At 45.8% G+C, this 72,089-nt stretch overlaps 1 protein-coding gene and 1 long non-coding RNA gene across 2 annotated transcripts; one reads left to right on the top strand and one right to left on the bottom strand.

Moving 5' to 3' along the window:
- Window positions 1-23,502: 23,502 nt before the first annotated feature.
- Window positions 23,503-26,132, bottom strand: LOC123101624 (vegetative cell wall protein gp1). The gene is made up of 5 exons (XM_044522989.1): window positions 26,129-26,132; window positions 25,035-25,917; window positions 24,198-24,293; window positions 23,898-24,000; window positions 23,503-23,799 (listed from the first exon to the last, which is right to left on the bottom strand). The coding sequence occupies exons 1-4, from the start codon at window positions 26,130-26,132 to the stop codon at window positions 23,919-23,921; spliced, it is 1,065 nt and encodes a 354-aa protein (XP_044378924.1). The 3' UTR covers window positions 23,503-23,799; window positions 23,898-23,918.
- Window positions 26,133-26,567: 435 nt separating this feature from the next.
- LOC123107921 (uncharacterized) lies at window positions 26,568-36,292 on the top strand. Its single transcript, XR_006451807.1, has 5 exons — window positions 26,568-26,733; window positions 26,819-27,076; window positions 28,060-28,174; window positions 34,678-34,778; window positions 35,366-36,292. It is a non-coding gene; the product is annotated as an uncharacterized lncRNA (long non-coding RNA).
- Window positions 36,293-72,089: the final 35,797 nt, after the last annotated feature.

Genomic DNA, 72,089 nt, shown 5'->3' on the forward strand with positions numbered 1-72,089 from the left:
CTGCATGTATAATAGCGGACACAACAATATAGTTAGGACATATATATAGTGCAGGCAATATGAACGAGATGGGGTAGAAATAAATCACTTACAGAACGTAGCAACTGATGATAGATTTGTCGAGCTCGCGCAGATTGAAAAGCTGGAACAATTCACTCAGATGAATTTGTACATAGTAATGTTTGAAGTGATGCTCATATCTAACTTCCGCATAAATATATTCTTTGGCGTTTTTATTTTTTATGTAACCCTTGTACCATTTCAGCAGACCTTTCATTTGTGGAGGTAGATCCTGTTCCTGCGCAGGCTCGACGAGAGGCCCATTCTTCACATATGTAATTACTACCTCCTTCACTGGCGCCTCATCAAGGCCTAACAGTTCACGAAGAGTAATACCTAAGTTGGCCGCTTGTTCTCTGGCACTCGTTACAGTCAATCCATGTGCTGCCGCAGCTGCTATGATATCGGGGTCATCCGGACCGGCGGCTTTCACTATAAGCGGGGCAATCGATTGTTTACTTTGTTCCCCGAGCTGGGCAACTCGTTTCCCGCTTTTTTTACTTTCTAATTCCGTTTTCTCGGCCTCCTCCAAGGCTTTGTTCTCCTGGTTCTCCGCCCGCTCTTTCTTCTCCTTCAACATGAGTGCCTGCCTACGAAGTTCACGTGCATAGTCGTCAGGCAGATTCTTCGCGGCTTGGGACGGTGTGCTCAAAAATGACTTAGCCCACTTCTTTTGCTCATCAGAAAATACTGGCTTGGGCTCGGGCTCTCTTTTCTTCTTGCAGTCCGCCTTCCATTTCTCATGATCAGCAGCCGCGGCCGCGGCAGTTTCCTCGGCACTACGTTCCCAAGGCCTTGTGGGGAGAGGCTTCAATGATGGCTCCGGTACCTTTGTGGTCTTAGGTACATAAGGGTCCGGGTTAATAATCCAGGACTGCTTCTGCTTCTTTGCCGGAGGTGGATTGGGGGGCGGCGTCTGATCACCCGCCGGACGAGGACTGGGGGGCGGCGTCTGATCACCCGCCGGACGTTGTGGACTGGGGGGCGTCGGCTGACGTGACGGAGGTGTAGGTGAACCGCCACCACCGTAGGGGGGTGGACTTGTTGTCCTTGGCGCCTCGCCTGGAAACTTGATAAACTTCTTTTGCCATAGAATGAAATGGCGCTTGACATCTCCAAGTCTTTTCTCCCCTTCAGGTGTAGCAATGTCAATCTCCAGGTCCTCAAACCCTTGGACTATGTCCTCCACCGTGACACGAGCATAGCCATCTTGAATGGGGGTGTTGTGGTGGAGTGCTCCAGGTAAACATGGTAAAGCACTGCCGATGGCTACCTTCATGGACATGTTCCCGATAGGATAATACAGATGACATTCTTTCATCTCCTTTATATCGTCCACGGGGTAGCGAGGAGGCTCCGGTGCAGTAATTTCGACCACCAGAGGCTCCGGTGCAGTAATTTCGACCACCAGAGGCTCCGGTGCAGTAATTTCGATCGTCGGTGCATCTGCACCAGCCGGTGGGGCCTCCGTGGAAGCCACACTGCTTCTCCGCTGCTGGCTTCTGAGATCCGCTGGATGATCTTCATGCTGCGCCCGAGCTGCATCTCGTTCGGCTACTAGTACACTCACGGTTTTCTTCATCACATCCATTTCCGATGCCAACCGCGCCACAACATCTGCTTCCCGATCCATCTTTCTCTTCCGGCTTCTGTAACCGTACGGGTCATCGTTCTGGGGGAACCCTATTTTCCACGGAATGTGCCCCATGCCTCGTACACGTCCTCCGTGTTCAGGATTCCCGAGGGCTTTTGTCAGCGCGTCGTTCTCTCTGTTGAACTTGATCTTCCCCTCTTGAGCATCCCTCATTGCGTCAATAAGGGCTTGGGTGGGTTTAATTATTTTGCCCCGGTAAACACAGTCCCCTGTCTCCGGGTTCAGCGTTCCCCCATGCCCGTACCACCAGCTTTTGGCCCTTGGGTCCCATCCCTCCGTACCTGGACGGATTCCTCGCGCCCTCAGCTCGTTCTCCATCTTCTCCCACCTAGGCTCCCAAAGGCGATACCCTCCTGGCCCCATAATATGATTGTACTCCTTCTTAGCCGCATTTTCCTTATTTTTTTCGATATTTGAATGAACTGCTCCGATTTCTTTTGCTTCACAAATTCTGGCCAATCATGTTTCAGTTTCTCATATTGTCCTTTGAAATCCGGAGTCTTGTTCTGCTTGACAAAGTCATGGGCTAGATTTTGCTTGAATTTCCGGAATGCGTCGGCCATCTTATGAAGAGCGAACTGTTTGACTAGCCTCCTCCTCTCCTTGTTTTCCTCAATCTTGTTACCCTCCTCATCGAATTTGTTGTATTCCGGAGGTAGAACGAAATGTTCCATAAGCTTTTTGAAGCAATCTTTTCTTGTTCTCTTATCGACAAAAGTGAAACCAGCAATTCGTGCCTTCTTTGGCTTATTCCACTCCTGGACGGTGATCGAGACGTTGTCTCTAACAATGGCTCCGCATTGGTTGACAAACTTGGTGGCGTTCTTGCGGGGCTCCAGCGGCCTGCCGGTTGCACTGTCGACAACCTCGATGGTGCATGTTTCTCCTTGTTTCATCGTCTTGGTTGCGCCACGCTTTGACGACGTACTCGATTGTTTCGACGATCCGGCCGAGGGCTAAAATAAGAAAGAGAGTCGCGCGCGTTAGTCCACACATATTTATTCAAATCAGTTAGTTTGTATCACCAGAGGCTCAATGTATATATATATACCTCGGCGCCGGAGGTGGTTGCTACTTCCATTTGAAGATCATCGTTTATCGACGTTTGTTCGGCATCATCTTGCTGACGGCGCCCTTCATCTTCACCGTCAAGGTTCAGATAAGAAGAGATATCATGTTCTTCTTGTCCGGTCGGCACATATAGGATATCGCCGTTTATGATGCCGAACATATGTGCTTCACCGTCCGGATCATAGTTGTCCATAATCGGGTCAGCTCTATCGTCCGCCATTATGTCAGTCCTGAAAACATGTAGTAAAAACAAATTAATTAAGTGAAGAAGGGGGGCGGTGGCGGTGGCGGTGGCGAAAGGGCTAGAGAACTTGAGTGTGACGCCCCGATACATTAACCTCTGCTAATGGTACCACATCACCACGATTACTGTGGTTAATCTCGTGATGATTCAAGTCCCGTGCCTTAAACCACATTTGTAAAGTATTTAAATGCGCTTTGGTGAATAAAACCGTGCCTTAAACAATAAATTAAATGCATTTTATAATTTATAAAATCTTAAACTTTTTTAATTAGGCATGAAACCTTTTGTGGCAGTGGTAAAACTAGTCACATTAAATTAGGTGCTTTTGTATGAATTTTGTAAAACAAAAATAAATGGGCATAAAGATAAAACACTAAAGCAAAATTACTAAAATAAAAAGTAAAGACAAAACAAAAGAACCCCCCCCCCCGGCTCCCCATGGGCCTCGGCCCATCCCACCCAACCGGACAGCCCACTCTGGCTGGCCCACCTCGCCCCTGCTTATCCCCCACCCCTGGAACCCTAACCCCGTGCCGTCCTCTGCTCGTAGGAGAGCCATGGCGCCGCAGGCCTCCCCGCACCGCTGCCAGTTCCCTGCATCGCATGTGAGCATGCGTCCCTGCTCTATCCTCGTCCCTCACGTTCACCACTCCCCTGCACGCGCTCGATCGCCACGTCGGATGCGCGCCCTACCGTCCGGCTCTGCTTGCTGTTGCCGCTGCGTTGCTGCTGCTACCGCACAGCCTCCCGCACCCGGCCGCTGGCGCCGTACGTGGGCGAGAGGGGGCAGCGGGCGACGGCGGGCGGCGTCGAGGGCGAGGGCGACGGCGGGCGGCGTCGAGGGCGAGGGCGACGGCGGGAGGCGTCGAGGGCGAGGGCGACGGCAGCAGGCCTTCGGCGCGGCAGAGAATCGGAGAAGACGAGAAATGGAGGCGACGGGCCCTTGTATTTATAGCCCCCCCCTTTAGTCGCGGTTGGGGAGGCGACCCGCAACTAAAGGGTACCTTTAGTCGCGGTTGGGGAGGCGACCCGCGACTAAAGGGTACCTTTAGTCGCGGTTGGGGAGGCGACCCGCGACTAAAGGGTAACCTTTAGTCGCGGTTGTGGAGGAGACCCGCGACTAAAGGGCTTTTTTGGCGGGTTTTTGTTCCCGCGCGCAACGACCTTTAGTCGCGGTTGGGCAGGCCAACCGCGACTAAAGGTATTCTTAAAATACGTTTTCTTTTTCAAAATGTTAAAAATACAAATAATATATCGAAAAATTCAGAAAAATAAAACTAATTCAATTCAATATGTTAAAAATACAAATAATATATCAAAAAATTCAGAAAAATAAAACTAATTCAATTCAAAATTCTAAAAATACAAATAATATATCAAAAAATTAAGAAAAATAAAAATATTCAATTCAAAATGTTAAAAATACAAATAATATATCAAAAAATTCAAAAAAATAAAACTAATTCAATTCAATATGTTAAAAACACAAATAATATATCAAAAAATTCAGAAAAATAAAACTAATTCAATTCAATATGTTAAAAACACAAATAATATATCAAAAAATTAAGAAAAATAAAACTAATTCAATTCAAAATGTTAAAAATACAAATAATATATCAAAAAATTCAGAAAAATAAAACTAATTCAATTCAAAATTTTATACGCCTAGGCAGGAGTATGACTAAATCACTCCAAATTTCATGTATCATCAGTGGTATCTCGAATCATTCGAAAATGGACACCAAACATATCACGGGTAATATAATTCACATGATCCATTCAACAAAGTTTGGTACAATAAATTATTACACATCATTTCTTCCCTTGTGTCCCTGCTTGCTTACGATTGTGCCGTATCCATGGAGCATCCTCATCATTTAACTTAATGCTTGGGTCGGTGTTCACTTTGAAGGGCGGAATTTCAGCAAACATATTATAATCTTCTGACATGTCTGTCTTGTCCTCCACTCCCACGATGTTTCTTTTCCCTGAAAGAACAATGTGGCGCTTTGGATCATCGCATGATGTACTGATCGTTTTCTTATCTTTCCGTTTCCTTGGTTTGCTACTCATGTCCTTCACATAGAAAACCTGAGCGACATCTTTTGCTAGGACGAATGGTTCTTCAAGGTAACCAAGATTGTTGAAATCCACCATTGTACGGAGCCACCAAGCTGGAATTGGTCAGTACAGTGTGGTGTGCTTCAGTCAGAGAATGGCCGTCCATACATGTCGTTGATTTCCTTCTGATCGTGCCTTTTCCACTTAGTCTCCCCTCGTGCCGCGATCGAGGAAGACCAATCGGCTTAAGGTCAGGAACAAAGTCAACACAAAACTCAATTACCTCCTCATTTCCATAGCCCTTGGCGATGCTTCCTTCTGGCCTAGCACGGTTACGAACATATTTCTTTAATATTCCCATGAACCTCTCGAAGGGGAACATATTGTGTAGAAATACAGGACCGAGAATGAAAATCTCTTCGACTAGGTGAACCAAGAGGTGCGTCATAATATTGAAGAAGGATGGCGGGAACACCAACTCGAAACTGACAAGACATTGGATCACATTGTTCTGTAACCGTGGTAGATCTTCTGGATTGATTACCTTCTGAGAGATTGCATTGAGGAATGCACATAGCTTCACAATGGCTACTCGAACATTTTCCGGCAGGAGCCCCCTCAAAGCAATCGGAAGCAATTGCGTCATAATCACGTGGCAGTCGTGAGACTTCAAGTTTTGGAACTTTTTCTCCGCCATGTTTATTATTCCCTTTATATTGGACGAGAATCCAGACGGGACCTTCATACTGCTCAGGCATTCAAAAAAGATGACCTTCTCTTCTTTGGTCAGAGCGTAGCTGGCACGACCTTGAAACCATTCCGGATGCCGGTCATCAGGGTCTTTCAAACGTTGTTGGTCCTGCCGTGCTTCCTTTGTATCATTTGTCTTCCCATACACGCCCAAGAAGCTTAGGAGGTTCACGCAAATATTCTTCGTAACGTGCATCACGTCGATTGCAGAGCGGACTTCTAGGACTTTCCAATATTCTAGCTCCCAGAATATAGATTTCTTCTTCCACATGGCTGCGTGCCCGTCAGCTCCCTTCGGAACTGATTGTCCGCCAGGACCCTTTCCAAAGATGACTTTCAAATCCTTGACCATATCAAATACCTCAGCACCAGTGCGTTCCGCAGGCTTCGGCCGGTGATCTGCCTTGCCGTTGTAATGCTTGCCTTTCTTTCTTACTGGATGAATTTTCGGAAGAAATCGACGATGCCCAAGGTACACGTTCTTCTTACAATTTGGCAAATGTACACTTTCAGTCTCATGTAAGCAGTGCGTGCATGCATTGTATCCCTTATTTGACAGTCCCGAAAGGTTACTAAGAGCAGGCCAATCGTTGATGGTTACGAAAAGCAACGCTCGTAGGTTAAATTCCTCTTTTTTGTGCTCATCCCACACACGGACACCAGGTCTGCCCCACAGCTATAAAAGTTCATCAACTAATGGCCTTAGGTACACATCGATGTCGTTGCCGGGTTGCTTCGGACCTTGGATGAGCACTGGCATCATAATGAACTTCCGCTTCATGCACAACCAAGGAGGAAGGTTGTAGATGCATAGAGTCACGGGCCAGGTGCTATGGCTGGAGCTCTGCTCGCCAAAAGGATTCATGCCATCTGTACTTAGACCAAATCTTATGTTCCTTGCGTCAGCTGCAAAATCTTTGAACTCTCTGTCGATCTTTCTCCATTGCGTTCCATCTGCGGTGTGTCTCAACTCCCCGTCCGACTTACGGTCCTCTTTGTGCCATCGCAACAACTTGGCATGCTCTTTGTTCCTGAACAGACGTTTCAACCGTGGTATTATAGGAGCATACCACATCACCTTGGCGGGAACCCTCTTCCTGGGTTTCCCGCCCTCAACATCGTCACCAGGGTCATCGCCTCTGATCTTATAACGCAATGCAGTGCATACCGGGCATTCATTCAAATTCTCGTATTCACCGCGGTAGAGGATGCAGTCGTTGATGCATGCATGTATCTTCAGAACCTCTAAACCTAGAGGGCAGACAACCTTCTTTGCTTCGTACGTACTGGCGGGCAACTCGTTATTCTTTGGAAACATATTCTTCAACATTTTCAGCAAGTTTTCAAATGCTGAGTCAGCTACACCTGCCTGTGCCTTCCATTTCAGCAAATCCAGTGTGCAGCCCAGCTTTTTCAGACCATCATCGCATCCAGGGTACAACGACTTTCTGTGATCCTCTAACATGCGATCCAAATTCTCCCTCTCCTTTTCAGTTTCGCAGCGTCTCCGTGCATCAGCAATGGTCCGACCAAGATCATCAACGGTCTCATCACGTGCCTCTTCTTCACCTTCACCTTCACCTTCCCCTTCACCTTCCCCTTCACCTGCCCCTTCACCTTCCCCTTCACCTTCAGCATCCTCCATGAAAGTATCACCGAAATGAGCAAGATAGCTTTCATCGATGAAATCATCCCCTTCTTCATCTTCTTCAATTATAACCCCTCTTTCTCCATGCTTGGTCCAACAATTATAGCTTGGCATGAAACCGTGCCGAAGCAGGTGTAGGTGAACTTCTCTTGAGGAAGAGTAACCCTTCTGATTCTTACAGTCAACACATGGACAGATAACAAAACCCTTCTGCTTGTTCGCATTAGCCACTACGAGGAAATCTTTCAAACCCGTAGTGAACTCGCGGGAGAGTCGGTTACCGTACATCCATTGCCGATTCATCTGCATTATTATAATATAAAATATATAATTAACCATCATGCATTTGTTAAAGTAACTAGCTATAAACAATAGAAATTAAACAATGAACAACACACATGCATATTTTATCAATGACATACATGCATGAAAGGTTCAAGTTGCTAACCGCGATCGAGGAGGAACCTCAAGTGTGGCTCCAACACTTCATATCATGTTTGTTTCACGCTGTTGGGCATTTCATCAAACACCTTGTGTGCATAAGAGGAACCAAAAGCAAACCTACACCCCCTTGTGAAGAGAAGTGGCACCAAATGGCTAAGTGAGTGCGCTGAACTGGTATATATAGGGGAGGAGCTTTAGTCGCGGTTGGCCAGGCCAACCGCGACTAAAGGCCTTTGGGCACCTTTAGTCGCGGTTGGCCAGGCCAACCGCGACTAAAGCCCCTCACGTGCACCAGCTGGCCACCGAGCGCCCTGGCCCAAGCCTTTGGTCGCGGTTCGTCTGCCGAACCGCGACTAAAGACTTCATTAGTCGCGGTTCCTACAGTTTCACGACTAATGGGGCTGGACGGAAGCCTCTTTTTCTACCAGTGTTTCTAGTTCTACTGTGCTATGAGACGGCGGTCGAAGTTGAACCCTGAGCCTGCATCGCTGTGAGTCTTACGCGTACGAGTCTGCTGCTTGCCTTTTCTGTATGGTGTTCGTCAGCGCTGTGTGCTGCAGTAGTATAAAATTTATTTTTTGCTCCGGACCTGGGCGGGCCATGGCCCAATCGGCCTTGCCGAAGCTCCGCCAGTGCGCTCTTTGACTATATTGGGAATCTATCGACCAAAACTTACTTGCTTGTAAAACCATCTTAGTCCGCAAAATTTCTTCAATGATATGAAAGTTAATTGGTCTCACTTGGCTAGATCTTTCAGAAAACTAACAACATGTTGTAATTCCACAACCCATTGTGATGGAGAATCTACAAGGATGCCCCGATCCATACACTATATGTGTCGCTTCTTTTCGATGGTTTGAATAAAACATTAAGTTGCAAAATTGGCATGTTGTTGTGCAGTCGGTGGCGGGATTAGTGATGTTAGCTGATTTCAATTTGCATCTTACTTTGCCTTGATATCTTGAGCTCCGCATGAATAAAATGAGTTGTGTGCATCGAATGATTCAAACGCTAGAATAATGATCCTTTCGTTGTGTAAAAAGTGCCCACAAGTTGTCGTTGTTGGTCGCAGCGTATTTCAGCTAGCCACTTATGTAGGCGCCGATCTTGATCATGAAAATGGTAGATCCCGCTAATAGAAAATTAGTAAAATAATTGATTTCTTCTATTAGTCATCTATATCACCATTCATAAATGAACCAGTACTTAGAGCCATCAACATGTCAGGGAGACACTTTAAAATGACTTCCCATGTGCAAGCTACCTCGATCAGGTCCTCCTCACTAGTAGTATATAGTACTCCTACTACCGTTTTTGCATATTCCAGAACACACACACATGCACGCACACGGTACACCCACGCACACCCATTCTTGCCACCTCTGATGAGAACTGTTTGTAAGCCAAACCCCGTAGATCCAAGTTTGGTTAGCGTCTGAAGAAAAAAAATAGTCATTTGATTGATGCAAGTGCGATGCAAGCAAGCACGACTTTGGAATGAGTGGCATCATGAAAACATCTTTAACAAACACATTCACAGAGGCATGTTTGCCTTGTGTGGTGGTCCGGCTCCGTCCAGCCGAGAGAGTAGTCTGGTCCGAGCACTCAGAATCTGTCGCCTAGGCATCCGCTGCTTGCAGCCTGGATGCTACCTGATTGGCTCACCAAGCACACAAGCAGAGATCAGGAGCGAGCTGCACCGAGAAAGCACGTCTGATCACACATGCTTTGCCTGCGCCGCCTTGGCTCTGGAAGACGGCCACCTGACAATGAAGCACTCGTCCTATACAACCTCCCGGCCAGTTTGTTTCTTGTCGAACCTGACTGTTCAGATGGGCTTGAAGCCCCCTTGGGAAAATGGGTTGAAAGACTCGCTTTTGGTGTTAGCAACACGTATCCTTGAGGATGTGCAAAAATAGCACTCAAACACATGTCTTAAGAAAATGGAATGTGCGTTACTAGGGATGTCTGGCAAAAAATATTTTCAACATGTGCCATCTAAACCTGGTCTCTGTTTTCTTTTTGTTCTGTGCAACTCTCAATCTCCCCCCCCCCCCTTGGTGTGTTTAGCAGATAAGCTGGTACTTCATGCATTTTCGAAAACCGGCAGGTTTTTGGAAATATCGGTCAACACCGAAAAAATGAAATATCGTTTGAAAAAATCAAATTATTTTGAATTTAAATAAGTGAACGAGAACGAGGTCAAATAGATATTGTATGCACAATTGTTCAGAACTGGCTTCATGGCCTGCTGCACTCGGCATGGATAGAACCTTTTTGTGGGCAAACATGGAGAGCTTTATTCAACAAAAACAGCGCCGTTCTGCTTGAGAAGAGGTGTTCTGTCCACCGTACTAGTAAGCAGAATACGCCTTGAATTCAATTTTTGTTCCGAAAATTTTGGACAAAAAATATCTGGAAATTCTTAGATTTTTTTGAAAACTGGTATTTCCGCCCCGAGCCGAGAAAAAATCGGTAATGAAAAAAAAAAACCTTGCCCTCAACAAGCGCATCACCGACATCAAGCAGCACCTCTGCCAAAGTGATCACCTGGTCAAGCTGGAGGGGCCAAGTTTCGTCTCCATGACCCACAAGGCCATGCGCTTCAAGGAATGCCGCTTTGATCTGAGCCAAGCCTGGAACGCGCTCGTCAGTGCGCTGGACATCTCGGGGCTCACTAGTGTGGCAGTGTCCGGAAGGAGCCAGTCCATGCCCTGGCTAACATCGCCACTCTCTGCGGCAGGTCCGACTAGGACATCGCCAAGCTGGCTAAACTAGGGCAGGTTGTACCCCCAACTTAAATCATTGCCACTGTGTGACCTACTTTATCTTCCTAGTTCCTAGTGTGCTATTTTGGCCCAATTGCGTTTTTTTTGTGGCGCATGTGCCATGCATCATGGAGCTGAGTGTGCCCCCTAAACCTCTTATTAGCACTGCCACCGTTATTTGCCTCATCTCCGGTGTTTACTGTGTCCAAATCAACTTGGTTAGCCCCCCCCCCCCCCCCCCAAAAAGGTGCGGACTTAATCTCGAAACTCATTAACACCAATTGAATGCCCGTGCGTTGCTACGGGCTAATAAATGAACACCAATTGAAGGGGCCGAAGTCGCAGTCGGACAAGGCGGCATCTGCCAAGGAGGCGACATCTTCCACGACACCGGTTAACACACTCCGGTTTGGTTCTTTAGGAGCTCGGTCTGCACCCAGTCGATTATGGAGTAATCAAGTTGAGGCGGATGATCCAGAGGAGCTCGAGTTACCACCGGTGTTGCCTCATACTGATGGTTCGCCTAATATGCTTGTATCCAACAGGGTTGATTCCGAGATTCATGACTCACAGGGCTGCGATATCCCGGTCGCGAGTGGGGGGGGGGGGGGATGGTGGGCAGGAGGCTCCCATTCCCAGCCCAATTGCGATGGTACCAAGCCAGCTGGGGGAGGGGCGCGGGCTGGAGGTCCGCCCCACTCTCTCACCTCGGGGCAGCTCTGGGCAATTTGTTGCGGTGCGCGGGCAGGAGGCCCGCAACGCTTCCTCGCCGACGTCGTCTCCACGCTCCATTAGCGGTTTGGGGGGGGGGGGGGGAACAAGACTATGTAGCAGGTGGCTCCACGGTCAGTCTCTCCCACCATTGCGGATGGAGTGCCTCGCTCGACCATGCCTAGCCCTTCTTCACCGGCAACTAGGAAAGGGCGTCTGTGTGGGGAGCACTCACCTCGGGAGCGGGCTACGGAGGAGCTTATTGCTTTTGGTGGGATCCCGGATCTCGTCGCGTCTGGCAGGCGTGTCAGCAACCGGATCCAGGAACAACCTGATGCTGATGACCTGCAGTTAGCGCGCGCCAAGAGGGCGGCCATGCTTCGAGATGTCGAGGCAACTACAGATATGTCTTTTGATAGAAGTTGTTCAATTATGCATTTCTCTGAGCGTGAAATTATTGATAAGGCAAACAACTTAGGAATAACTTTGGGTTCAAATGAAAAAGAGGTAGCGAAATCTGTTAATGATCTTTTGGATTTAGAAGCAGAACGGGCCTCTGAAATAATTCGAAACCTCGCATCACTTAAACCTATGAATGAGGATGACATGAACAACTTGGGAATTGTAGCCCTTGAGAACATTTGCAATAATATTTTACCTAGTGAGGATGCCGAGGATGAGGAGGGATCCGAGATTATGGACAATGTAGAGCCTCTAGTGATGGAGGAAACTACATCGTATCATGTTGACCATACAGTTCCAGAGGGTGCTGGGGAGAAGCCTAAGCGATCCTGGAAACAAAAAATCTATCCTACTTCGGCGGTTCGTAGAAGCGCTAGGGTTAAGCTGAAGAAAAAATTCCATGATGACTTATGAAAGGAATCTTTTGGAATAGCAGAGGTCTAGCTGACTTGGCTAAACGGAGGTTCTTGGCGAAAACAACGGTAGAGCAACAATTAGATTTCATTGCGCTTTTGGAAACACGACGAGATAATTTTACTTCACAATTTCTTGGAACTTTATCCGGAGGAGTTGATTTCGATTGGCACGTCTTACCTCCTAGAGGAAGATCTGGTGGGATCTTACTAGGGGTATGGTGTGATACACTTGAGGTCCTGAACGTGGTTCGGGGAGATTTTACGGTTAAGTTTCGGGTGAGATCAAAATTAGATGGTTTCCGATGGTCGCTCGTGGCTGTGTATGGAGCAGCACAACCTGAACTTAAACCAGATTTCTTAGCTGACTTGGTGCGGATCTGTGGAGATGAGACTCTACCTATCCTAGTCGGTGGTGATTTCAATATAATTCGAAGGAGAGATGAAAAGAACAATGACAATTTTGATGGTTGGTGGGCTATGATGTTTAATATGATCATCGAGAGTCTTAATTTGAGAGAAATCGAACTCACCGGTAGACAGTTTACTTGGGCCAACTCGTTGCCCACTCCAACTTATGAGAAGTTGGATAGGGTTCTTGCTAGTGTGGAGTGGGAACAGAAATATCCTTTAGTGTCGGTTCATGCGATGCAAAGAGCGATCTCGGACCATACACCTTTGCTTGTAGACTCGGGAGAGGCAACGCATATTGCAAACAAGAATGCTTTCTCTTTCGAACTTGGTTGGTTCGAGAAAGAAAACTTCTTGGAGATCATCGCACGCGAATGGGCAATTCCTGTTAGTGGCAACACTAGTCTTGAGAGATGGCAAAATAAGATCCGCCATTTAAAACAGTTTTTGCGAGGTTGGGCCAGAAATGAGAGTGGCCTTTACAAACAAGAAAAAGAGCGACTTACTCGTTTGATTGAAGTTTTAGATTTAAAAGCTGAAACTCACCTGCTTACGGTGAATGAGCAAAGTTCCAAGTCCGAAGCTGAGCAGGGCCTACGAGCTCTTCTTAGAGAAGAAGAGCTGAAATGGGCTCTGTGTACCAAAGTGCTTAAGGTTATCCAAGGGGATGACAATACACAATTTTCCCATATGATTGCGAATGGCAAACGTAGGAAGAAGAAAATCATTCAGCTAGAACAAGACGAGGGGACAACTTGGGGGCATGAGAATCTGAAAACTTATATCTCTAACTACTATAAACAACTATTTGGCCATCCGGAAGCAAGTACGATGACCCTAGACGAGACCGTATTTGGAGATATCCCTCAGCTCCAGGTGGAAGAGAACGATATTTTAACTGCATCGTTTACTGAGAAGGAGATTTTGGATGCAATCTCACAAATCAAATCGAATAAGGCACTGGGACCAGATGGGTTTCCAGCTGAATTCTACAAGAAATGTTGGCATATTATTAAAGATGATCTTATGCCTATGTTTCATGATTTCTTTAACGGTCGCTTAGAGTTGTTTCATCTTAACTTTGGTATGATTACGCTATTGCCAAAGAAAGAGGAGGCAATTCGGATTGAACAGTTCAGACCAATTTGCCTTCTTAACGTGAGTTTCAAAATCTTCACAAAGGTGGGGACCAATAGACTAACATAGATCACACATTCAGTGGTACAACCGAGCCAAACAGCGTTCATGCCAGGGCGACATATCCTTGAAGGCGTGGTCGTTTTGCATGAAACGTTACATGAAATCCATTCGAAGAAGCTTGATGGGGTTATCTTCAAAGTGGATTTCGAGAAGGTGTATGATAAAGTAAAGTGGCCATTCCTACAGCAGGCAATGCGCATGAAAGGTTTTAGTGAGGTCTGGCGGAACCAAGTGAGTTCTCAAGTCCAGAAGGGTAGTGTTGGAATTAAGGTTAACGATGATATCGGTCCTTATTTTCAGACAAACAAGGGTTTGAGACAAGGCGATTCCATGTCTCCTCTCTTATTTAATATAGTGGCCGATATGTTAGCCATTCTCATTGGCCGGGCCAAACAACATGGGCAAGTGGAGGGGTTAGTCCCTCATCTGGTTGATGGAGGGGTATCCATTCTACAGTATGCTGACGACACTATCTTATTTATGGAGCACGACATTGCTAATGTGCGTAACATGAAACTTATATTATGCCTTTTCGAACAGTTGTCTGGTTTAAAGATAAACTTTCACAAAAGTGAGTTGTTCTGCTTTGGGAGGGCCAAAGACGAACAAGATACATATAGACAATTGTTTGGATGTGAATTGGGTTCTTTGCCATTTAGTTATTTGGGCATACCGATCCATCACTGTAAGTTATCTAATAAAGAATGGAAATGTATCGAAGATCGCATAGAAAAAAAGCTGAGATACTCGAAGGGTAAGCTTATGTCTTATGGAGGTCGGCTAGTGCTGATTAACTCAGTACTGACTAGTATGCCGATGTTCCTTTTATCGTTCTTCGAAATTCCAAAAGGGGTACGGAAACGTTTTGATTTCTTCCGATCTCGATTCTTCTGGCAGTCAGATGAGGCCAAGAGGAAATACCGTCTCGCGCGATGGGACATTCTTTGTCGCCCAAAAGATCAGGGCGGGCTCGGTATTGAGAACCTAGAAATCAAGAACAAATGCCTTATGAGCAAATGGCTCTACCGGTTAGAGACTGAGCCGGAGGGCATGTGGGCACAGATATTGCGTAATAAGTATCTACAGTCGAAAACACTCGCCCATGTTACCATGAGACCAACCGACTCGCCATTCTGGAAAGGGCTTATGAGGGTGAAGGATTTGTTCCTTACTAGGGTCAAATTCCTAGTTGGTAATGGGATGTCAACAAGGTTTTGGGAGGATACATGGTTAGGAGAAACGCCCTTGGCCGTCCAGTATCCCACCCTGTATAACATAGTGCAACGTAAGGAGGATTACGTAGGCACAGTTCTACATACGAGTCCATTGAATATCCAGTTCAGACGGGCGTTAGTCGGTGAGCGTTGGACTACATGGATGCACTTGGTTCGGAGATTGATAGATGTTCAACTCTCCGACCAACCGGATTCGACGCAATGGAAACTAACTAAGAATGGGGTTTTTACGGTAAAATCTTTTTATATGGATCTGGTTAATTCTGGCTCACTCTCGAGATCGTTGCATATTTGGAAGATTAAGGTTCCTTTGCACATTAAAATCTTTATGTGGTTTGTCCACAAACAAGTAATTCTTACAAAGGACAACTTAATCAAGAGGAGATGGGTTGGTAGTCCATGATGTTGCTTTTGTGATCATGATGAAACAATACAACATTTATTCCTTGAATGCCCACTCGCCAAATTACTTTGGAGAACGATTCATATAGCCTTTAACATTACTCCTTCAGTTGACATTACATCGTTGTTTGGGACGTGGTTAACTGGGGTTGAACATACTACGGCGGCTCGTATTCGGATTGGAATATGTGCGCTTTTGTGGGCTATATGGAATTGCAGGAATGATTTGATTTTTAACAGACAAAACAATTTAACTTTCTTGCAGGTCATCTTCAGAGCTACCGCTTCGATCCGTACGTGGTCCTTACTCACTCCTATGGAATCCAGGGAGCCTTTGGTTACTGGGTGCAACCAGTGGGAGATGATAGCACGGGCTTTATTCAACCGGTTCGGATGGCGGTCGCATAATAGGATAGGAGTCTAGAGAGCTTATCCTTCTTATTGCCATTCCGGTTGTGATTGTCGGCTTGAACTTTGTTTTCTTATTTTCGCTCCTCTTGCGAGTTGTAATACTTTGACGACTTTGTGATTTTTTGCGAACTTTTAATAAGATGGCTGCATGCATCATTATAATGCAGAGGCCGGGGATACGCCTTCATTTCCAAAAAAAAAAAATGAACCTATCATGCATTCCTGGGCTTCAAGTTCAACAAATTGTCGATGCCCCTAATCCACAGATAGAATAATTAATCTATCACGAGTCCCTCGATCACCTTCAACTCTTCGGTCATTATATCACCGCTATGCTACATTGTCATTTGTCAACCTACTTCAGTCATTACATGCATGTTTTTTTATTGCAAGAAACTAAGCTTAGCTTTTTGCATCTGTGTAAGCAAAACAGTTTCCTCACAAAGCACCTAGATCTAGTCTCCCAAACAAACGCTCATGGCTCCTCCGGGCGGTATACTAATTACGGTGGCTTCTTCTTCACGATCTTCTCGACCAACAATGCCACCTATATGCACACCATCTTCTAGATCTAGTCGTGCACCCTAGCGACGACTGCTCCCCTGCTTTTGAGTTTTGACAAACATGTACGCTCTGACTGAACATTATCTCAAACAAAAAATTTAGATGATCTAGCCAGCTGCGCTCCTCCTCTGACCCAACCGTGGGTCATCCTAGGCGATTTTAATCTCATGCGTGAACCAGGTATAGAGAACATCAACACGTTCCTACGGGCCGATGTACCACGTGTTTAACATCACTTTAAATGCTTGACCCTACTTTACAGTGAGTACCCATGTTGACAAGCAAGTTTACCTGGTCTAATAAACGCAGCCGACCCACTCTACAATTAAAAATCTCAATCTTATAGACGCAGCAGAGCACAACCTTCGCCTCTTGATAATAAAATATCTCAACGTGCTACCCGGGAAAAGGTTTCATTTTGGGTTCAGAGAGGGAAAGTGAACTTTGCACTGGATGAGGATGAAAATACGCGTTTCTTCCATGCCTCTGCAATGGCACGGCTTCGCCGGAACAAGATCGTCTCTCTCAACCTGAATTGTCAACCCATTTTTTCTCTTGACCCAAACTTAAAAATTCTCACCAATTCTTTTGTCTAATTTTTTTTGCATGGTAATACAGATATCATTCATATCAGAAAGATCAACATACAAGTCACATAAGGACCGACATGACAATGACAAAGCTGAGAAGATAGCAGAACATCCCTGAACTTGACACCAACGCTCAGCACCTGCCTCCGGCACCACCACAGCAGCCACCGAAAAAAAGAATGACAGATCACTTCCTCACCCGAGCTCGACGCGGCTCCTTCGCTGATATGCAGTTCTGCGGAGCAAGATGGCTCACTGTAAAGTAGGGTCTAATATATTGTCTTTGTACACGTATTTATATACGTATGTAATTCTAATTATGATCATCTATATATTGAGACGTGAGGCTGGATGTCAACCATACACGCAAAACCCTAAATCTGTGTTTTAATTTGGTATCAGTCAGGTCAGGCCGCCGCCGCCAACCCGTCGCGCCGCCGCCCGATCCTCTCTCCACGCAGCTGCTATTTCCGATCGCTGCTGCTGCTGCATCCGCGCGAGCTAGCCAAGCTAGCCATCCATCCGCCGCGTGAGCTAGCCAAGCTAGACATCCATCCGCCGCGTGAGCTAGCTAGCCATCCATCTGCAAGCCGCTGTTGCTGCTGTGCATTCCATCCATCCGCGCCGCCGCTTCCGTTCGTAGCTGCCGTGCGTGCTATCTTTCGCGACCGCCACAGCGACTTGCTCCGCCGCCGCCGCGTGCTGTCTCATCCGCGTCGCCGCCGCGATGTCGTCCGCCGCTATGTTCGTCGGCCAAACCGCGGGCGTCATCGTCTCTTCCCCCATCGCCTCGATTCCCGCCGCGCTCGCCGTCCCGACGATCTTCGTCCGCCTCAGTCGCCACAACTTCATGCTCTAGGGGGCATCACCAGCATCGTTCTTGCCTGGTGCCAACCTCCATGGACACCTCGATGGCACCAAGCGGCACCGGCCAAAACACTCGTTGTCGGCACCGACGACGCTGCTACCACCGTCGCCAACCCGGAGTACCATCAATGGTGGGTTCAAGACCAGCGCGCCAAGGGCTCCTTCTCACCTCCATGGATGAGGATATTGCATGCCAACTCATTGGCTGCGAGTCGGCGCATGCGGTGTGGACAGCTGTTGCCGCCATGTTCGGCGCCCAGAGCCGCGCCAATGTCCGCCACATCCGGCGGCAACTTCAGTCGTTGAGGAAGGACGATCTGTCTGCCGCCGAATACATGCACAAGATGAAGGCCCTGGCTGACACTATGGACGCCGTCGGCTCTCCGATCCACGATGATGAGCTTATCGATCACATCCTCACCGGCCTCGGCTCCGCCTACAACTCCATCGCCGCCTCCTTGGGCGTGAGTAACACACCCATGCCCTACTCCAGTTTTTACTCATTGGTTCTGTCCTTCGAGGCGCTGCAGGCACAACAGAGTGCAGTGGAGGGGTGGTCTCCCTCCGCGAACGCCGTGACCCGTTCGGGTTCGTACGGCGCGGGCGGACGTGCGACCTACTCCGATCCCTATCCCTCCCACGAAGGGGGCCGCCCGACTGATGGACATGGCCAGCCTGGGCAGAGCCGCCAGGGCGGTAATGGCGGCAACACCGGCGGCCGTGACCGCAACGCTGGTTATGCTGGCAATGACCGGCAAGGTGGAGGGGTCAACGCCGGCAACAATGGCGGAGGAGGTGGGCGTCACAACCGCTGGCGTCCCCGGTGTCAAATTTGCAAGAACTGGGGCCATGAAGCCGACGACTGCCGCAAGCGCTATGATCGGGATCACAACTCCCGCTCCGCCAACTCGGCCTCCACCAACACCGTCGACTTTCCTTGGGTGCTGGATACCAGGGCTATGGATCAGTTGACTTATGATCTTGAGCGCCTCCAGGTTCACGAGCGCTATGACGGTAAGGATCAGGTTCAGGTGGCCAATGGTGCAGGTCTGTCTATTTCACACATTGGTCATTCGCGTTTACCCGGTTCATCTCTTAAACTGCGTAACATCCTTCATGTTCAACACATCAGCCAGCATCTTCTCTCTGTTTATCGTCTTCTTTGTGATAATAACATGTTTGTTGAATTTCACCGTCGTTTTTTCCTTGTTAAGGACAAAGCAACCAGGCGCGTCATCCTTCATGGTAGAAGTTACGGGGGGGTCTATCCGGTCCCCTTCGCTCGTGTGTCATCTTCATCGTCTCGCCGTGCCTCCTCCGGTGTTCGAGTTTCATCGTCGCAATGGCATCAACGTCTTGGTCATCCTACAAATAATGTGGTCACTTCCATTGTTCGGAGTCATGAACTTCCGTGTTCTCGTTCAAATAATTCATCGTTAGTTTGTGATGCATGTCAGCATGCTAAGAGTCATCAACTACCTTATTCTACTTCGTTTCACATCACTACTATACCTCTTGAATTAATACATTCAGATGTTTGGGGTCCCGCTCTTGCTTCATCGGAAGGGTACAAATATTATGTTAGTTTTATTGATGACTACACGCGCTTCACCTGGATTTATTTGCTTAAACACAAATCTGATGTTGAGCAAGTTTTCTACAACTTTCAGGCTCACGTCGAACGGCTTCTAGATTATAAAATCAACCGTATGCCCACTCCGTTTCTCAACAAGGACACACCTCTGTTACATCTGTTTCATGTTCATCCCAACTACTCCTCCCTTCGGATTTTTGGGTGTGCTTGCTGGCCTAGTCTCCGCAAGTACAATGCACACAAGCTTGAGTTTCGGTCCAAGATGTATCACTAGTGCAGAACCGGGCAATAGCACCGGTTCGTAAGGCCCTTTAGTGCCGGTTCGGTAACCGGCACTAAAGTGTGGGCACTAAAGCCCCCCCTTTAGTACTGGTTCAGCATGAACTGGTGCTAAAGGGCAACCACGTGGCACGAGCCAGCTCCGGGGGCAGGGAGCCCTTTAGTACCGGTTGGTGACACCAACCGGTATTAAAAGGTTGGGGGGTTTTTGGTTTATGATTTCTTTTTCATTTAATTTTGTGTTTTCCATTTAATTCTTTTTCGTTTGCTGGTATTTTACGATACTACATATTATACACGTTATGCATATATATAAATAGAATTTCTAGTAGAACCGATCATATATATCATCGAATGTCTCACAACCACCATTAATTCACACATATATACACACATGTATATATACACATAGACACTATTCTGATCACGGGATCAGAATAATATTCTGATCACAAAATGAACTTCCCGAGTAACGCACCTGACCTTCCCCGAGTACTAGGTTGAACTTCAGCTAAAAGGTGTCTAAATGGGGCTTGCGATATACCGTTGGATAGCTATGGACATCAGTATCATGAACCAAGTTAAATTTTTGGCAAAATGTAAGCGGTTTAATAGCAGTTTTGAAAAGTGTTTTTTCTTCATATAAAAAACGTGAATCATATTTTCGATCGCATTTTTAAACCGTTTATCGGAATGAGGCAAATAATATGGCGTTGGAAAGCTGCTGCAAAACGCTCCTTCCACGTGTTGAAAGTTTTCTCTAATTCCCTACGGTTAAAGAGTAATTCGGAAAATCGTAAAATTTCGCAAACCGAACATCCGAGTTCGTATTTTCGATGCCATTTCTAAATGGCTAATCCAATTGAGGAAAATAATATGGCGTTGGAAATCTTATGAAAATGCGCTACTTTTTTATGTTAAAAGTTTTCTCTAATTTTGAATGGTTTAAAAGTAATTTAGAAAACGGTACAAGTTCCACCGAGTTCGTATTTTCGAGCTAAGTTTTTAACCGTACGTCCAAATGCAGCAAATGATATGGCGTTGGAAAGCTTGAAGAAATGGGAAACTTTTTTGTATATATTGTTTCTCCTAATTCATTACGGTTTTATGTCAGTTTTGAAAATGGTTAAAAACGTATTTTTGCCGTAATTTTTACAAACTTTATCGAAATGGGGCAAATAATATACCGCTGAAAAGCTACGAAAAATGTGAAACTTTTTCATGTTGACGGTTTTCTCTGAATCCTGGCCGTTTTCAAGTAATTTCGAAAATGGCAAGATCATTCATTCTGCCTTTATCGCGAAACTGATTCTTTGAAAATGCACCGTGTGAAGAACCTGAACTTCTTGGCGCGTGTACCTGAACTTCACTCTGTTTTTCACGTGATTTTTTTGCTCTTAGCTTTCCATCCACTGCTCGTAGCTCTCCATCCACTCACCGGAATTGAGCAAGTGATATACCGATGGAAAACTGCTGTAAACACGCAACTTTCCCGTGTTGATCGTTTTTTCATACTCGCGACAATTTTTAAAAGTTTTTCATTTGAAATTCATTCACTATAGTAGTTGAACTTCCTACTGTTTTCACGTTGAACTTCTATGACATATTTTTGTTTTTAATTTTCCCATCCATTTTCATGAGTGTTACACAAATGATATTTCTTTTGTACAAACCTCTCTCACAATAATTTTTTGTAATTTTCTCCGACGGAGGACTTGAACTTACACAAATGATATTCCTGTCGTTTTGAAGTAAATTAGAGAAATGACGAGATAATGATTTCTGACTTCATTGCGAATGGAAACGCACTGCGTGAAGTAGTTGAACTTCTCGGACATGTCTGTTTGAACCTCACTCTGTTTTTGACGTGCTGATTTTTGCACTACGTGAAGTAGTTGAACTTCTGAGGCATGTTTGTTTGAACTTCACTCTGTTTCACTTTAATTTTTTTATTTTTATATGAAATACACACCATGTACTACGTGAACTTCTGGTTATTATCACTTTGAACTTCTCTCTGGTTTGAGATAATTATTTTAAAACACAAAAAACAACATTTTTTTGTATTTTTGGACATCTAAATACACGGTGAACCTCTCTCACAATAATTTTTTGAACTTTCCCTCGCCGAGCAGTTAAACTTCTAGCAACCATTTTTTTCGTTTATGAGTTATTTTTAACAGTGCAAAAAATGGCGTTGTGTTTTTTATTTTTTGAACAGGTAAATCCTATGTTTTAATAAACTCCGAACTTCTCTATTATTTCAATTTGAACTTCCCCCTTTTATATTTTTTGAGTAAAGAATTGTATTGGATTTTTGTATGAAAAAAAAAATCAAACATGGAAATACAAGGTGAACCTCTCTCGCAAGAATTTTTGAACTTCTCCGGACAGAGCACTTGAACTGCTTCCAACAAACCTTTTAAGCTTTTATTTTTCTATACTTTTTATTCTCACCTGAAATGCATTCCTTGCAGTGCTTGAACTTCTCGTTGTTTTCATTATGAACTTATGTCACATTTTTGTCTATACATCGAATTACACGCAATTGAAGGTCGGACGTCAGTTTTTGCCATTTTTAACACATGTAATTGGAGGTCGGACGTCCCGCGATATAAATTCTGAACCATGCACGAAGGAGCACATGCACTTCTTGCAACAAACCTTTTAAGCTTTTTGTTTTCTATTCTTATATTCTTATCTGAAACGCATCATGTGTAGTAGTTGAACTTCCCGCTATTTCCACCTTGAACTTCTATCACGTATTTTTGTTCAACCTCTCTCATAAGAATTTTTTAACTTTCTCGAGCCGAGTACTTGAACTTCTAGCAAAAAATTTGGACTTTGCTTTTTTATTCATTTTTTCACTTATGAAACACACACCATGTACGTGAACTTCTGGTTATTATCACTTTTGACTTGCTCTCTACTTAAAACACTCATCAAAATTGAGCATGTAAATCCTAGGTTTTTATAATCTCTGAACTTCTCTGTTTTCTTAATTTAAACTTCTTGGTTTTATTCTTTGAAAATAAAAAAATAATTTTTATGTAAACATCATACATTTTTTTTAAAATTGAACTTCATACTTTAATTTTGCATAAAAACTGGAAAATTTGAGTTTTTTGTATACATCGAACTACTCCATTTTTTAAAATTTGAAATGCCAAAAACGAGACTACAGTTTAGCATCGAAAATTTTCAACTTTTATAGACATCAAACTACTCTCTTTTTCATTTTTCAAACCTCTGTGTATTTCTAGAAATTGGAAAATTTGAAGTTTTATTAGTAAATGTCAAACTTCTTTGTTATTTGTAACCGATTTTTTTGGTGTATTCGTTAGTAACGATAAAAACTCGAGTTTTTGTACTAAATATCGAACTACTCCATTTTTTGAAATCGAACTTTTTGGCTTATTATTTAATAACGAGGAAAATCTGGGTTCTTGATATACATTGAACTATTCTATTTTTTTAAAATTGATCTTCTTGATTTTTTTTAATTTGCACTTCTTGGTGTTATTCATTTCTAACAGAAAAAAAATCATACTCCCTCCGTCCCATAATATAAGAGCATTTTTGACACTACACTAGTATAAAAAACGCTCTTATATTATGGGACAGAGGGAGTAGTTACTAGGAACTTGTACAGAACGTCGAGAATCCAAAACAAAGTGTAGCCGTAGTAGCTAGGAACTTATACAAAATGCCGAGAAATAACTTTTTACTCTCTCAACACAGAATCCAGTGTGGCAGCTAGGCAGCAGCGCAGAGCCCACATATTATACTTCAACGTAGTATAACACTAGTTCAACAATTATCAAACACCTGGTTGACATCGAATTTACACAACTGAACCAGGTTAGGAGCTTTTCAAGGGGTGATAATGTGAACAGCCTGTCCTATGTATTGTGGTATACAGTGGCATCAAAAGGTTACTAGCCATAGCATGAACACCTGCAGAAAAAACATAGAAGTTCAAAGGCTATTCTATACCCTGTTAGTAGTAGCAAAAATTCACAAACCAAACAGACACAAGAAAAAAAAGGCCTCACCGAGAAAAAATAAGCTAACTTCTAGCCTGTATCTAATGGCCGAGGTCGTGGCAATCCCAGGGTTGCTTGTCGCAGCGGCGGATGGGGCGGCGGCGTGTGGGGGCTGCCACGAAGAAAAAGTATTGATGTTAGCAAAGAAAGATAGGATAAATTAAGGTATGCCATTTAGGAAAATAAATGAAAGTTTGCTCTGCATGGCTGCTCCAACAAAATAAATTTCTTCATTTCTGGTACCTACTTTTTGTATTGCAGGTAGAATTTTCAGTAATGTACGCAATCATCCAAGAAACAAAGCAGTACCTCAAGTCTCTGTAGTTCAAGTTCCACAAATCACTAGTCCATGTATTTCTAGTGCAAGTGTGTTTCGACTGAGCCATCAAAAAATCTTTTTTTAACCTGAAAGTGGTGAGGGAAATAAGGCAAAACGTTGTATATGAATTAAAAAACATAACTGGATTACTACTGGCTAGTGACTGAGCATATGCCCATGAAGAATTAACTACTGATCAAACAGCCACATGCTCTGGTTTCACTCCTCTAATAGCAAGTACGCAGTAGTCCAAGATGAAAACAGACTGAAGAATAAGACATCAGTTCTAACTAACAAGAAGCAATTCACCTCCTCCTTCTATAGTTGTATCCATTAGCGGATGTTTTAACTGCTCTGTCGATGATACTCTGGTTTAACTGCTCCATATTTCTTTTTTAACAACATATGAAATGAACAGCTAATCAAAATTAGAAAGGGACTCTTTTTTTATGCAGACCCAATTGTTTATTTAACATAATATAAGACGAAGAACAGAGAAGCATTCATACCAACATTACTAAATTGCAAACAATATTGTAGAAACAAACATCAGAGCTACCTATCGACAGTCCAAGTACACACCTAATGAAGAAATCGATTCCAAGCTCCAAGTGCTGTAGCAGCCTATGGCAAAGCTAGCAAATAACAACAGCTTAACCCAGCAAAAGGGCACAACACAGAGCAACTGTAGTAGTGTAGCGGATTTAGAATGTTCAGATTTACATGGTCTTCATCTAGCAGCAGATTTACACAGAGGAGTAGCAACAATTCAGAGGTTCAAGTAAGAGACGATGGGAAGGTCGACCAGACAAGCCAAAGAAGGTCACCTGTGATGGATGCTGAGGCAGGGGTTGCAGAGGCGATAGCGAGAGTCCTCCGCCGAGGGGCGCGAGCAGCTGGAGGAAGAGGAAGCCGCCACTGGCTGCGTGGGAGAAGGCCCGAGGTGGTGTAGGCTCTTGGCGACGCCAGAGGTGAGGAGCGGCGCCGGCGGTGGGGTGCGTGGCTGCGGGACGGTCTGTTGGAGGGAGAAGGGAGGAGGTGTCAAGGTGAGGCGCGGTGAGCTGCTCCTAGTGCCGGCGCCCCTTGTTCTGCTCCTCCCGGTGGTGGTGCCTCTGCCCTGTGTTCCTCCGTCCCGGGGGAGCTCGGGCAAGACCGGATCCGCGCGCAGAGGGGGACATCCCGGTGGTGGTGGGCGGCGGCGTGGTGGCGCACGTCGCTGGGGCTTTTGGATGCGGGAGAGGGAGGGGTGGCGGTTGAGGCGATGACCTCGGCGTTCCTTGACACGGCGTCGGAGCTCGTCAAGGATCCAGGGGAGGGGATGGCGCGGGGATGCGTGGAGCCAGGAAAGGGGGAGCTCGCGTCGCCAGGGCGGAGGACATCGCCGGGATCCGGTCAGATTCGACCGGAAGTTCAGGGCGCGGCTCTCCGGGGGCCGGGGCTTTCGCCGGATGCAGGAGGCGATGCAGGTTGGGAGGGGCAGCGCCGGAGGGATGCAGGCAGGGGTGAAGTTTGGGAGGGGCGGCGCCGGGCGCGGTGAAGGTTGGGACGGGCGGCGCCGGTGACGGTGAAGGTTGGGAGGGGCGACGCCGGCGGGGGTGGGTTGGTCGGGCTGCACCGCGCGTGGTAGTGGGGGAGAGGGCGGCAGGTGGGTGCGGGTAGTGGGGCGAGAGGACACGGGGTGGTGGGAAGTTCGGGAAGGTCTCCGCGGGCCTTATAGGGCCGATCATGATCCAAATAACTATTTTGATTCCATGATTATAATAGTGTTACTATATATACTAGTAAAATGCCCGTGCGTTGCAACGGGTTACCAAAACTATGACGTTCCAATCAAGCAATTGAGAACATATAATGTATAGCCCACCTTATTAATCCAAAATCAAATAAAATTAAGCGCTAGTTACAGTTATAGGAATATAACACATTTAGTTGATGGATTAAATGCGAGAAGCTTAGAAACCACAATTTATTCTAAAAATCTTAGTTTAAATTTAGCAATTGAAACTTCCGTTATTCATCATAGAGATACAAACTGTGACTTTGTTTTTGTTTGGAATTTTCACTTCAGACACAACAATATAGAATACTACTTATATATATATATGCATCTATGAAATTTTTGTAGAGTTTTGAGCACCAAAAAAATTTAGATTTATGCTAATCCTGAGAAGCTTAGAAGGAGTAGAGAAGAAAGAGATATTCCAACCATTTTTTTATTTTTATTTTCTTTGAACCCCTCCTTTTGCCACTGACCAGTGGGTCCGTCAATCCAGCACTCCAGCAGCGTCAGCTACTCCCTGCCCGGCTGTCTCTTCATCTTTTCTCCTCATCCACTCCTCACTCTTCCGGTCTCCCCCCTGGATCCCCTTTCTTGTCAAACTCGCCGGGGACGCCGCCGCTTGCCGTTGCAACGCCAGCCATTGGCACCGGCGGGATCCGCCAGCCGTCGGTCCGGATCGACGCTCACGCCTCCGGCTCCGACATGCACGCCCGTTGAACGCCGTCGTGAACCACCTCGCTTCTCTGGTGCGCTCTTGCTCGTAGGTAGTTTCCTAGCTCGATTGTAGCTCTTGCCGTCCCTTTAATGGTGATTCCTAGCGCCGGCGTGCAGGTACGTCTTGAACCAAGGTCGCCTTTCTCGGTTCCGTCGGCCGCTGTTGCGACGCCGCCGCGGTCATCCTCCTCCCCGAGCAGCTCTAGGGGCCGTGACGGGCTCCGCGTCGTCGCGTCTCCTCTGGACCACGAACTCGAAGCCGTGGGTCCCTCCTACTTCTTCCTCGACCGCTGACCGCCATTGACGCCGTCCGAAACTTGCTGCCGTCCGTCCTCTCGCCTCCCTGCTCCGTCCGACCCTGCCAGGAACAGCAAGGTGAGGAGCCATCTCTTCCTGCTACTGCTGCTGTCCGCTGTTGGCTTGCTTTGCCGCTTGCTGTTGTTGCGCTGCTGGATGGTTGCTTTGCTGCTTGATGCTGCCGGTTGTTTTGCTTGCCGCTGCTGCTTGCTTTTGTTGCTTGCTGTTGCTGGCCTTGAGCTACCGGTAAATGAGAGAAAGAAAGGAAGTTTTACATTTGTAGAGGGATATGGTCGTATTTAGATACACCTAGAAATGGCCATGTTTCACTACCGTTTAATTTTGTTCGTCGTACTGTCAGACTAAGGCTAGTCTTTCCTGTGCATAAAAGTTTCAGAAAAATGCACAACCTGCTGAAATTGGAAAATCCATAAAAAAATCATTCCAGTTTCTGTTTTGAGTAGTACTGATATGGAGTTGGCTGGTTTAAATTGTACTGTAGCAACGGAAAATATGAACATAGTCAATATTATTACTTGGATAGCTCAAGGGTGGATGTTTCTAATCCTGTACATGGCACCTTGGACACATTCTGCAATGAATTTTGAGGCCTGAAATTGATGTTTAAGAAAGTGTTAGAATTTAAGGACACCTGCATGCTAAATCTATCACAAAGCTACAGAAAAAAGTAGATGAACAGATTATATTCTTTTTGTTCATATAGAAGTATCTACTGGCTTGAAAGACTCATCCTGTAATAGTATAGATAGTACAGATACGAGGACTTCACTGATGGCAAACTCAGCTCAAATTTGGGTTGTTCATAAATCATCAGATACATAGTTCCTTATCCATGTATTTCTAACAAGAGATTCTATGCAACTGAAGTTTAAGTCAGTATTTTTATTGGTATATGATATTAGTTTTACCATATTAAAAAGCATATGCCTTAGAAAGAAATATGAAACCTTAGTATTTTTGTTCTTCTTTACCAAGTCACTGTCCAAGCATCTTCCTCCTGCATATGTTGGAAACTTCACGCTGACTCATGTTATTTCCAGCTTAAACAGGTGCATCTTTGACCAAGTATAGGACGGGCAAATGTCGCGGAAGGAATACTGATGGTTTTTGAAGACTGACTATGCTCCCTCGAGTACTGCGCAGCAACAAACTCAGGTCAGTGTGCATTAATATCTACAATAGTTATGTGGTTGTAATGCAGAACTGAACATATTTTACCTTGACATGATATAATTTGATCCAGTGACTTCATGTGCTAAGGACTTCTTTGTAGACTATGTTCTTCGTGGTTATTAATAAGGGCTCAGATCTTTTTCGCTTCTTTGAATTCTTGCTTTCGTCCTTGCCCTTGCCCTTACCATTGTCATTGTCCTTGATGGCGAGAATCTTAATGTTCCTCTTCGCGGTGGCTCTAGACAAAGCGACGTAAAGCTGACCGTGAGAGAAAATCGGGTCCGGTAGGTAAACCCCGACAATGGGGATGGTTTGCCCTTGCGCCTTGTTGATTGTCATGGCAAAGCTGAGCCTAATAGGGAACTGCTTCCTCTTGAACTTGAAAGGGAATATATCGTCATCGGATGGGCAGAGAGGTATCCGAGGAAGGAACACCCTCCTACCAGCATGTTGTCCTAGCACGATTTCTGCGTCGATGGCGTTCCTTTGGAAACCCCGGACCACAAGCCTTGTGCCGTTACACAACCCATTAGCTGGATCAATATTTCTCAACAGTATAACCGGGCAATTTATCTTTAGTTTGAGCGCATGCGGAGGCAGGCCATTGGGAGTCAGGTTGTTGAGGAACTCGGGGGCATAGTAGCCATGTGGATCATCCTCTGCACTATCAAAACTGTGGTAGATCTTCTCTTCGCCCTGGAAGCGCTCTATCATGCGCGTGTTTATCTTATCAACGTTGTCATTCTTTGTGGAGAGGATCGCTCGAGATGTCATGTAATTTGGATCGGCCATGTTGTCATCTAGAGCAGGAAATACATGGTCGATTAGCTTCTCTAGGTCAACGCCATCTCCTGTTGGCGGCACACAAATATCTTCGGGGAGCCTTATGTTGCCTTCCTCGTCGGTTTCCTCGGTGCCATTGCCTACCCTTAGCAAGTAATCTGCGAACCACGGGTCGTTATGCGCCCTCATGTTAGTGACGAGCCTTAGCTGGCGCATGCCCTTCCAAAGGTATGAACTCCGCAGGGTTGAATCGATTATCTGACCCCGTGACCCCTTCCTAACGACCGGAAGCACCTGCCTGAAGTCCCCACCGAACACGACAGTTTTTCCCCCGAAAGGTCGGTCCCGTCGTCCCATGATGTCCCGCATGCTATTGTCCAGTGCCTCAACCGCTTGCCGCCTCGTCATCGTGGCCTCGTCCCATAGGATGAGTGAAGCCATGCGCAGGAGCTTGGCTGTCCCACTTTGCTTGGTGAAGCTGCACGACGCCCCATCTTCAATGCTGAGTGGGATCTTGAACCTCGAGTGGGCTGTCCTTCCTCCAGGCATGATGGAAGCTGCGACGCCAGATGTCGCCGTAGCCACCGCGATCTTGCCCTCGCCTCGAATCTTTGCGAGTAGTGCCTTGTATAGGAAGGTCTTCCCGGTGCCTCCCGGGCCATCGACAAAGAATACACCCCCATCACCGGCATCGACTGTTGCCAGTATCTCGTCGTATGCAAGTCTCTGCTCGGGGTTTAGCGAGGACACTAAAGCAGTGTCGTTCGCGTCAACCTCGATTGTGGACTCCTCGGTGACTTCTCTAGCCTCACCTCCAGTAGTGTCACAGGTCTCGTCGATGTCCGGAAGAGGGAACAATGCTATGTCTTTGCCCATGGACTGTAGCATGCCCCTGATGTCAAGCAACACCATCTGCTCCACTGCCTTTGAGCACATGTGTGATCGGCGGTAGTCATCAGACATCGCCTCTAGGTGCCTATGCCATAGACCGCGCACGTCACCTGGCTCGCAGAATACCAAGATTGTTGCAAAGAGCCTCCTGAGTGAGGCTGGCATCGCGAACTCTGTTGACTCTGTAAGACACTCGTCAAGCGTGTTGTCGGCCTCAATGAGGCCCAATCTCTCGGCAGCCTCACGGAAGCTATCACATAGCACACCGTCCACGATCCGCAGGTCCTCAAAAGATGTCTTGCCTGGCACGTGGTTGAGCAGCACTCGTAGAAAGTACCGCTCCCCCTCGGCCGGATGGGCTGACACGATTCGACCAACTTGGTGCCGCTTTTCTCTCGGCCTCCAGTACTTCTGTCTCTGCCATGTGAAACTTCCCGGGAAGTCCTTGTAAAGGATATCCCGAGCCCACTCGTGCTTCTGATTAGCGAGGAAATACTCCGTCAGCATTGACTTAGATGCATTATCACGGGCGACGACATCGGTCAGGTCCTCTTGCGCTTTGAACGTGACACTATGCATATTAGGGAGATGAAGCGACAACTGTAGGACCGATGGGGAACTCTCAGAAAGGTTGAAGCCGAATATCCTCCACATCGCCTCCGGTGGAGTAACCCATCTCGCATCAATGTACCTTTTAATCTCATCTACAACCCCGTTGCTGTCAGGCTGGTCGATGCTGATTGAAGCTCGATCGTGGCCCTTGTATACGTATTTGTAAAGGTACTTGACGGCCTTGATGCTGGAGCATACCTCAACATTAATGTGACAGTTGAACATCCGCAACAGATAAGGGTTGTAAGGCACCACCCACCTGTTATCTAGCAGATGACGGCGGACCTTAGCACAACGGCCATCATCCCGTCGTCGATAAACCGGGTATGAATCCTTACCTTGTAAGGTGTTCTGGTTGAACGGCCGTGGGTACTTGCACTTGCACTTCAAGTCTTGCATGCACACATTTTTGGGATTTAGATTACCGCATGGGCCGTGCATCATATGCTTCACGACCATGGCATAGAGCTCTGGATACTTATGCTTGTCCGGGAGCTCTGCAGATATGACGCGGTCATACTGCTCTGGCACCACAAGTTTATAATTTGAATTCATGATCAACAGGAAGTGCGCATGGGGGAGGCCCCTCTTCTGAAACTCGACGACATACACATGCGCTACCACAACACCTAGGATGTGCTTCTTGAACAACATCTCTTTCATGGTTTCCAGCTTGGCCCTGAACACGCGTGCGACAAGATCTGGTCGGTCTTGGGGAGTCTGGCCTGGAAGCAGCTCATTCAGTATCTCCTCCCAGCTAGGGTTGCATGTCATAGTCAAAAAGATGTCAGGCTTCCCATACGTCTGCACCAATGCCATGGCGTCCATATGCCTCCGCTTCATGTCTCGGTTGCACCCCTGATGTGTCCCTGGGAGCACGATCCTCTTGCCAACAGCGCTCGCTCGCATCTCCCCAACTGCGATGCTATCCACAAGGCCTTGGTATAGATCGGCACGTATCTGTGGCTGGTGGTCCCTGATCCACTTCAGCCTACAACCCTCAATCTTGATGAACATGTCGACGCCCCATTGCTGGAACAAGCGTGCTCCGTGAAGTATGGGGTTGAATATTGCAGGGCGTGTTTGTAGCCGGTAACAGTAGTAGTCCCTAACAGAGACACACAACCGACTGTTCCCCTCTATGGAAAGATGTGAAAGAAGAAGGTTAGGTACCATATGGGAAGGATAGACAATGTTATTTTTCGCATATAAGCATACCAAATAGGCGAACCTGAATCGTTATCGCGGTTTCCTCTTGGTTGTTGTGCAAGTTCCCAAGGGACATTGTGCTTAGGGATATTTGGATGCCAACCAAGCTCCCCCCTTGGGAAAAAGAGGGGATACGACAGCGGGTCATAGCAACCTTCTGTAGCATGTATACTATGCTTCTCGTTGTTGTCCCCATAGAGTGTAATGCTGCGGTTGAACCTGTTTGCTAGATCGCTTCCCTCGACCCAAATCGCAGCCACCTCAGATGACACCGGTCTGTTATATCTCCGTTGGTCTAGCTTCTGGTCAATGTTGAGGTCTATCCGGTACTCCTCGAGGTTTTCCTTGTGGGCACCCAAACTCCTAAACTGCTGGGAGTAGGGGTTTTCCCTGAGGATGTCCACTAACTTGCTGACAACACGCTGGTCCAATTGCTTGGTGGCCTCCTTGCGATGGCTTAAGTTTGGGTCGTCGTCATAGAAGTACAACTGCAGATGATCAGGACGAGATGTTGGACCGAACGAGTGCACCTTGTGGTACATAGTGCCATGTGCCCGAAACGTGTACACTCCCGACTTCATGTTTGTGTAGTTGTTGTCTAGGTTGACACCAAGGGTAGTGAAGGAGAAGTGCCCGTTGAAGAACCGAACGCTCTCCCGGAAATGCCGAGAGTCTCCATCCGTGCTAGACCATAACCTCATCAGCTCCGGGATAGGCTCCGGTTCAGCCAGCTTAATCTCCCCGTTCCGACAGCAGAAGCCGTCAGTCTCGTACTGGAACTTCTTGGCCTTGCAATGGTCGCAGTTCGCCGCGTGCTTCAGGATGTGCGTGCTGTCTGGGATGTTCGAGTACACATAGTCGAAAGGATCAAGCTCGATAGATCCCGTGTTGGAGTCTACAGGCTCATCGATGTCAGTGTTATCAGCATCGGATCCTGCAAGCATTGTCGAGACATAACATGTCACGATAGGATGCAGAACATAAATCAATAGTATAGAGGGACGAGCAGCGAAAGGCGCCTGGGAGTACCTTGATCGGCAAATAGGTAGTACTCATCATCCATGAGGTCACCGGAAAGTCCATTGTCATCCATGATGCCGCTAAGGAAGGTGTCCATTTCAGCTGCAACATTGTTGAGCTGGTAAGTAATGGTTTAGTGTGAGTGGTCACTGGGAGGGGAGTAAAAGATGAGAGGGTTACCATCGGTTCCAACGGTGTAAGACGGCGTGCTCGATGGAGGGGACGAAGCCGGTGAAGCAGCTCCTGTGGGCGGTGTTTCTGAGCTTGTTGTTGCTCTGTTCACATGTAAGGTACTTGGGTGTGGAGACCTCTGCTTAGCTGCAAAGCTTGCATTACGACGCTCTAGCAACGCTGACCTCTCACCTTCTGCTACGCTTTTCGTGTGCGCTCTTCGTTTTGCGGCACCCCCTTGAATGTTCTTTACCACCATACCTCGTTTGTGAGCTCGCTCGCGAGCCCTACGCCGTGCTCTGGTCTCCTGTTTCTGCTCATGGGCTTGATTCTGGTTGTCGTGTATTCCCTGATCATTGGTTTGTTGCGAGGCATTTATGAGTTCGCCGGGAGCCTCATTATTGTCCAGGGTACGACTAAGGTACTCGCCTGCATGGTTGAGGAGCTGGTAAATACTGGTCCAACGCACATGGACATAACAAGTAGAGTAAAGATGGGAGGATTACCGTCTGATTCGAAGCTGTAACCAGCCTTACTCGCTAACTGGGGGGAAGGAGTTGAAGCGGCGGGGTCTCTGGCATGAGTGGTCGACATCAGGTTGGGCGTAGCTAAGGTAGCTGCATCTGGGCGCGGCATTGCGATGGATTCAGCGCAAGGGATGTTGCGCCTAGCCGCGAGTATTGCGTTGCGTTGAGTTAGCATCTTCTGTTTCTCCTTGGGTGGTATGTTTTGCACACGTGCTCTTCGGCGGGCATTTGTCTCTTGCTTCTCCTCGACCGGCATATTTTGGTAGGACGCCCTTCTGCAGCTATTCCTCTCTTGCTTGTCCTCGACCATCATTTTTTGGTAGTCCGCCCTTCTAAGGGTGTTACTTTTTTGCTTCTCCTCTGGTGTCATCCGTTGCCTGGCTTCTCTTTGACATGCATTCCTCTCCTCGTCTGTTTTCTTCTTCCTAGCTGCTCTGCGGTGTGCATTGATTTTCTCCTTCTCTTCAGGTGTTAATCTATCCCGCCGTGCTATGTATTGTTCTCGCCTTTTCTGTTTTTTATCTGATGTAATGATTGCATTTGAAGCAATGTGTTCAGGATCAGTGTGTGAGGTGTTGAGTCGAACCGCTATATCTGAACCAATATTATGCTGAATGCCGCTCTGTGTTCCTTGAAGTGATACACGTTGATCATAGTAAGTGGCTTCACGAGAGTGACTTCCTGAAGAACCATTTTGTGGACCACTTAGGTTAACAAATGTATAAATGCAAGCTGAAATATTTTCATGTGTAAGGTCGATACCGATTGACGTTTGCACATGTTGTACTGGCTGAAAGGCTGTTAGATTGCCGGCTATGGGAACCATCATAGCCACATGTGTGCGCACATTGTCATCATCATCGGAAGACGAAACACTGTAGTTAGTGGTGTCCGTTTGTTCGCGTATGAAGAAACCAGATGGTGGCCGGGGTGTATTGGTGGGTTGTGATCTTGGTCTCCTCTCATAATCAACAACTGATAAAAATGAAGGTAGGCTAAGCTCTGAAAGCTTATTGAAGACCTTATGTCGAGACATGTGAGTGGCATGCACATACCTCTTTTCCCTTTATCATACAGATGCCCTCTGTCTTGTGACATCTCTATGTCCTATAGAAGCTTTATGTTCTTATTACCTGCATTATTTTGCATTAGAAAAATGATTAGATGCTTACTGTAATGGATGCTTAAGTACGGGAACAAAATGCAAGTAAGTTACTGAAACAATATCATGTGTTCGTGACACTTTCTCCAATAAGCACTCTTCTTTTTCAGATGAAGTTAACGAAGGAGAAAAGGAAAGAGAACACTCATCCATACATGAAAAACTGGATATGGAGCTGCAAGATCTGAAAAAAGGATTTCAGCAAAAGGAGGTACTATTTTTATTTTCTTATGATTGTAATTGTTCATATAGGAATTTACAAGTTGTGTGGCTGGACCTCGACTCTTTGTTCACATGTACCGAATAATCTTCATTCCGCCATCCATTTTATGTTGCCCCTCATTCCCCTCTTTTGATTACACAATTCAGTAGAAACTCTTTTTTTGGTGTATCTTACCAAACTGACCTAATAATTTCAAGCCAAGGACTGTACTGTGCACTCACATATGTACTAAAAATTGTAGATTCAGAAAATGGGAACAAAATACACTTGTGGTATGAGAATTTGAACCGAGAGTTATGTATAAAAATTTCTTCCTTTTACTTGTGGTTACCATTAGAGCCATTGCTTCATTGCCACAAGTGGAGGTAATACATGCCTCTCTATGTCAATCGGGAAAACGCAAATGGTTAGGCTAGTCTGCATGTTTATATACTTGAACCTAGCTTGTTGTATTTTGATTGTTTTTTCCACAAGCTGTGAGCTGCAATGTTGATCATGTTAGTTGGCAGCCGTTTAGGATGGAAGTAACATAATTTATATTACATCATAAATTCCGGTCTGGTGCTGCATTTCAGGTTCAACTTGAGGTGTAGGTGTTGCCATTCTCTCGTAGCGGAGCGAAGAGCACAACCCTGACTGCACAACCCCTTCAAGGATCACTGGTGAATTTGTTCAAGTTTATTTATCTTCTGGGTCATGTTCATTTTTTATCACAGTAGGATTCCGAGCCTGAGGGTATCGTGAGTGTGAGCATTTATAATGGAGTTGCACAATTATCTATCTTCAGAAGTGGAAATATTAGTTATGTGGTCATGAAAATAACTAATGATACCCATGTTTTAGAATAAATCATGACGACAAATATATTACCTTGAAATTTGAGTATGAGTCGCCTCGAATACCTATCTCAACACACTCATGACCAAGTGTGGCGTACACATTGCGAATTACATGATGTTTTGTTCAATACTCTATGTCAGCAAATTATATGATGTATTGATCACTATCCCGATGTCAAAGTTTGTTCTCTATGTCTCAGCTTGTATTGGGCACCAAATACAGATTGGGGGAATAAGTTGTTTGCATTGGGTGTACTTGCTGGAAAGACATCTGAACTTGCCTATTCATCCTTGATTATGAAACATATTAATTCCCAGAATTTAATGGGCGTATTCTTCATTGAAATTTATGATTTTCAGGTAGCTGGTACATAGCTTAAAATCCTGCATCGCTTAAGTATCTTTGTAATGTAGGTAATTTGCTCAGACATCATGAATGCATGAATGCATTTTGTTTTTGTAGGAACCAGCTGAGGATGGTAAACCTAGGGAACTGTGAAGATGGTGGCAGGAGGATGTACCTGCGGCGTCCGGAGATGGGTGCAGCAACAGCCGGCCTGCGGAGGTGGCTGGTTCTGGCGGCCCTGTCGAGCAACACCATGAGACGGGAGCAGAGGTGCTGGTTCCGGCGGCAGCAGAGGCTGCAGCATGAGACGGGAGCAGAGGTTGCTAGTTCCGGCGGCAGCGGAGGCTGCAGCTCGCACATCTGCTGTGAGAGCGATGTGGCCAGACTGGTTCCGGTGGATGTGGCCGGACGGCGACTATACGTCCAGCGAGAGGAGGAACTGGCGTTTCTGGCGACGTGCGTTCAAGGCTCGATGGAGGTCTCACACTTGTTTTTCTGTTTGGTTTGGCTCGAACGTTTTTTTCTTTGGTTTGGGCATGTACGTCTTTTTTGGTCAATGCATGTAGTGGACGTGGTTCGTGGATTGAGTCGCAACTGTTTCTCTTCGGCTGGTGCGTGATCGTGGGCTGAGTTGGCGATGGATGTCGTTTATGGGCCGTGTTAATTAGCGACGGGATGCGGTCGAGGGGTGGTGGGATTGGTCGAACCATCACGACGACTGCATATTGCGCTTTAATAGTAGAGATATAGGTAAAATAGATGGGGCACCTAGATGGCCAGGCACCTTGATTGTTTTGGAAACCGTGGTATATTTAATTTGTTTCCTAACTATTCTTCATGCAAGACTTTCCATGCTTACATTTTATTTTTGTTTTTTAAATATTAGACATGCAAGACTTGCCATATAATAATTTGTATTAATGTTGATTTGTTTTGAACTGTCACGGGTGTCTAATACGTGTATTTTTGTTTCCTAATACGGGTATCTAATACCTACCAATGAAATTATATATATACGCAGATACCTATATATATTTAATAATTTATTTTTGGAACTGTTACATTTTGTTTGTATGTATGTTTCTAATATATATTCAATATATCATATTACTAATGTATGATACCCACGCTATAATATACCCTACGACGATAAGAGTGAAACATACCTCCTATTTATTTACCCAATTTATCGTATACCCTAATGTCCAAATTATACATATATACCTATTAGGTATATATTGGATATACCTATGGTTATACCAAATGGATGTTCGTATGTCTGTTTTTAATGAATTAATTTGCAAGGTATATGGCATTTAAAAAAAATTAAGACCGGGTCATACCCATGGTCTCATATACCTGATATATTGTATTCCTATTGTAAAAAAAACATTTCCACGGATGAGTACAACGTACCTTTTACTAATATATATATGAAAAATGTCTTCATACGCATTAATTTCTTATTTGTGTCTCTCCTATTTCTATTAATAGCTGTCAAATATGGAATGTTGCCATGCGTGGAATTCTCTTTCCTATTTGCTACTACTACATAATTATAGCCTTGCATGCTACTAATGGTTCATATTTATGGTAGTTATTCTGCCATAATTATTTCCAAATCAGTCAATTGTAATGTAATACATGAACATGCATCTAAATGCAATCGAGCGGTCGAAAGGCTAGGAGCCTGGGCACCTAGGTGTCCCAAACTGTCGTCCTATATATATATAGGTAAAACTGTGTCTACCATAGCTTGTCACAGAACTAGTTAAGGGTTGCTAAACTTTTAACGGTTTAAAAGTTATCAAAAAATATAAAATAAATATGGGAGCATCTCTCTAATGTAATAAGATGATCCAACGGAGGGATTGTCAAAATATGCATCTATGTGTCCTCGGCAAAAATAATAAGCATTTCAGCTCACTGCGACATAAATATATACTGAACTATTTGTTTTTTTGTCCAGGACACATACAGTCATATTTTTTTAATCCCTCCGTTGGATCATGTTATATTATAGGTGTGTTGGTTCAGTATTTTTTTCAGAATTTTTGAGAACTTTTGAACCGTTGAAACCCTTAACTAGTTCTGTGGCAAGCACTTGTAGAAAATCCTACTCCTATATATATATATACACACACACACACACACAATTAGCTAGCTATATACAATTGCTCCTAATTGGTGCCTTCGGAGCCAGTGGCATTAGCCTAATTGGTGCCTTCGGAGCACGATGACAATTGGAAGTGGTTCATGAGGGCGGTAGCGGCTAATAGTATTCTCCTTTGGGATCTATGACCTGGTCGAGCATCCCGCTATTTCCTCTTGAATTGCTTCTATGCGCTCCTCTGCTAGGAGCTGCTCCCGCACCTCTCTGAACTGTTAAGAAGGAGATCAATATGCATATGTATTAGTTATGTGACAAGATATCGATAATGGTGTAAAATTTGTGAATAGTGTTCTGACAAACGTACCCAGTGCTGTCTTTGAGATCTGCTCCTTTCGAACGCCATCATGCGAATGTTCTCGCAAACGTAGTATGCACACAGATTATTCCCCGTCGCCTGCTTCAGGGCCTTTACGAGAATGGAATTTGATCAGATAATAATTAATCAAGCATGATAATTAAAGAGATGGCTGCTAGTTAGCTAGTACTACTTAATTACTTACCTTGGGTCGATACCATTTCAGCTTTCGTTTCCATTGGCCTGGAGTGACGCTGATGAACTTTGCCCAAGCCCTGCCCGCCGACAAAGAAAATGAATAAAGGGGTTATTAAATAGTTCATATCAGGAAATGACGAACTAAATAGGACGAGATATAGTTAATAATGATTGAAATTACCTATTGACTATCCCAAACAAGATGGTGTAGTCACTTGCTTTTTTAAGTAGTGAGTCCAGTATTTCAACTGTTCCTTCATCAACTTTAATGATTAACAAGATCCAGTGAAATCTGCATGCACACACGTTTACATGTATTAATTAAGCGGGCATATGTAAGAAAAAACATGTAGCTAGCTAGTAGGCAAAACAGAATTTGTAGTACAAGACAGTGTGACTCACTCGAAGTTGTAAGGAAGTAGTATATCTTCATTGTATTTGAGGCGGTTGAAGAACTCTAGCATGCTTTCCTCTACACTTTTTTCATAATATGCATCGAATTTCCATGTGTATTCATTAATGGTATTTGGGTCAATGAACCCAATGCCATAGCGTCCACCTTTTTTCATTTCATACATCTTCATCCTGCATAATACCACAGAAAAGAATATAGTGAGGATAATTACAGGTAATGATTGATCAAAATGATCACTACAGCTAGCTTGAGACTTAAATTACAGAAAGAAATCACTTACAGACAATAGCAACTGACGATAGATTTATCGAGTGCGTCTTGATTGTATAACTGAAATAGTTTTGAATACTCAATGGACACAGCTTTCTCATGGAAGTAATGATCCTTCTTGACATTCACCATGAGGGACTCTCGATTGGAAATCTTGGTAATGTCCATGTACCATTGATGCAATTCATACATTCTCGTTGGGAGCTTCTTGACCTCGTCTGGCTCGACCAAAGGTTGGCCCCGGACATATTTCCGTTTTATTTCCTCCTCTCTAAGCAGAGACATGGGCTCGATATCGAGGAGTTATCCAACAGTGATCATGAGCCTTTCAGCCTGCTCAATATGCTCCTCGGTTATTACCACATCGCCCAGCCCGGGAACGTTAACGGTTTGCCCACAATAATATTGGGCGCGCCTACTCTCATGTGTTGTTGGCACAACAAGCGGGGGGATTGATTGCACCGCCTGTTCTCCCAGCTGGGGAACGGTTTTACCGCTCCTTTTGCCAACTGATTTTCTCGAGCTCGAGCCCGCCACTTTCTGTAGATGTGCTCGATTAAACTTCCTGAGGTGGCGCTCATAGTCTGTGTCAACAGGCTTGGGAGCTGGTGGTCTAGCCATACGAATGAAGTGGTCAATCTTTTCCTCAAGCACTTTCTCCCTTGGCGGCGGTGACGGTTTCGGTGCAAAATGGGCTTCCACCTCGGCCTTCGATATGGCTGCATTTTCCTCGGACTTGTCGTAAGGCCTCTGCGGAAGAGGCGCGAGGTTGCTTGGACCATATTGAAATCGCTTGCTCCGCCTGTACCTCTAGTACTACCTCGACTTGTACCGCTATGCACCATAGCTGAGGCGGCTCTCTTCCGTGATTGCTGAGGCAGCGGAGACGGCTGACGTGGCTGAGTTGGACGAGGAGGAGTGGCCTGAAGCTGTGCCAGACTTGGAGGAGGAATGGCCTGACGCTTTGCCGGACTTGGAGGAGGAGGAGTGGCCTGAAGCTGTGCCGGACTTGGAGGAGGAGTGGCCTGATGCTTTGCCGGACTTGGAGGAGGAGGAGTGGCCTCACGCGTTGGTGGACTTGGAGGAGCGGGAGTCTGCTGACTCGGTGGCGGACTTCGACAAGGAGTTGGCTGACGCGGTGTCGGTGGCCTTCGAAAGATGATGCAATCCTTTCTTCATAGGATGATACGATGGTTGGCCTCTTCCAGTGTGTGCTCCTCGTCACCTCCAGGAATGTCAGGCTCTAGCCCCGAATATTGGTCCACCACCTCATCAACCAAGACATGAGCATAGCCCGCTGGAATCGGGTTGCAATGGAAGGTTGCCTCGGGGGGATTTGTAAAAGCAACGGCGTCCGCCACCTTCATGGATATGTTCTTCATTTTGAAGTGTAGCTCGCAGTTAGTGTTCTCCATGATGTCATCCACGGGGTATCTATCCAGCATTGCGTCACCCGGGGCGGAACCCACACTGCTTCTCGGCATGGATGGGACGGTGCTATCCAATGCTGGATCATCCGCTAGCTGCTGCAGTTGCTGAGACCCCCTTTGCTGGCTAAGTGAGTCAATCTGCTCCTGCTGCCGCTGGAATTTGACTGCCAAGTCCGTGTGCGCTGATTCTAGGCCTTGAAGGCGTTCATAATCCAGCTTCCACTGCTCCTCCTCCATCTTCCTCTTCTTCTCCTCCGCAATCTTCTTTCTCGCACGGGTTCTGTAGTCGGCGTTCCAGTCCGAAAACCCCTCATACCACGGAATAGCGCCCTTGCCTCGTGTTCTTCCCGGGTGTTCAGGATTTCCCAGGGCGCGCGTAAGCTCGTCTTCTCTCTGTTGGGCTGGAACACCCCCGATCGAGCCTCTTCTATTGCAACAAGTAGCTTATCTTCGGCTCCGTCCAAACATGTCTTCTTCGAAACTTTGCCTGTCTTCGGGTCCAACTCCCCCCCCCATGTGCATAGAACCAAGTCCTGCACCTGGGGGGCAGCTCAATATTTCTGGAGTGAAACCTGCATCCTCCATCTCTTTCTCAGACTTATCCCACTTAGGCCTTGCCACCGCGTAGCCACCTGGCCCCAGCTTATGGAACTTATCCTTTTTTGTGGCATTGGCCTTGTTTATTCTCGACCATTCCTTAGATAATTCTGATTCCTTGAATTTCACAAAATCATCCCAATGAGCACTTTGCTTCTCTAGTGTTCCCTTGAATACTGGAGTCTTCTTACCTTCCTTGACGTACTAGTCCCATACACGATTTTTGTGGTTGTTGAATGCAACCGCCATCTTCCTAAGAGCAGCGTCCTTGATTTTCTCCACATCCGCATCTGTGAAATGATCTGGTAGGGTGAAATGTTCCATGAGCGTTTCCCAAAGCAGAAGTTTTTGTCTGTCGTCGACAAAAGTAAGATCTGGACGTGGCTTTGCTGGCTCTCTCCATTCTTGAAGGGAGATCGGGAGTTGGTCCTTCACAAGAACTTCGCACTGACGAATGAACTAATGGTTCGCCATTAGGTTTGATGGCCTCGATATTGTACTTTACGCCTTCCTTCAACTTTTTGTTTGGGCCTCGTACTATCCTGCTGCCTGAAGATTTGCTCGATCCGGATGGCTGAAAGAAGAAAGATAAATTCGTTAATATATATCTTCAAGTCATTAAAAACATGTGATGATCACCAGATGCCTGCTTATATAAATATACCTCACCGGTCTTTGTTGTTTCATGATCAACATTTTCTTCATCATGTTCATAGTTCATGACTTCATCAATTCGGTCGTCGCGATCGAATATCATATCACCCGCCCTGGTGTTGTTTAGATATTCGGAGCCGTCATAATCTTCTTCATTCTGATCATCATCTGGCCCGCGAGGATTGCGTATGATATTGAACAGGGCCTCTTCTCCCTCTCTTCCGGTATTGTCCACCATAGGTTTTATTTAACTAATCCAAAAGAAATATATTCAAATTACAATGCATGGATGCAATCAATTAATAAGGAAAAACTGAATCAATCATAGTACATAATAAGCATCATCGAATATAATCTCGAATACGTCGTCTCTAATAATAGATATAATCTCGAATACATCGTCTCGAATAATATATATAATCTCGAATATTATATATCAAATACATCACTAGCTAGCTAATAAAGATCGAATACTAGAGAGTAATCTAGGCCACTCGCGGTTCCTGAGGCGCCGACGGTGGACAACCAAAGTGAAGGAACCATCACTGGATCATAGCTCGGGTGATCTCCCGAAAGAACCTGCCAGGTATTGGAGAACCTGACGTCCATAGAAACCATGTAGCGATGGACGTGCTCGTCCTCCTCCCTGACACGGCGACGTACCACCTCCGGCGGGGCCGGCTCCCTCCGCACCAAAAGTGGCGCACGCGAACGCCACCAAAGGAGATCAGGGTCGATGACGGGACCCGGGGCCGGGTTCCTCACCAAGCGTCGCGCTACTAAAGCTAGCACCTCCCAGTGCCAGCCCGGCGGAGCCCAGTCCCGCACATGGGTCCTCTGAAGCAGGACGTCGTCGCGAACTGGTCGACGGCGAGGATTCGGGCCGGGCATCGTCGACAACAAATACTATATGCCGCAAAAGTAAAGTAACATTTTTTAAATGATGCATTGTGATTTCATATATGCAAATTCTAAATTTTATAACTAAAACTAACATTTCTAATATTTCTATAACTAAAACTAACATTTCTAATATTTCTATAACTAAAACTAACATTTCTAATATTTCTATAACTAAACAACATTTCTATATAACTAACATTTCTAATATTTCTATAACTAAAAAACATTTCTATATAACTAACATTTCTAATATTTCTATAACTAAAAACAGAAAAATTGTTAACATTTCTATAACAATGTGTGTGTGTGTGTGTGTATGTGTGTGTGGACATGGCGGCCGGGGCAGGAGCTCACCGGCGAGGCGCGGCGACGGGAGGCGGCGACGGGGACGGAGACGGGCGGTGACGACGGGGACGGGGACGGGCCGGGCGGGGACGACGGGAGGACGGGGCGCGGCGCGGCGACGGGGTGGGCCGGGCGGGGACGACGGGAGGACGGGGCGGGGCGCGGCGACGGGGCGCGGCGCGGCGCGGCGACTGGGACGGGGGCGGGCCGGGCGGGGACGACGGAAGGACGGGGCGGGTCGCGGCAACGGGGACGGGGACGGGCCGGGTGGCGGCGACGGGGCATAGGAGAAAGAAGCATTGGGAGAGATGAGAAACTGAATTTTTTTGAAGTGTTTTCTTATATAGAACCCACCTTTAGTACCGGTTGGAGCCACCAACCGATACTAAAGGTCTGTTTTGGCCAGGCGAAGCGGCGGGAACCGCAACCCCTTTAGTACCTGGTCGTGGCGCCAACCAGTACTAAAGGCCCCCCTTTAGTACCAGTTGGAGCCACGACCTGGTACTAAAGGGTGTGCGCTGCCAGGCGAGGGGCACAGAAGTTTAGTCCCACCTTGCTAGCCGAGGGGCACTCGCACCTGCTTATAAGCCCCGCCGTCGCCGTTGTCTCGAGCTCCTCTCTAAAGCAGGCCTTCTGGGCCTACCTCTGCTGTGATGCCCTGTTGGGCCTACTGGGCTAGCGGGCCTGCATCCTGGCCCAACTAGAATTTGGGTTTCTAGTCGTATGCAGGCCACTGTGGCCCAATAGGTGGGCTTTTTTTCATTTAGTATTTTTTTCTTTTTTTCTTTTCTGCTTTATTTATTTTGTTTAATTTATTTTTAGTTGTTTTTGCTGTATTTTGAGTTTTTTTGTGAATATTCTTGCTTTAGGTACAAAAAATTACAAACTTTCTGTTAGTGCCGGTAGTTTTCAAATTTGAATAGTTTAAATTTTGAATTATTTGAATTTTGTGTGAATCACTAGTTTGTGAATAACTTAACTTTGAAAATAGATTTTTCAGTGATTCTTTTTCTTATGTTTAATATTAGTGTGTTTTATCATTATATTCAATTTGGTAATGCTTAGGTCATTTAAAAAATGAAATGCCTTTGTAACGGATGAGTTTTCGTCCGAAACCCTGATACTTCGAAAGAGATTGTCCATTTTATACACGAAGTGCATCCAGTTTTTGTGGTAACCCTCTCTACTTTTTTGCACATGCTATGTTGGTGAAATTATGATACCATGCCAACTTTCAATCTTTTCTGAGTTCCTTTGAAATGCTTTTCAATTTCAGGGTCATTTAGCTGAAAAAATCAGTAAATGCATGAAAGAATTTGTTTGCACATAAAATTTCTTCGCGTTTCAAATGCCAAAACACATAACTACCCTAACTATTACAGAAATTCCCTCCTGGGTGTGAAACACAGAAGAAAGTGATGATAGTAAAGTCGATCACATCCTAGATCTTTGTGTGTGAAACTTTTTCTTCGCGTGTGTCCCTTTGCGCCGTAGCCATGGAAAATCTTCATCATTTAACTGGATGCTCCGGTCAATATTTGTTGGGTTTCGTAGTAATTTCAAAAACTTTCCTACGCACACGTAGATCATGTGATGCATAGCAACGAGGGGAGAGTGTTGTCTACGTACCCAACGCAGACCGACTGCGGAAGCGATGACACGACGTAGAGGAAGTAGTCGTACGTCTTCACGATCCAACCGATCAAGCACGAAACTACGGCACCTCCGAGTTCGAGCACACGTTCAGCTCGATGACGATCCCCGGACTCCGATCCAGCAAAGTGTCGGGGAAGAGTTCCGTCAGCACGACGGCGTGGTGACGATCTTGATGAACTACAGCAGCAGGGCTTCGCCTAAACTCCGCTACAGTATTATCGAGGTATATGGTGGCAGGGGGCACCGCACACGGCTAAGGAATAGATCACGTGGATCAACTTGTTGTGTCTTTGGTGCTAGCCCTGCCCCTCTATTTATATGTTGAGCCCCGGGGTCGAAACTTGGAGCAAAAGTCTCCTCAAAGTCGGTTTTGCCCGAAATGCAAGAGTCCCACTCGGACTCCAGGACCAAACGCCACAATCCTTGGCGTCTGGCCCAGACGCCATGGGCCTGGGCGTCTGGCCCAGGGCCAGACGCCAGGGTCTCCAGCGTTTGGCCCCCTGGCCTCCGCAAAACTCCTTTTTGCACCGATCTAAAGCCTCATGGGCTTGACCCCTTGGCCTAACCATATCATCCAATATATGAATCTTTACGTCTCGACCATTTCGAGACTCCTCGTCATGTCCCCGATCTCATCCGGGACTCCGAACTCCTTCGGTTCATCAAAACATGTAAACTCATAATATAACTGTCATCGTAACCTTAAGCGTGCGGACCCTACGGGTTCGAGAACAATGTAGACATGACCGAGACACGTCTCCGGTCAATAACCAATAGCGGGACCTGGATGCCCATATTGGCTCCTACATATTCTACGAAGATCTTTATCGGTCAGACCGCATAACAACATATGCTGTTCCCTTTGTCATCGGTATGTTACTTGCCCGAGATTCGATCGTCGGTATCCAATACCTAGTTCAATCTCATTACTGGAAAGTCTCTTTACTCGTTCCGTAATACATCATCTCACAACTAAAATATTAGTTGCAGTGCTTGCAAGGCTTATGTGATGTGCATTACCGAGAGGGCCCAGAGATACCTCTCCGACAATCGGAGTGACAAATCCTAATCTCGAAATACGCCAACCCAACATCTACTTTTGGAGACACCTGTAATGCTCCTTTATAATCACCCAGTTACGTTGTGACGTTTGGTAGCACCCAAAGTGTTCCTCCGGCAAACGGGAGTTGCATAATCTCATAGTCATAGGAACATGTATAAGTCATGAAGAAAGCAATAGCAACATACTAAACGATCAGGTGCTAAGCTAATGGAATGGGTCATGTCAATCAGATCATTCAACTAATGATGTGATCTCGTTACTCAAATAACAACTCATTGTTCATGGTCAGGAAACATAACCATCTTTGATTAACGAGCTAGTCAAGTAGAGGCATACTAGTGACACTCTGGTTGTCTATGTATTCACACATGTATTATGTTTCCGGTTAATACAATTCTAGCATGAATAATAAACATTCATCATGAAATAAGGAAATAAATAATAACTTTATTATTGCCTCTAGGGCATATTTCCTTCAGTCTCCCACTTGCACTAGAGTCAATAATCTAGATCACATCACCATGTGATTAACATCGATAGTTCACATCATCATGTGATTAACACCCATAGTTCACATCGTCATGTGACCAACACCCAAAGGGTTTACTAGATTCGGTAATCTAGTTCACATCGCTATGTGATTAACACCCAAAGAGTACTAAGGTGTGATCATGTTTTGCTTGTGAGAGAATCTTAGTCAACGGGCCTGCCAAATTCAGATCCGTATGTATTTTGCAAAATTCTATGTCTACAATGCTCTGCACGGAGCTACTCTAGCTAATTGCTCCCACTTTCAATATGTATCCAGATTGAGACTTAGAATCATCTGGATCAGTGTCAAAAACTTGCATCGACGTAACCGTTTACGACGAACCCTTTTGTCACGTCCATAATTGAGAAACATATCCTTATTTTACTAAGGATAATTCTGACCACTGTCCAGTGATCTACTCCTAGATCACTATTGTACTCCCTTGCCAAATCAGTGCAGGGTATACAATAGATCTGGTATACAACATGACATACTTTATAGAACCTATGGCCAAGGCATAGGGAATGACTTTCATTCTCTTTCTATCTTCTGCCGTGGTCGGGCTTTGAGTCTTACTCAACTTCACACCTTGTAATACAGGCAAGAACTCTTTCTTTGACCGCTCCATTTTGAACTACTTCAAAATATTGTCAAGGTATGTACTCATTGAAAAAACTTATCAAACGTCTTGATCTATCTCTATAGATCTTGAAGCTCAATATGTAAGCAGCTTCACCGAAGTCTTTCTTTGAAAAATTCCTTTCAAACACTCCTTTATGCTTTACAGAATAATTCTACATTATTTCCGATCAACAATATGTCAATCACATATACTTATCAGAAATGTTGTAGTGCTCCCACTCACTTTTCTTGTAAATACAGGCTTCACCGCAAGTCTGTATAAAACTATATGCTTTGATCAACTCATCAAAGCGTATATTCCAACTCCGAGATGCTTGCACCAGTCCATAGATGGATCGCTGGAGCTTGCACATTTTGTTAGCACCTTTCGGATTTGACAAAACCTTCTAGTTGCATCGTATACAACTCTTCTTTATTAAATCCATTAAGGAATTTAGTTTTGTTTATCCATTTGCCAGATTTCATAAAATGCGGCAATTGCTAACATGATTCGGACAGACTTTAAGCATAGATACGAGTGAGAATCTCTCATCGTAGTCAACACCTTGAACTTGTCGAAAACCTTTTTGCGACAATTTTAGCTTTGTAGATAGTAACACTACTATCAGCGTCTGTCTTCCTCTTGAAGATCCATTTATTTTCTATGGCTTGCCGATCATCGGGCAAATCCATCAAAGTCCATACTTTGTTCTCATACATGGATCATATCTCAGATTTCATGGCCTCAAACCATTTTGCGGAATCTGGGCTCATCATCGCTTCCTCATAGTTCGCAAGTTCGTCATGGTCTAGTAACATGACTTCCAGAACAGGATTACCGTACCACTCTGGTGCGGATCTCACTCTGGTTTACCTACGAGATTCGGTAGTAACTTGATCTGAAGTTACATGATCATCATCATTAGCTTCCTCACTAATTGGTGTAGTAGTCACAGGAAAAGATTTCTGTGATGAACTACTTTCCAATAAGGGAGAAGGTACAATTACCTTATCAAGTTCTACTTTCCTCCCACTCACTTCTTTCGAGAGAAACTCCTTCTCTAGAAAGGATCCATTTTTAGCAACGAATATCTTGCCTTCGGATCTGTGATAGAAGGTGTACCCAACAATTTCCTTTGGGTATTCTATGAAGACGCACTTCTCCGATTTAGGTTCGAGCTTATCAGGATGAAACTTTTTCACATAAGCATCGCAGCCCCAAACTTTAAGAAATGACAACTTTGGTTTCTTGCTAAACCACAGTTCATATAGTGTCATCTCAACGGATTTAGATGGTGCCCTATTTAACGTGAATGCAGCTGTCTCTAATGCATGATCCCAAAACGATATTGGTAAATCGGTAAGAAACATCATAGATTGTACTATATCCAATAAAGTACGGTTATGACGTTCGGACACACCATTATGATGTGGTGTTCCAGGTGGCATGTATTTGTGAAACTATTCCACATTGTTTTAATTGAAGACCAAACTCGTAACTCAAATATTTGTCTCCGCGATCAGATCGTAGAAACCTTATTTTCTTGTCACGATGATTTTTCACTTCACTCTGAAATTCTTTGAACTTTTCAAATGTTTCAGACTTATGTTTCATCAAGTAGATATACTCATATCTGCTCAAATCATCTGTGAAGATCAGAAAATAATGATACTTGTCGCGAGCCTCAATATTCATCGGACCACATACATCAGTATGTATGATATCCAACAAATCTTGTTGCTCGCTCCATTGTTCCGAAGAACAGAGTCTTAGTCATCTTGCCCATGAGGCATGGTTCGCAAGCATTAAGTGATTCATAATCAAGTGATTCCAAAATTCCATCAGCATGGAGTTTCTTCATGCGCTTTACACCAATATGACTTAAACGGCAGTGCCACAAATAAGTTGCACTATCATTATTAACTTTGCATCTTTTGGTTTCAATATTATGAATATGTGTATCACCACGATCGAGATCCAATGAACCATTTTCATTGGGTGTGTAACCATATAAGGTTTTATTCATGTAAACAGAATAACAATTTATTTTATAACTTTAAATGAATAACCGTATCGCAATAAACATGATCAAATCATATTCATGCTCAACGCAAACGCCAAATAACATTTATTTAGGTCAACACTAATCCCGAAAGTATAGGGAGTGTGCGATGATGATCATATCAATCTTGAAACTACTTTCAACACACATCGTCACTTCACCCTTAACTAGTTTCTGTTTATTCTGCAACTCCCGTTTCGAGTTACTACTCTTAGCAACTGAACCAGTACCAAATACCGAGGGGTTGCTATAAACACTAGTAAAGTACACATCAATAACATGTATATCAAATATACCTTTGTTCATTTTGCCATCCTTCTTATCCGCCAAATACTTGGGGTAGTTCTGCTTCCAGTAACCAGTCCCTTTGTAGTAGAAGCACTTAGTCTCAGGATTAGGTCCAGACTTGGGATTCTTCACTTGAGCAGCAACTTGCTTGCCGTTCTTCTTGAAGTTCCCTTCTATCCCTTTGCCCTTTTCTTGAAACTAGTGGCCTTGTTAACCATCAACACTTGATGTTCTTTCTTGATTTCTACCTTCATCGATTTCATCATCATGAAAAACTCGGGAATCATTTTCTTCATCCCTTGCATACTATAGTTCATCACGAAGTTCTACTAACTTGGTGATGGTGACTAGAGAATTCTGTCAATCACTATCTTATCTGGAAGATTAACTCCCACTTGATTCAAGCGATTGTAGTACCCAGACAATCTGAGCACATGCTCACTAGTTGAGCGATTCTCCTCCATCTTTTAGCTATAGAACTTGTTGGAGACTTCATATCTCTCAACTCGGGTATTTGCTTGAAATATTAACTTCAACTCCTGGAACATCTCATATGGTCCATGACGTTCAAAACGTCTTTGAAGTCCCGATTCTAAGCCATAAGCATGGTGCACAAAACTATCAAGTAGTCATCATATTGAGCTAGCCAAACGTTCATAACGTCTGCATCTGCTCCTGCAATAGGTCTGTCACCTAGCGGTGCATTAAGGACATAATTCTTCTGTGCAGCAATGAGGATAAACCTCAGATCACGGATCCAATCCGCATCATTGCTACTAACATTTTTCAACACAATTTTCTCTAGGAACATATGAAAATAAACATATGAAAGCAACAACGCGAGCTATTGATCTACAACATAATTTGCAAAATACTACCAGGACTAAGTTCATGATAAATTTAAGTTCAATTAATCATATTATTTAAGAACTCCCACTTAGATAGACATCCCTCTAATCCTCTAAGTGATTACGTGATCCAAATCAACTAAACCATGACCGATCATCACGTGAGATGGAGTAGTTTTCAATGGTGAACATCGTTATGTTGATCATATCTACTATATGATTCACGCTCGACCTTTTCGGTCTCCGTGTTCCGAGGCCATATCTGCATATGCTAGGCTCGTCAAGTTTAACCTGAGTATTCTGCATGTGCAAAACTGGCTTGCACCCGTTGTAGATGGACGTAGAGCTTATCACACCCGATCATCACGTGGTGTCTGGGCACGACGAACTTTGGCAACGGTGCATACTCAGGGAGAACACTTCTTGATAATTTAGTGAGAGATCATCTTATAATGCTACCGTCAATCAAAGGAAGATAAGATATAAAAAGATAAACATCACATGCAATCAATATAAGTGATATGATATGGTCATCATCATCTTGTGCTTGTGATCTCCATCTCCGAAGCACCGTCATGATCACCATCGTCACCGGCGCGACACCTTGATCTCCATCGTAGCATCGTTGTCGTCTCGCCAATCTTATGCTTCCACGACTATCACTACCGTTTAGTAATAAAGTAAAGCATTACATCGCGATTGCATTGCATACAATAAAGCGACAACCATATGGCTCCTGCCAGTTGCCGATAACTCGGTTACAAAACATGATCATCTCATACAATAAAATTCAGCATCATGCCTTGACCATATCACATCACAACATGCCCTGCAAAAACAAGTTAGACGTCCTCTACTTTGTTGTTGCATGTTTTACGTGGCTGCTACGGGCTTAAGTAAGAACCAATCTCACCTACGCATCAAAACCATAACGATAGTTTGTCAAATAGACTCCATTTTAACCTTCTCAAGGACCGGGCGTAGCCATACTCGGTTCAACTAAAGTTGGAGAGACAGTCGCCCGCAAGCCATCTATGTGCAAAGCACGTCGAGGGAACCGGTCTCGCGTAAGCGTACGCGTAAGGTTGGTCCGGGTCGTCTCGTCCAACAATACCGCCGAACCAAAGTATGACATGCTGGTAGGCAGTATGACTTGTATCGTCCACAACTCACTTGTGTTCTACTCGTGCATATAACATCAACATAAAAAACCTAGGCTCGGATGCCACTGTTGGGTTTCGTAGTAATTTCAAAAAATTTCCTACGCACACGCAGATCATGTGATGCATAGCAACGAGGGGAGAGTGTTGTCTACGTACCCAACGCAGACCGACTGCGGAAGCGATGACACGACGTAGAGGAAGTAGTCGTACGTCTTCACGATCCAACCGATCAAGCACCGAAACTACGGCACCTCCGAGTTCGAGCACACGTTCAGCTCGATGACGATCCCCGGACTCCGATCCAGCAAAGTGTCGGGGAAGAGTTCCGTCAGCACGACGGCGTGGTGACGATCTTGATGAACTACAGCAGCAGGGCTTCGCCTAAACTCCGCTACAGTATTATCGAGGTATATGGTGGCAGGGGGCACCGCACACGGCTAAGGAATAGATCACGTGGATCAACTTGTTGTGTCTTTGGTGCTAGCCCTGCCCCTCTATTTATATGTTGAGCCCCGGGGTCGAAACTTGGAGCAAAAGCCTCCTCAAAGTCGGTTTTGCCCGAAAGGCAAGAGTCCCACTCGGACTCCAGGACCAAACGCCACAATCCTTGGCGTCTGGCCCAGACGCCATGGGCCTCGGCGTCTGGCCCAGGGCCAGACGCCAGGGTCTCCGGTGTTTGGCCCCCTGGCCTCCGCAAAACTCCTTTTTGCACCGATCTAAAGCCTCATGGGCTTGACCCCTTGGCCTAACCATATCATCCAATATATGAATCTTTACGTCTCGACCATTTCGAGACTCCTCGTCATGTCCCCGATCTCATCCGGGACTCCGAACTCCTTCGGTTCATCAAAACATGTAAACTCATAATATAACTGTCATCGTAACCTTAAGCGTGCGGACCCTACGGGTTCGAGAACAATGTAGACATGACCGAGACACGTCTCCGGTCAATAACCAATAGCGGGACCTGGATGCCCATATTGGCTCCTACATATTCTACGAAGATCTTTATCGGTCAGACCGCATAACAACATATGCTGTTCCCTTTGTCATCGGTATGTTACTTGCCCGAGATTCGATCGTCGGTATCCAATACCTAGTTCAATCTCGTTACTGGAAAGTCTCTTTACTCGTTCCGTAATACATCATCTCACAACTAACATATTAGTTGCAGTGCTTGCAAGGCTTATGTGATGTGCATTACCGAGAGGGCCCAGAGATACCTCTCCGACAATCGGAGTGACAAATCCTAATCTCGAAATACGCCAACCCAACATCTACTTTTGGAGACACCTGTAATGCTCCTTTATAATCACCCAGTTACGTTGTGACGTTTGGTAGCACCCAAAGTGTTCCTCCAGCAAACGGGAGTTGCATAATCTCATAGTCATAGGAACATGTATAAGTCATGAAGAAAGCAATAGCAACATACTAAACGATCAGGTGCTAAGCTAATGGAATGGGTCATGTCAATCAGATCATTCAACTAATGATGTGATCTCGTTACTCAAATAACAACTCATTGTTCATGGTCAGGAAACATAACCATCTTTGATTAACGAGCTAGTCAAGTAGAGGCATACTAGTGACACTCTGGTTGTCTATGTATTCACACATGTATTATGTTTCCGGTTAATACAATTCTAGCATGAATAATAAACATTCATCATGAAATAAGGAAATAAATAATAACTTTATTATTGCCTCTAGGGCATATTTCCTTCAATATTCACTGTGAATGGAGCAATTTCATCAAACTTTTCATAATCTTCTGGCATGCCGGTCTTGTCATCCACTCCCACGATGTTTCTCTTCCCAGACAGAACTATGTGGCACTTTGGCTCATCGTATGATGCATTTGCTTCCTTATCTTTTCTTTTTCTCGGGTTGGTAGACATATCCTTCACATAGAAAACCTGTGCCACATCATTAGCTAGGACGAATGGTTCATCTGCATACGCAAGATTGTTGAGATCCACTGTTGTCATTCCGTACTGCGGGTCTTCCGTTACCCCGCCTCGTGTCATATTGACCCATTTGCACCGAAACAAAGGGACCTTCAAACAAAGTCCATAGTCAAGTTCCCATATCTCCTCTATGTAACCATAATATGTTTCCTTTCCCGTCTTGGTTTCTGCATCAAAGCGGACACCACTATTTTGGTTGGTGCTCTTCTTATCTTGGGCGATCATGTAAAATGTATTACCATTTATCTCGTACCCTTTGAAAGTCATTATATTCGAAGATGGTAACTGGGACAGCGAGTACAGGTCATCTTCAATAGAGGCATCATGCATGGTACGTGTCTGCAACCAGCCGGCGAAACTCCTAGTTTGTTCACATGTAATCTAGTCATCAGACCGCTCCGGGTGTTTGGAGCGTAGAAAATTCTTGTGTTTGTCCATATACGGAGCCACCAAGGCAGAATTCTGCAGAACTGTGTAGTGTGCTTCAGTTAGAAAATGTCCGTCCATACATATTATTTGATCCCCTCCTAGCGTGCCTTTTCCATCCAGTCTGCCCTTATGCCGCGATTCAGGAACACCAATCGGCTTAAGGTCAGGAATAAAGTCAATACAAAACTCAATGACCTCCTCATTTCCATGGCCCTTGGAGATGCTTCCTTCTGGCCTAGCACGGTTATGGACATATTTCTTTAAGACTCCCATGAACCTCTCAAAGGGGAAGATATTGTGTAGAAATACAGGACCCAAAATGTTAATCTCTTCGCATAGGTGAATTAGGACGTGCGTCATGATGTTGAAGAAGGATGGTGGGAACACCAACTCGAAACTGACAAGACATTGCACCAAATCATTCTCTAACCTTGGTATGATTTCTGGATCGATTACCTTCTGAGAGATTGCATTGAGGAATGCACATAGCTTCATAATGGCTAATCGAACGTTTTCCGGTAGAAGCCCCCTCAATGCAACCGGAAGCAGTTGCGTCATAATCAGGTGGCAGTCATGAGACTTTAGGTTCTGGAACTTTTTCTCTGCCATGTTTATTATTCCCTTTATATTCGACGAGAAGCCAGATGGTACCTTAATATTGAGCAGGCATTCAAAAAAGATTTCCTTCTCTTCTTTGGTAAGAGCATAGCTGGCATGACCCTGATGTATGTCGTCTTTTCCATGCATACGTTGCTGGTCCTCCCATGACTCAGGTGTATCTTTTGTCTTCCCATACACGCCCAATAAGCCAAGCAAGGTCATGCAAAGATTCTTCGTCACGTGCATCACGTCGATTGCGGAGCGGACCTCTAGGTCTTTCCAATAGGGCAGGTCCCAAAATATAGATTTCTTCTTCCACATGGGTGCGCGTCCGTCAGCGTCATTCAGAACAGGTTTTCCGCCAGGACGCTTTCCAAAGACTACCTTCAAATCATTGACCATATCATGTACATCAGCACCAGTACGGTGGCGAGGCTTCGTCCGGTGATCCGCCTCACCTTTGAAATGTTTGCCTTTCTTTCTTACGGCATGCCTGCTCGGAAGAAATCGACGATGTCCCAGGTACACATTCTTCTTACAATTAGCCAAATATATACTGTCGGTATCGTCCAAACAATGTGTGCATGCGCGGTATCCCTTGTTTGTCTGTCCTAAAAGGTTACTGAGAGCAGGCCAATCATTGATGGTCACGAACAGCAATGCCTTTAGGTCAAATTCTTCCCCCATGTGCTCATCCCACGCACGTACACCTGTTCCATTCCAAAACGGCTGTAAGAGTTCTTCAACTAATGGCCTTAATTAGTTACACATCAATATCGTTGCCGGGTTGCGTAGGGCCTTGGATGAGCACTGGCATCATAAAGAACTTCCGCTTCATGCACAACCAAGGAGGAAGGTTATACAAACATAGAGTCACAGGCTAGGTGCTATGGTTGCTGCTCTGCTCCCCAAAAGGATTAATGCCATCTGCGCTTAGACCAAACCATACGTTCCTTGCGTCATCTGCAAACTCCTTCCCGTACTTTCTCTCAATTTTTCTCCACTGTGACCCATTGTAACACCCTCGATGCGACCATATCTCCCACGTGTCGAGGCACGACTTAGAGGCATAATCGCATTGAAGGCATATGTCGCAAGTGAGGTAATCTTCACACAACCCATGTAATATAATAAGGAAAGAGATACATAGTTGGCTTACAATCGCCACTTCACCCAAATACATGAATAAAGTATTACATCAACCAGATACAATCAAGGTCCGACTACGGAACCAAAATAAAAGAAGAACCCCAAATGCGACACAGGTCCCCGATCGACCCCAACTGGGCTCCACTACTGATCAACTAGAACGAAACAACACAAAGGACAAGATCTTCATCGAGCTCCTCCTAAGCTTGGTTGCGTCATCTGCACGGTTCAACGGCACCTGCAAGCTGGTTTGGAAGTATCTGTGAGCCACGGGGACTCAGCAATCTCGCACCCTCGCGATCAAGACTATTTAAGCTTATGGGTAAGGTAAAGGTATGAGGTGGAGCTGCAGCAAGCGACTAGCATATATGGTGGCTAACATACGCCAATGAGAGCGAGAAGAGAAGGCAAAGCACGGTCGATAAAAGTATGATCAGGAAGTGATCCTAGAACAACCTACGTCAAGCATAACTCCAACACCGTGTTCACTTCCCGGACTCCACCGGAAAGAGACCATCACGGTAACACACGCTGTTGATTCATTTTAATTAAGGTCGACTTCAGGTTTTCTACAACCGGACGTTAACAAATTCCCATCTGCCCATAACCGCGGGCACGGCTTTCGAAAGTTCAAATCCCTGCAGGGGTGTCCCAACTTAGCCCATCACAAGCTCTCATGGTCAACGAAGGAATAGACCTCCTCCCGAGACATTCCGATCAGACTCGGTATCCCGGTACAACAAGACATTCCGACAGGGTAAAACTAAACCAGCAACACCGCCCGAATGTGCCGACAAATCCCGATAGGAGCTGCACATATCTTTTTCTCAGGGCACACTCAGATGAGCTATCCATACAACTAAAACCAAACCTCGAGTTTCCCCGAGGGGGCGCTGTACAGGACTCTAGTTCAGACCAACACGCAGAGGAGCACTGGCCCGGGGAGGTTAGAATAAAGATGACCCTTGAGTCTGCAGAACCCAAGGGAAGGTGGTAGGTTGTTAGTGCAAATGGTTAAACCAATGTTGGGCATTGCTGGAAGAGCTTTACTTAAGGCGAACTGTCAAGGGGTTCCCATTATAGCCCAACCGCGTAAGGAACGCAAAACCGGGAACATAACACCGATATGACGGAAACTAGGGCGGCAAGAGTGGAACAAAACACCAGGCATAAGGCCGAGCCTTCCACCCTTTTACCAAGTATATAGATGCATTAATTAAATAAGATATATTGTGATATCCCAACAAGTAAACATGTTCCAACAAGGAACAACATATCCATGTTCCAACAAGGAACAAAACTTCAATCTTCACCTGCAACTAACAACGCTATGAGAGGCGCTGAGCAAAGCGGTAACATAGCCAAACAACGGTTTGCTGGGACAAGGTGGGTTAGAGGCTTGGTTCAACAATATAGGAGGCATGATAAGCAAGTGGTAGGTATCGTAGCATAGGCATAGCAAAATAGCGAGCAACTAGCAAGCAAAGATAGAAGTGATTTCGAGGGTATGATCATCTTGCCTGAAATCCCGCAAGGAAGAAGAACGAGTCCATGAAGAAGACAAACGGCCGTAGACGAATGGGTCCTCACGAACACAACGTTATTGGAACCAACCCGAAGAAGCAACACCGGAAAAGGAAGCACACACATAGTAAACAAACCACACATGAACATGGTATGATATGCGGGATGCGGTATGCGATGCATATGCAAGATTGGACAAGGAATGCATGAACGTGGCCTCAACTTGTACAACCAAGTGTGCCACTGGAAAGATGAGGTGATTTCGGTTGAAATCGATATAAAGATCACCGGAATCGGAGTTACGGTTTGGAAATGGCAAGCGATTCAAATATGACACCGGTCTGCGATTAACAGCAAGTAGTCATCTAAATGCAATGAGATGAACATGCTACAGCACTACAACATGGCATCAAAATACATGGCAGGGAAGCATTCAAGATGCTTAACAAAAGTCTAACACTGAGCTATGGCCAAATCATCCATTAGGAGGTTCAAACAAGCATGGCAAAAACGCAAATGGTAAACAGATCTCAGACTTAGTGAAATTAACACTTGCCTGGAATTTCAGATCATATAGCCCTTTTCGGAGCAACAAAACAACATGCTACAGGACCTGAACATGGCAAAGTAAAATATGGCATGGAGCTACTCAAATAGCTTAACAAAAGTCCCTTAGTGACCTTGAGCCAAAAGGGATCAGAAAATATACTAACAAGCACACGAACATAACAAAAACATAATCAGTTTTCAGACTTAGTGAAAACTGACACATGCTGAAATATAACTCAAGTAGGCATGTTTACGAGCTCGATGCACTCACTACGGTGCAAGTCATGGCAAGACAAGCGAACATCCATTAAGAAGGCACAAAATACAAGCTAGACATGGCAAGAACAATGACATAGCATGCACGGATCAATTACAACATCATCGGCAAAATTGCAAACAAGTTGACAATCTGCCCAGATTCACAAAGTAGCAAAAGTAGAGCTCGATTGACTCAAGCTAGGGTGCTCCATAATTGCAAACAAAGACATAGATGGATAGAGTACTACAATATTAACAAAACTCCTTTACTGATCATCCTCAAAAGAGGCACGGATCACTAGGAAACGACATGAACATATGGCATCATGAGATAAACAGATCCAGGACTTGGTGAAATTGCTAACTCCCTCAGAACAGAATTACCAAGTGCCTCACTTTGCAAGCTTGCACTAGACACCACACACATCACAAAAATACATGGGTTGCACCTCTGGAAAGATGACAAACCCTTAACAAAACATATGTAGAGCATCAGGGCATATCATGCACCCATTAATCATGGCAAAAATGACAAATGTCTAAGATGGAGTAGCAAATCTGACAATTAACTCAAGTAGCCCTCTTCTAACAGCATTTCGGGCATCAAGATGAACTCAAATGAAAATGATGCAATGGAATGAAATGATGCACTCTCTGAGGCGAACATTTTAATATGCTATATGCATGAATTGGAGCTACGGATGCAAAGTTACGAGGCCATGAATAGGGGCACTTGGATCTGGGAATTTCGGGACTTGGTAAAAATTATACCCTCTGGAAACTGGACGGGGTGATGCGGGACGAGGAGATCCGGGCTTGGGCGGCGTGTTTGGTTGACGGAACTGGTGGATCTGGTCCACCCGACCAGATCCGGCCGGAATCTCGCCGGAGAAGAGCACGAAGTTCGCCGGAGTTGGTGGATCCGGCCGGGAGGTGGAGCGCGGCGGCCGGAGTCGGCCCTTGGCGCGGTCGACGGCGAGGACAGGCGGAGAGGCGGCGACGAACGCGGCGGGGTCGGCCGGGCGACGGGGCGCGGGCTGCCGGCGCAATGCGGAGGCGCCGGACGGCGAAGGAGGCTGGCGGCGGAGAAGCGGCACGGCGAGGCGGATGGTGGCACGGCGAGCGCGGTAGGCGGCGGGGTGCGGGACCCGGTCGGGCGACGGGAGGGCCGGCCGCGGGCTTCCGCGGGCTGCGCGGCGGGGAACGGCGGGATGCCACGTGGCAGGCATGGGTTGGCGCGGAGGTGGCGGCGTGCACTGTCCGGCACGAAGCGGACGTGTCCGGTCGCGCAGATGTGCGGGGAGCTAGGGTTAGGGTGCGAATGACCCGGGATTTTCGGGGAAGAGACATTTTTATAGGTAGGAGGAGCTAGGAGAGTCCAAATGAGGTGCGGTTTTCGGCCACGCGATCGTGATCGAACGCTCTAGATGATGGAGCAAAGTTAGGTGGGTTTTGGGCTAAATTGGAGGGGTGTTGGGCTGCAACACACACGAGGCCTTTTCAGTCCCTTGGTTAACCGTTGGAGTATCAAACGAAGTCCAAATGACACGAAACTTGACAGGCGGTCTACGGTAGTAAACCAAGGCCGCATGACAAGTCTCGGTCCAATCCAAAAATGTTTAATACCCACACATGAAAAGGAGGTAGAAAGAGCCACCGGAGGAGAACGAAGCGCCGGAATGCAAAACGGACAACGGGGAAAATGCTCGGATGCATGAGACGAACACGTATGCAAATGAAATGCACATGATGACATGACATGCAATGCATGACACGCAAGCAAATGACAAGGCAACAAAAGTGAATAACTGGCGGACACCTGGCACATCGGTCACGGGGCGTTACAACACTCCTCCACTACGAGAGGATCTCGTCCCGAGATCTAGAATGGCACCGGAGGAAAAACGGAAGAGAAAGAGAAGAGGTAAAACTAAGTTGCTTCCTTGACAAACGAGTGAAACCTAAGAACCTTGAGAGGTTGAACAAATTCGAGAAAAGAATACAACAAAGGTGAACAAAGTCGAAAACACTCCGTTAGAAAAGAGAGACAAAGAACATTGCGAAAACCTTGAGGATGAAGGGAAGACATATATTGAAAAACACTTCGGTTACGGAAGGGGATCAGGGAAGACCAAAATCGGGCAGTACTCCAGTTGAAAAGAGATGCAAGGCTTGATAAGGCGAAAAGAACTTGAACAAAGGGGCACAACACTCCGGTTAAATAGACAATCATGAAAAGAACATAATCTTTGATGAAGCGAGATGATGGTTGAAGAAAGCAACATCACAATGCCTCCGGAACAAAAGAATAGAAGATAGATAATTGAAATAGGAGAAATGAGGAGAAAATGCCAACTTCTGCCAAAAGAGCTTGAGAAGGCATCCTTAGGAGAAGGGTCGAACGGAGTTGTTGGAAAAACCAACAACGAAAGGATAAGCTTGATATGGTCTTATGGCATACATCTCAAATTATGAGGTGACAACCTGCCACTCACGGGAAGAAGAATTGGATTGTTATGAACGAGGAGACGAGAAACTTATTTCACCGGGAGGCTAAATGAAGATCTTGGATCATTTATAAGCACCAAAATTAGCAACAATCCTTAGGGATGGCTTTAGGTGAAATATAAACCAATATAATTCCAATGAAGAGATTGATGGATTTAAAATACCTCATTCTTAACAACGTGTGAATCATGAAACATGAACTCAAATTATCAAGAATGACATAATACCACCTCAAACGATACGGTAGAAAGAAATTGCACTCCAGATAGCAATAAGAAGAAAAACTTGAGCTCCTTAGAAAAGAATCTCGATGAAAACTTTGAGAAGGAATTAAATCCTTGAAGAACCATCATGTAGAACCTTCATGAAGAACTCCGGTAAACAAAAGAATGATCAAACGTAAAGAAAGGGTAGTTGAAAACACAAGGTGGAGCCTTGTAAAGATTTAGATAGATCTCCGTGATGAACTAATCGAAAAAGGTTGGAACTCCGGGAAAAGAGAAGATGAACAATTTAGATCAAGAATTTTTGATGAACCTTCGGAATAAAGAATAGATCACTTGGATGAAACAAGAATAATAATTACATTATGCTTATCCTTCATCAATTAAATTGATGACAATCAACGTATTTGACATATTTCTTATTCTCGTAGAAAAGATTAAGAGAGATATAACATAAACTTGAGAACATCTTCAACGAACCACCGTAAGAATTGAAACAATGAATAAATTGATAAGATAAATGAAGGAAGAAGAATTTGGGCGAACCACCATAAGAATTGAAAAAGAATGATTAAAATATGAAGAAACACCGGGAAGAATTATGAAATGAACGAAGATACTTGAGAGAATTTAGATACAAGTGAATATAATAGATCATGGACCGATTAGAGATCACTTGAACGCTGCACCGGTAAGATCGGAGAATGATAACTGAAAGCTGAGAATGAATAAACCTGACTTGATGGACTCCGGATAACAAAGTGAGAAGACTCTTAAATTTCTCCGGAAGGGTGAAAAGAACACTCACAATCGAAACAATTATGAGAGGATGGCAACAAGCTAGAATCACGAATCTTGAAGAGAATGGAGCAAGATTAAAGAGAAACTCTTCTTCAGTCTTCAAAATCTGAGAATTACGACGGGAAACCCCACCAAGAATTGTTGAGGCACTCCGTAATGAAGAAGATTGGAAAAGTTGAACCAACGATGAAAAGGTTTTGACAGATCTTGGAGAAAAACATATGACTGATGCTGAATCATTCTTACATCAAACTTCGAAAAGAATTTAGGATAACTCCAGGAAAATAAGAAGAGTCAGGTAAGATCCTGGGAAAAGACCTGTGGGTTAGGGCCCACTCAAGAGAAACACCGTTGAAATGATTTAAAAGAGAGGTTGCACCGGTTGAATTAAAAGGCTTGAATGAGATAACATCCTCGAAAGATCTTGAACGAATGCAGAGTGGAAAACATGAATCTTTGAGATATCTTGAGCACTCCGGAACAAATGAATAGCGAGAAGTGAATGATTAAGAATTGCACCGGCATGAGAAAGCATTGAAACGAGGAAAGGATATGATCAAACAAAGCTTGACTTGGTTCCACCGGAGAATAAAAAATGAGTGATGAGAGACGAACTTGAAGCTCCGTTAGAATCTTCATGAGAATCACCGGATAAGAACATTAACGGAAAAGAATGGAGAGACTTCTCATCAAAAACAAGATAGTTGATTAAGAAATCTAAGTCCTTGAAGAAACAAGGGTGGGTGGGCAGGAAAAAACAAAGGCAACTTGGAGACGGATGAAACAAAAACCGTTGAGAAGAAGTGATAATTGATCTTGCGGTTGTTGAAATGATCGGATCCACTTGAAGAGAAGCACACCGGTTAAAAAGGATTGACATGGCAATCTCGATGATCGAGAAGGATTAGTATTCACATCAGGAGTATGAGAACACCGCTTAGGAAAGGTATGGAATCAACATTTGACTTCGAAGCAACTCGAATACCACAACTCAAAACAAAACAAAGGATTGGCTTGCAGAATAAGCCGGAACAAACATATGATAGAGATTTCGTCCGAAGTTTTCGTGGTGGGGCCTACACGGGCTCGATCGTACAGCACCATCATGTACAAGGCAGTGCACATGACATACGAAGCGTCCCCGAGTCGGCATAGCCAAGGACTCTTTAAGACACAACGAGACCACTGTAAAACCGACCGTGAATAGGCGGACCACTAGACGTCGAACCCCAATTTCATATCATACATCTGTCGGAAAGATATCCTAAGAGCTACTTGAATTCCCACTTATGAAACTCCCGAAATTTTCCGGTTATGCAATCAGGTGTTGGGGATACAGGGGAAGCATAATATCTCACCCAAACTAGCAAATCCTACATCCAGCTGTATCCATCCTTCAACACATAACCAAGAAACCTTCGGAAATCATCTACCTCAACCTTCGAAAAGCATCCGTTATACAAGTTATGGCGATACTCCCGAACTCCCGCCCCAGTACTGGGTGGCGTCGAGGTTATCTCACCAACGAACTGCATAAAAGAGATTTTCGATGTCGGCGTACTAAACTCAGGTATTCCAGAACTGCAACGATAAAATTATGACGACAACACCTCAGAGCTCAACTCCCCGGGACACTTCCACAAAACCCCTGACAGGAGGCACCAAGACAATGTTCTCATCATAAAACCATCGGAACGATTCCAAGATACCCGCGTGATCCTAAAATTTTTTTAGTGAAATTTGAGAAGAGAAGAGTCAAAACTCTACGTCAGGATGCCTTACCAGAGCGATGAGGAGACTGGGAAGTAAAAAGAATTCCTAAACTCTCCGATATATAATTCCTAAATGACTCAAAACATTTTTCTAGACACAACTCGGCCGCTAAAAACGATCAACCAGTGGGGGCTCCTAAGGTCGGGGAAGGCTCTGATTACCAACTTACAACACCCTCGATGCGACTATATCTCCCACGTGTCGAGGCACGACTTAGAGGCATAATCGCATTGAAGGCAATGTCGCAAGTGAGGTAATCTTCACACAACCCATGTAATACATAAGGAAAGAGATACATAGTTGGCTTACAATCGCCACTTCACACAAATACATGAATAAAGCATTACATCAACCAGATACAATCAAGGTCCGACTACGGTACCAAAATAAAAGAAGAACCCCAAATGCGACACAGGTCCCCGATCGACCCCAACTGGGCTCCACTACTGATCAACTAGAACAAAACAACACAAAGGACAAGATCTTCATCGAGCTCCTCCTGAGCTTGGTTGCGTCATCTGCACGGTCTCATCGGCACCTGCAAGCTGGTTTTGGAAGTATCTGTGAGCACGGGGACTCAGCAATCTCGCACCCTCGCGATCAAGACTATTTAAGCTTATGGGTAAGGTAAAGGTATGAGGTGGAGCTGCAGCAAGCGACTAGCATATATGGTGGCTAACATACGCAAATGAGAGCGAGAAGAGAAGGCAAAGCACGGTCGATAAAAGTATGATCAAGAAGTGATCCTAGAACAACCTACGTCAAGCATAACTCCAACACCGTGTTCACTTCCCGGACTCCGCCGGAAAGAGACCATCACGGTTACACACGCGGTTGATTCATTTTAATTAAGGTCAACTTCAGGTTTTCTACAACCGGACGTTAACAAATTCCCATCTGCCCATAACCGCGGGCACGGCTTTCGAAAGTTCAAATCCCTGCAGGGGTGTCCCAACTTAGCCCATCACAAGCTCTCACGGTCAACGAAGGAATAGACCTCCTCCCGAGACATTCCGATCAGACTCGGTATCCCGGTACAACAAGACATTTCGACAGGGTAAAACTAAACCAGCAACACCGCCCGAATGTGCCGACAAATCCCGATAGGAGCTGCACATATCTCTTTCTCAGGGCACACTCAGATGAGCATCCTACAGTAAAACCAAACCTCGAGTTTCCCCGAGGTGGCCCTGCATGGCTCTAGTTCGGACCAACACTCAGAGGAGCACTGGCCCGGGGGGGGTTAAAATAAAGATGACCCTTGAGTCTGCAGAACCCAAGGGAAAGAAAGGCTAGGTGGCGAATGGTAAAACCAATGTTGGGCATTGCTGGAAGAGCTTTACTTAAGGCGAACTGTCAAGGGGTTCCCATTATAGCCCAACCGCGTAAGGAACGCAAAATCCGGGAACATAACACCGATATGACGGAAACTAGGGCGGCAAGAGTGGAACAAAACACCAGGCATAAGGCCGAGCCTTCCACCCTTTACCAAGTATATAGATGCATTAATTAAATAAGATATATTGTGATATCCCAACAAGTAAACATGTTCCAACAAGGAACAACATCTCCATGTTCCAACAAGGAACAAAACTTCAATCTTCACCTGCAACTAACAACGCTATAAGAGGGGCTGAGCAAAGCGGTAACATAGCCAAACAACGGTTTGCTAGGACAAGGTGGGTTAGAGGCTTGGTTCAACAATATAGGAGGCATGATAAGCAAGTGGTAGGTATCGCAGCATAGGCATAGCAAAAGAGCGAGCAACTAGCAAGCAAAGATAGAAGTGATTTCGAGGGTATGATCATCTTGCCTGAAATCCCGCAAGGAAGAAGAACGAGTCCATGAAGAAGACAAATGGACGTAGACGAACGGGTCCTCACAAACACGACGTTATCGGAACCAACCCGAAGAAGCAACACCGGAAAAGAAGCACACAACATAGTAAACAACCAACACATGAACATGGTATGATATGCGGGATGCGGTATGCGATGCATATGCATGATTGGACAAGGAATGCATGAACCTGGCCTCAACTTGGAAATCCAAGTGTGCCACTGGAAAGATGAGGTGATTTCGGTTGAAATCGATATAAAGATCACCGGAATCGGAGTTACGGTTTGGAAATGGCAAGCGATTCAAATATGACACCGGTCTGCGATTAACAGCAAGTAGTCATCTAAATGCAATGAGATGAACATGCTACAGCACTACAACATGGCATCAAAATACATGGCAGGGAAGCATTCAAGATGCTTAACAAAAGTCTAACACTGAGCTACGGCCAAATCATCCATTAGGAGGTTCAAACAAGCATGGCAAAAATGCAAATGGTAAACAGATCTCAGACTTAGTAAAATTAACACTTGCCTGGAATTTCAGATCATATAGCCCTCTTCGGAGCAACAAAACAACATGCTACAGGACCTGAACATGGAAAAGTAAAACATGGCATGGAGCTACTCAAATAGCTTAACAAAAGTCCCTTAGTGACCTTGAGCCAAAAGGGATCAGAAAATATACTAACAAGCACACGAACATAACAAAAACATAATCAGTTTTCAGACTTAGTGAAAACTGACACATGCTGAAATATAACTCAAGTAGGCATGTTTACGAGCTCGATGCACTCACTACGGTGCAAGTCATGGCAAGACAAGCGAACATCCATTAAGAAGGCACAAAATGCAAGCTAGACATGGCAAGAACAATGACATAGCATGCATGGATCAATTACAACATCATCGGCAAAATTGCAAACAAGTTGACAATCTGCCCAGATTCACAAAGTAGCAAAAGTAGAGCTCGATTGACTCAAGCTAGGGTGCTCCATAATTGCAAACAAAGACATGGATGGATAGAGTACTACAATATTAACAAAACTCCTTTACTGATCATCCTCAAAAGAGGCACGGATCACTAGGAAACGACATGAACATATGGCATCATGAGATAAACAGATCCAGGACTTAGTGAAATTGCTAACTCCCTGAGAACAGAATTACCAAGTGCCTCACTTTGCAAGCTTGCACTAGACACCACACACATCACAAAAATACATGGGTTGCACCTCTGGAAAGATGACAAACCCTTAACAAAACATATGTAGAGCATCAGGGCATATCATGCACCCATTAATCATGGCAAAAATGACAAATGTCTAAGATGGAGTAGCAAATCTGACAATTAACTCAAGTAGCCCTCTTCTAACAGCATTTCGGGCATCAAGATGAACTCAAATGAAAATGATGCAATGGAATGAAATGATATACTCTCTGAGACGAACATTTTGATATGCTATATGCATGAATTGGAGCTATGGATGCAAAGTTACGAGGCCATAAACAGGGGCACTTGGATCTGGGAATTTTGGGACTTAGTAAAAATTATACCCTTTGGAAACTGGACGGGGTGATGCGGGACGAGGAGATTCGGGCTCGGGCGCCGTGTTTGGTTGACGGAACTGGTGGATCTGGTCCACCCGACCAGATCCGGCCGGAATCTCGCCGGAGAAGAGCATGAAGTTCGCCGGAGTTGGTGGATCCGGCCGGGAGGTGGAGCGCGGCGGCCGGAGTCGGCCCCTGGCGCGGTCGACGGTGAGGACAGGCGGAGAGGCGGCGACGAACGGGCGGCGGGGTTGGCTGGGCGACGGGGCGCGGGCTGCTGGCGCGAGGCGGAGGCGCTGGACGGCGACGGCGGCTGGCGGCGAAGAAGCGGCACGGCGAGGCGGACGGTGGCACGGCGAGTGCGGTAGGCGGCGGGGTGCGGGACCCGGTCGGGCGACGGGGAGGGCCGGCCGCGGGCTTCCGCGGACCGCGGCGGCGGGGAACGGCGGGATGCCACATGGCAGGCGCGGGTTGGCGCGGAGGTGGCGGCGCGGACTGTCCGGCACGAAGCGGACGTGTCCGGTCGCGCAGATGTGCGGGGAGCTAGGGTTAGGGTGCGAATGACCCGGGATTTTCGGGGAAGAGACATTTTTATAGGTAGGAGGAGCTAGGAGAGTCCAAATGAGGTGCGGTTTTCGGCCACGCGATCATGATCGAACGCTCTAGATGATGGAGCAGAGTTAGGTGGGTTTTGGGCCAAATTGGAGGGGTGTTGGGCTGCAACACACACGAGGCCTTTTCGGTCCCTCGGTTAACCGTTGGAGTATCAAACGAAGTCCAAATGGCACGAAACTTGACAGGCGGTTGTGACGCCCCCGATTCAATCGTACACTAATCATGCACGCAAATGTGTACGATCAAGATCAGGGACTCACGGGAAGATATCACAACACAACTCTACAAATAACATAAGTCATACAAGCATCATAATACAAGCCAGGGGCCTCGAGGGCTCGAATACAAGTGCTCGATCATAGACGAGTCAGCGGAAGCAACAATATCTGAGTACAGACATAAGTTAAACAAGTTGCCTTAAGAAGGCTAGCACAAACTGGGATACAGATCGAAAGAGGCGCAGGCCTCCTGCCTGGGATCCTCCTAAACTACTCCAGGTCGTCGTCAGCGGGCAGCACGTAGTAGTAGGCACCTCCGGTGTAGTAGGGGTCGTCGTCGACGGTGGCGTCTGGCTCCTGGACTCCAGCATCTGGTTGCGACAACCAGAAAGAAGGAAAGGGGAAAAGGGGGGAGAAAGCAACCGTGAGTACTCATCCAAAGTACTCGCAAGCAAGGAACTACACTACATATGCATGGGTATATGTGTAAGGAGGCCATATCAGTGGACTGAACTGCAGAATGCCAGAATAAGAGGGGGATAGCTAGTCTTATCGAAGACTACGCTTCTGGTCACCTTCGTCTTGCAACAGGCAGAAGAGGGTAGATCGAAGTCCTCCAAGTAGCATCTCCAAGTAACATCTCATAGCATAATCCTACCCGGCGATCCCCTCCTCATATCCCTGAGGTAGAGCGACCACCGGTTGTATCTGGCACTTGGAAGGGTGTGTTTTATTAAGTATCCGGTTCTAGTTGTCATAAGGTCAAGGTACAACTCCAAGTCGTCCTGTTACCGAAGATCACGGCTATTCGAATAGATTAACTTCCCTGCAGGGGTGCACCACATAGCCCAACACGCTTGATCCCATTTGGCCGGACACACTTTCCTGGGTCATGCCCGGCCTCGGAAGATCAACACGTCGCAGCCCCACCTAGGCAAAACAGAGAGGCCAGCACGCCGGTCTAAACCTAAGCGCACAGGGGTCTGGGCCCATCGCCCATGAGCACACCTGCACGTTGCGAGGGCGGCCGAAAGCAGACCTAGCCTAGTGGCGTTCCAGTCCAATTCGGCGCGCGCCGCTCCGTCGCTGACGTCTGAAGTGCTTCGGCTGATACCACGACGTCGGGATACCCATAACTACTCCCACGTAGATGGTTAGTGCGTATAGGCTCGTAGCCAGACTCAGATCAAATACCAAGATCTCGTTAAGCGTGTTAAGTGTCCGCGAACGCCGAACAGGGCCAGGCCCACCTCTCTCCTAGGCGGTCTCAACCTGCCCTGTCGCTCCGCCACAAAGATCCACACAGAGGGCCGTCGGGACAAAGGTCCTTTCAGCCCCCAATCCGTGAATCACTCGCGGGTACTCTTCGAGCTGACCCGACTTTAGTCACCATCTGTATAGTATGTATGTATGTATAGTATATACCCGTGATCACCTCCCGAGTGATCACGGCCCAATAGTATAGCAAGGCAGACTGACAAGAATGTAGGGCCAATGATGATAAACTAGCATCCTATACTAAGCATTTAGGATTGCAGGTAAGGTATCAACAGGTGTAGCAACAATGTCAGGCTATGCATCAGAATAGGATCAACGGAAAGCAGTAACATGCTACACTACTCTAATGCAAGCAGTATAGAGAAGAATAGGCGATATCTGGTGATCAAGGGGGGGGGCTTGCCTGGTTGCTCTGGCAAGAGAGAGGGGTCGTCAACTCCGTAGTCGAATTGGGCAGCAGCAGCGTCGGTCTCGTAGTCTACCGGAGAGAAGAGGGGGAAGAAACAATGAATACCAAGTAAACAGATGCATATCGATGCATGACATGTCAAGAAGCGATGCTAGGCGTGCCCTAACGTGGTATAAGGTGGTACTGGTCAAGGGGGAATCATCCGGGAAAGTATTCCCGGTGTTTCGTGTTTTCGGGCAGAGGAGCCGGAGGGGGAAAGTTGCGGGTTCGATAGGTTAGGGGGTGTGGTGGACGAACGGACTGCGTATCCGGAATCGTCTCGTTGTTCTGAGCAACTTTCATGTTGAAAATATTTTAATCCGAGTTACGGATTAAAAGATATGATTTTTAAAAGATTTTAATAATTTTGGAATTTAATTATTTATTTAATTAATTCGAAAAAAGGTATTTATGACGTCAGCATGATGTCATGCTGACGTCAGCAGTCAACAGGGGTTGACTGAGTCAACCCCTGACATGTGGGTCCAGTGGGACCCACCTGTCATTCTCTATTTAGGTTAATTAGGGTTTAGGTTAATCTAATTACAGTTTAATTAATCTTAACTAGTTAATTAATTTAATTAAACCGGATTAATTAACTTAATTAATTAATTAATTAATTAATAATTTTATTAAATCATTTTAATTTTATTAATTATATTTATTGTTTTATTTATTTATTATTTTATTTTTATTTTTTATTTTTTATTTATTTTATTTTTTTAACGTTCTGGGGCGGGGCCCCCTAGTCAGTGGCCCGGGGGCCTTAGCGGGCACAGGGCGGTGCGGGTGCGGGTGCGAGCCCGACTGGGCACTGGGCACCCGTGCCCGAGGGCACCGCAGCGAGGGCGCGAGGCCCAGCTGCGTCGGCGGCCTCGCCCGACAGCGGCAGGGGGCGGGGAGCAGGGAAGGCCCCGGACGGCGACGGCCCTGGCGGGCGCGGCCAGGAGCCGCGGGAAGGAGGCGGTGGTGGCCGGGCGGTGCGTCGGGGCGGACGAAGCGAGGTCGGGGCGAGGTGGTGGGGGTTCAGGGGAGGAGGAGGAGCGAGGGAGGCCGGTGGCCACGGCGAGGGACACGGCGCCGGCCAAGAATGGGCGCAGGGCGCTGGGCGGAGGCGTCGAGGGCTCGGGGCGGCCGGCGTGGTACGGCGCCGTGAGGCCAGGCGGGGACGGCCGGAGCCGGCGATGGGGGGCTCCAGGCGACGGCGTCGTTCGGGAGGGGGAGAGGGGAGCGACGGGGGGGGGGGGGAGAGCTCACGGGGAGGGACGCGTAGGGTCTAGGAGGCAGGCGCGGTGAGGCTTAGAGGCGACCGGCGAGGAGGGAGTCGGGAAGGCGGCCGCCGGCGTCGGGGAGGGGGGGGGTCCGGTGAGGCGGCGGCGGTCTCCTCTGGATCCCGATCCAGATCGGGCGAGAGGAGGGGGGGCGAGTGGGTGGAGTGGGGTGCCGGTGGGGAGTGGGGGGGGAGGTGAGTGGATAAGGGAGGGGAAGTGGGGGCCGACCTGGGCCGGCCTGGTTGGCCCGATGGCCAGCTGGGCCGCGGTCCAGCAGGGGGGGGGGCTTCCCTCCTTTTTTTTCTGGTTTTCTGTTTTTCTTTCCTTTTGTATTTTCTTTTATTATTTCTTTTCTGTTTAAATCATTTAATCCATTTAGCCATTTTATAAAAATATGTCTGTTGCGCTATAATTACCTTTGTAATATTCGTCAACCACCGAACAATTTTATTTTAAATTTTTGAAAACTTTTATTGTTTTCATCAATTTGAATTTTGAATTTGAACGGTTTCGAATTATTGCGAGGATAGCAACAATAATCGGGATGACGTGCCATGATTAGCATGGGATTACTGTAGCAAGATTATCCGGGCGTTACAAATCTCCTCCACTACAAGAAATCTCGTCCCGAGATTTTAGGAGGTAGAAGGAAACAGTGCGGGGTATTCATCACGCAGGCGATCCTCGCGTTCCCAGGTGGCTTCGTCTTCAGAGTGATTCGACCATTGGACCTTCAGGAACTTGATCGCCTTCTGGCGTGTGCGGCGTTCAGCTTGGTCGAGAATGCGGACCGGATGCTCTTTATAGGAGAGGTCCTGTTGCAATTCGAGCACTTCATGATCCACAGCTCGGATTGGGTCCTTGAAGCAACGGCGGAGTTGTGACACATGGAACACATCGTGAACCTGAGAAAGGTTCGACGGAAGCTCCAGTTGATATGCCACTTTTCCACGCCTTTCCAGAATAGTGAATGGGCCAATATAGCGAGGAGCTAGCTTGCCCTTGATCCCGAAGCGGTGAGCACCCTTCATTGGTGTAACGCGAAGATAGGCCTTTTCGCCAGGTTGATAGACCATGTCTTTATGATGACGGTCATACTGACTCTTCTGACGTGACTGAGCAGTCTTGAGATTCTCGCGAATAATGCGGACTTGTTCTTCGGCATGTTGGATAATATCCGGACCGAAGAGTGGACGTTCCCCAGTTTCTGACCAGTTCAGAGGGGTTCGGCACTTTCGTCCATATAACACTTCGAAGGGGGCCATCTTCAGACTAGCTTGATAGCTATTATTATAAGAGAACTCAGCATACGGAAGAGATTCCTCCCATTTCTTGCCGAAGGAAATAACACAAGCTCGAAGCATGTCTTCGAGAACTTGGTTGACACGTTCAACTTGCCCTTGTGACTGAGGATGAAAAGCAGTGCTGAAAGACAGATGAGTGCCCATAGCTTCTTGGAAACTTGCCCAGAATCTTGAAGTGAATAAACTGCCACGGTCTGAACTGATAACCAATGGAATACCGTGAAGCGAGACAATTCTGGTCATGTAGAGGTTTGCCAGCTGACTAGCAGTGATCGTTTCCTTGACAGCCAGAAAA

Source organism: Triticum aestivum, chromosome 5A, assembly GCF_018294505.1.
Source record: "Triticum aestivum cultivar Chinese Spring chromosome 5A, IWGSC CS RefSeq v2.1, whole genome shotgun sequence".
NCBI classification, from domain to species: domain Eukaryota; kingdom Viridiplantae; phylum Streptophyta; class Magnoliopsida; order Poales; family Poaceae; genus Triticum; species Triticum aestivum.

Bases quoted from the DNA above. Each gene is read 5' to 3' on its own strand.
- LOC123101624 (XM_044522989.1), bottom strand. The intron at 24,294-25,034 runs GTGACCTTCTTT...CACCACTTTCAG, and splicing joins TGCCTCAGCATCCATCACAG to GTTAAAAAAAGATTTTTTGA. The intron at 24,001-24,197 runs GTACTGCTTTGT...TCTTCGTGGCAG, and splicing joins TTGAACTACAGAGACTTGAG to CCCCCACACGCCGCCGCCCC.